At 44.5% G+C, this 72,089-nt stretch overlaps 1 protein-coding gene across 1 annotated transcript; it reads left to right on the top strand.

Moving 5' to 3' along the window:
* Window positions 1–55,851: 55,851 nt before the first annotated feature.
* LOC141173165 (galanin peptides-like) lies at window positions 55,852–71,684 on the top strand. The gene is made up of 6 exons (XM_073657798.1): window positions 55,852–56,041; window positions 64,418–64,498; window positions 66,167–66,221; window positions 68,986–69,075; window positions 71,287–71,361; window positions 71,488–71,684. Exons 2-6 carry the CDS (start codon window positions 64,418–64,420, stop codon window positions 71,544–71,546), a joined length of 360 nt encoding a protein of 119 aa, XP_073513899.1. The 5' UTR covers window positions 55,852–56,041; the 3' UTR covers window positions 71,547–71,684.
* The last annotated feature ends 405 nt before the right edge of the window (window positions 71,685–72,089 follow it).

Raw genomic sequence — 72,089 nt, 5'->3', positions numbered from 1 at the left:
CTATATAAGGACGATAGGGTAGTCAGGGTGATATTAGATCTGCCTAGGGGTCTTCCCCCTTTGTTGAGCTCCCTTCAACCTCTTCCCGTCGTTGTGCAGTTGTTTCTTCCCTCACCTTGCGTGACACCTAGTCTCTTCACTCACATCTGACAGGGGATGAGTTAGAGTCTGCTATTAGCATTTCACCAGAACTCTAAAGCCCCTATGCACTTTAGATAGTTGTCGATCAAAAAAAAAAATGTTTTGGCCACTCACTTGGCCCAATAACTATCTGCACTTGATCTGCCAAGTGCTCCTGTGCTCTCTATGAGAGAGCTGCTGACAGACATCTTTGGTGGTGACCTATCTCTAGAGAACAAAAGGATCGGCAGTCCAAAATCAGACGTGCCCGATCCTGATCTTCCCCAACAATCATCTGTAGAGGGCCCCCATACTCCTTAGACTGTCGGCCAAAGCTGTCAATATTGGTAGGTTTGGCCGGCGCTAGTCTAATGTGTATTATGTCTTTAGTATGCTACTCTAAGGTGCACTACATTCCAGGCCTTTAGAATTTATCCATGTCTCAGATCTACTCTTCTCTTTTCAGTAACTGGGGAATCCAACTACAACCCCTGGCAAAAATTATGGAATCACCGGGCTCGGAGGATGTTCATTCAGTTGTTTAATGTTGTTAAAAGAAAGCAGATCACAGACATGGCACAAAACTAAAGTCATTTCAAATGGCAACTTTAGGGCTTTAAGAAATAATAAAAGAAATCAAGATAAAAAATGTGGTACTCAGTAAGGGTAATTTTTTTCAGACCAAGCAGAGGGAAAAAGTTATGGAATCACTCAATTCTGAGGAAAAAATTATGGAATCATGAAAAACAAACACACAAAAGAACACTCCAATACATCACTAGTATTTTGTTGCACCACCTCTGGCTTTAATAACAGCTTGCAGTCTCTGAGGCATGGACTTAATGAGTGACAAACAGTACTCTTCATCAATCTGGCTCCAACTTTCTCTGATTGCTGTTGCCAGATCAGCTTTGCAGGTTGGAGCCTTGTCATGGACCATTTTCTTCAACTTCCACCAAAGATTTTCAATTGGATTGAGATCCGGACTATTTGCAGGCCATGACATTGACTTTATGTGTCTTTCAAGGAATGTTTTCACAGTTTTTGCTCTATGGCAGGATGCATTATCATCTTGAAAAATGATGTCATCATCCCCAAACATCCTTTCATTTGATAGTATAAGAAAACTGTCCAAAATATCAATGTAAACTTGGGCATTTATTGAAGATGTAATGACAGCCATCTCCCCAGTGCCTTTACCTGACATGCAGCCCCATATCATCAATGACTGTGGAAATTTGCATGTTCTCTTCATGCAGTCATCTTTATAAATCCCATTGTAACGGCACCAAACAAAAGTTCTAGCATCATCACCTTGCCCAATGCAGATTCGCGATTCATCACTGAATATGACTTTCAGCCAGTCATCCACAGTCCACGATTGCTTTTCCTTAGCCCATTGTAACCTTGTTTTTTTCTGTTTAGGTGTTAAGCTATGTGCCCACGATGCAGAAATGCTGCATATTTTTTACGCTTCTCCCTGGCAGGAAAAACGCATGCGGATTTTACATGCGTTTTTCCCGCCAGGTAGAAGCGTTTGTCAAGCGTCTTTGCATGCATTTCTGCATGCGGGTTATCAAGCGCTTTTCCAAGCGATTTTAGCATCACTTGGAAAAGTGCTTGACAACTTGTTCACACTATATAAATCCATGCAACTGGCATGGATTTATAGTAGTGTGACCAAGTTAGTTAAAAAAAAGAATAAGAATGGTAAAAAATAAAAAAATAAAGTTAATACTTACCTTCCGATGTCCTCCTGGTGTTATCTCTGCCGCGTCCGTTCTCTTGGGCGGCTCGCGCTGTTTGAAGGACCTGCGGTGACGTCATTGAGTCATGTGATAGGTCACATGACTCAAAGACGTCATGGCAGGTCCTTCACAACAGCGCGAGCATTGCAAGAGACCGGACGAAGGGGAGAAAACACCGGGAGGACATCGGAAGGTAAGTATAAACTTTATTTTTTATTTTAAATTCTTTTTTTTTACAGTTTCTATGGTACCCAGGTCTAGATGAGAGTCTTCTCTCCTCCAGACTTGGGTACCATCCGCACATTGAAACGCATATAATCCGTGTGTACAAATGTACTGACACGGATTATATGCGTCTCAATGCAAGTCAATGGCGGCGATTACGCTGCGTGTCCGCAAAATTAATGGACATGCTGCGGATTTTTGAGCGCAGCATAAACGCTGCGGAAAAATCCGCAGCATGGGCATTGACAGTGCGGCTTGTCATTGAGGACCATGGGGGGCGGATTACCAAGCGTTTTTGAGGTGTTTATGCTGCGGAAATTCCGCAGCATAAACGCTTGAAAACGCATAGTGGGCACACAGCCTTAATGATGGCTTATGTTTAGCTTTTCTGTATGTAAATCCAATTTCCTTTAGGCGGTTTCTTACAGTTCGGTCACAGACATTGACTCCAGTTTCCTCCCATTCGTTCCTCATTTGTTTTGTTGTGCATTTCCTGTTTTGGAGACTTATTGCTTAAGTTTCCGGTCTTGACGCTTTGATGTCTTCCTTGGTCTACCAGTATGTTTGCCTTTAACAACCTTCCCATGTTGTTTGTATTTGGTCCAGATTTTAGACACAGCTGACTGTGAACAACCAACATCTTTTGCAATATTGCATGATGATTTACCTTCTTTTAAGAGTTTGATAATCCTCTCCTTTGTTTCAATTGACATCTCTCATGTTGGAGCCATGATTCATGTCAGTCCACTTGGTGCAACAGCTCTCCAAGGTGTGATCACTCCTTTTTAGATGCAGACTAACGAGCAGATCTAATTTGATGCAGGTGTTAGTTTTGGAAATGAAAATTTACAGGGTGATTCCATAATTTTTTCCCTCTGCTTGGTCTGAAAAAAAATACCCTTACTGAGTACCACATTTTTAATTTTAATTTATTTTAGTGTTTCTTAAAGCCCTAAAGTTGCCATTTGAAATGACTTTAATTTTGTGCCATGTCTGTGATCAGCTTTTTTTTAACAACATTAAACAACTGAATGAACATCCTCCGAGCCCGGTGATTCCATAATTTTTGCCAGGGGTTGTATCATGTAGCTTCAGCCACACTTTCTGCTAATAATTTCCCCTTATTTCCTTCTCCAGGACCTTACTACTACTGAGCCGACCAGTGCTAACAAATGATATTGCAAAATTAGCTTTTTATTTATTAGTTTATGTGAAGACACGGGGATCTCCCATGGGCATAATACTACTCAGACAACACAGGGTACAGGTAAAACAGTGTGGCAATAATTTATTTAACCACCAACAGACAATAACATATAGAACAGTCCCAGCAAATACATAAGATGGTGCAAAATTACAGAGTCTCACACTTCCGCTGGCTTGCCGGGATTTGAGCAGCTGCAATTTCGAGGCTTCCAGGGCCAACTACCACAACCAGTGGCACCCCGCTTTGGGCGGGCACCCATAGAGATGAGGTAGCGGCAAGCTTAGGAAGCTGACAGTCCATTGAGGTACGTGGCCAGGAGACCCGAAGATTCCAACCTGGCTTCTCCAAACATATCCATGGTGGGTCCCAATCTGGTTTTCGCAGAGCGTATCCATGGGTTCCAGGTGACCGGTGGGCCCAACCTGGCTACCCCAAACATCTCCATGGGACCAGGTGACTTGATTGTCCCAACCTGGTTTCCCCAAATGTATTCATGGGTTCTGTGATAATCAATGGAGCAGATCTGTATTCCTGTATTCCTGTATCTGTATAAAGGACCACGGACCTGTATTCCTCCAGCCAGGTCTGTGGTCCTTTAAGCTGGCATCCTGTAGAATCCAAATCTATCCCTGTATGGAGCCATGTGTCCTAGATGCTGTTCTGAAGAGTTACTCTCAATCTTGACTGTGATTTTGTAAAGGTCTTTCTCATCATTCACAGGGCAGGGGGAAGATGGCAGGGGCTCATGTCTCATTGAGCATTTAATCAGTTTGCATAGTTTGTCTTCCATTGCTCTGTAGATCAACAAACTAATTGGCTTGGTTCAATATGTAATTAGCATATTAGCACACATCATTGTTCCATGATCCTGAGTCCCTGTCCTCCACAGAGATAACAGACAATAAGTTGCAGTAAATATAAACATATAAAGGCCCCGTCACACTAAGCGATGCAGCAGCGATCCCGACAACGATATGACCTGTCAGGGATCGTTGCTGCATCGCTAATACATCGCTGGTGAGCTGTCAAACAGGCAGGCTCACCAGCGATGAGGGGAGCAGCGATATCGTGGAAAGAATCGTTCCACGATGTCCTGCTCCCGTTACCAGCCTGCTGCAAGCAGGAGCAGGCTGGTAACTATGGTAAACATCGGGTTACTAAGTGCGCGTGTGCCCCTAGTAACCCGCTGTTTACCATGGATACGACTCTGCTACGGTGTGCTGGAGCCTCCGCTCACCGTAGCAGAGTGGTATCTATGGTAAACAGCGGGTTACTAAGTGCGCGCGTGCCCCTAGTAACCCGATATTTACCATGGTTACCAGCCAGATCGTTGGTCCCGCTGGTCACACACAGCGATGTGTGCTGGCCAGCGGGAGGCCAACGACCAAAAAATGGTCCAGGACACTTTGCAACGATCAGCGACCTCACAGCAGGGGCCTGATCGTTGCAAAGTGTCACACATAGCGACATCGCTGGTGAGGTCGCTGGTGAGTCACCAAAACCGTGACACAGCAGCGATCTCGCTAGCGATATCGCTTAGTGTGACGGGGCCTTAAGTGTCCACATCCAGGCTTATGCAAATAACAGTCTGTCCTTGACCAACCAAAGAAAACACATACATTCAAAAGTCAACATAAAGATAATAGTGTATTACTCCTGGCCTACTAAATTTAGACTTCTGGATAATTAAGATTAAATACTGTGTAGTCACAGTTTACAAGGAAAAGGAGAAGACTATTTCAGGGGAGCTTTAGCCTGTATATTAAAGGGGTTAGTCAACAAATTAAAAGAAAAAAATCACACAATTATTCTTAGCTTATCAATGCTAGAATGTAATTTACAATGCATTGATTTACTGAAGAATGTAAATTCTTCAGTACAGATTTCACAACTTTAAGCCATTTCACTTACTCCTCTGCCGTTACATCTAACTCTCTCTCATACCCACGTTACATCTGTACATATTGTAGTCCTCCTGTCATTACCATATAGTGTTGGCCTCTTCCCTTTCAGATCACAATGCAGCTTGAGCAGGAACAGAGTATGGAACTTAAGGAATGTAGCCAAGGTTCCACTGACGGATCTTAGATCTGGACTATGCTAAAGTTCCATCCCCTCTTCTGCTTCCAGTTGTGACTGTTTTGGAAAGCATAACCTAGGCATTCGACCCAAACAGTTTTCATCTCATTATGGGAATTAAGGCTGAGAGGAGAAAGAGAGAGAAAACTGCACTCACTTTAAGAGCTTACACTTTACAGGTAAGAGAGAGAGGATCCCGCTGATCATAAGAGCTTACAGTCTACAGGAGAGAGAAGACCCTGCTGATCAAAAGAGCTTACATTCTGCGAGAGAGAGAAGACTCTTCTGATCATAAGAGCTTACACTCTACAAGAGGAAGAGGACCCTGCTGACCATAAGAGCTTACACTCTACAGGAGAGAGAGAGAGGACCCCACTGACCATAAGAGCTTACACTCTACAAGAGAAAGAGACTTACTCACTGACTATGGAGATAAAAAATGACTCTGCAGTCCAAACTGTGCTCCGCTAGGAAAAGATGATCTGTGATGGCCCAGGTACTAACCACCACTGTTCAAGGTGCGATCTTCCTCTAGAAGTCATAGCTGCAGGGTATTAGGGGGAGACACGCACGGCAAGTTTCGGAACTCTATTCTCCACGGATCTATCCACTCATCTCTAGTGTTGAGCCACCCCCGTAGTGTTCGAGTTCGGTTCGGTTCGTCGAACACCCGTGTGTTCGCCGAACTGTTCGTCGAACTGTTCGTCGAACACCTTCGAACACCGTTAAAACCAATGGCAGGCAAACAAAAACACATAGAAACACATAGAAAACACCTTCAAAGGTGTCCAAAAGCTGACAAACTGCTCAGAAGACATAACTAACACATGGAAAAGTGACAAGTACATATAGTCATGCGAAAATAAAAGAGGTGGAGGAGTAAAAGTAGGGGGAGACACAGATATAGGCATGTCATGCCCTTCTAAAATCCAAAAAGTGAGAAGCCGACACGGCCAGTCCGCTCCTGCCCGTGCCACCTCCGTGTCGCCGGGTTTGTGCCAGAGCCGCGGTGAACCCTGACGGCTAGCCCCCCTCTCCCAATACTGGTGCCTGTCCGCTGGTGGGTCGAGCGAGCCCCCCTGTGGTGGAGGCAGCTCTAAGCTTTTTAATTTAAATTGTCTCTCTAATTTGAATGAATACACTTTAAATCCATTTACAAGGATCTATTGGAGGGCAAGTCTCATGCCAGCAGCCGCGGTAATTCCAGCTCCAGTAGCGTCCACTAAAGCTGCTGCAGTTAAAAAGCTTTTATAAGGATCGAGCTCGGCTGTCCACCGCAAGGCATCCTACTGCCAGTCCCAGCCCCTATGCCTTGGGGTGCCTCCTGATGCTCTTCACTAAGTATCCCATGGTCCCGAAGCATTTCCTTTGAAAAAATTAAGTGTCTAAACTACAGGTGGTGCAGCTTGCTTAACAGCCGGGATAATCCGCTCACTAGCAGACACTGCTACTAGGCACAAAGTATTTCCTGGGCTAGATGCAGTTAAAAATTTGTAATTAGATACTCTCGTTGGATGCTGAGAAAGCATTCCATAGAGTCTCCTGGCACGCCATATATGATTCTCTTAAAAAGCTTGGGGTAGGGGTCTAGGGGACCCTTTTATAGCCAAAATCACGGCCCTGTATCGCAATACGTCACCTAGGCTGAAGATAAATGGAACTGTAGCACCCTGAGGGCTCGGTTGCTACAGACGTATTGCACCTCACCCAGAGGTGTGATATCTCACTCTCAGGTAAGGATGGAGTGTGGATCAGGACCCGACACCTGCATGCATTACACCACATTGCCGTGGGGCAGGGCGACCAATATGCCCCTGAGATGGGCACGACAGTCCCTGTCCCTGGCTGGAGTGGGGGGAGGGAACACTGAGGAAGGGGAACCCTGTAGTGCAGGAGCAGGGAGGAAGCAGTTCCTGGGTGCATTGAGAAGGGAGTATAAAAGGTGGGCACCATCTTAGTTCAGTGCAGAGAAGTCTGAGCAGAAGTGGCAGGGAGCAGGGGCTCTGCATGAGCTCTGCTCCGGAGGCGGGCCTAGTAACAGAGGCCCAGGCCTGGAAGAAGGAGAAGGAAGGAAGAGGAGCGGAGAAGGCTCCAGGAATGAGGAATGAAGGGATCCCAGGGGTGCGGACGGGCGAGTCGCCACCGCACGCCCGAATCCACCTGCGTGGAGGGGTCAGGCCAAAGGGGGAGACCGGTCCCCGAACTAGTGGAGGCAGGAAACGACCCTCAGCTAGAAACCGGAGGCTCTGACATTTTATGTGGCGCAGCCCCTCGCTACACCCGCTAGGAAGGCACCACATAGGGTCAGGGAAACTGGCGCCAAGTTTACCAAGAGGAGGCCCGAGGCAGCCGGACAGAAGTGTTGGTAAGAAAGGCCAGACAAAGGACACACAAAGGGGGTCCTGTGAAGTGCTCCAAAGTTATCTGGGAGTTGTCTGAGCCCCTCACCTGGTGAGCACAGTACGACGTGGGCAGCCGTTACCTGCAGACGTGGTCTGGATAATAAGAACTGTGAGTAAAGGCCCTGAACTGCATCATTGACTCCGTGTCGTTACTGCTGCTGCCCTGCACCATCACCCCCATCCTCCGCATACACTGCCCTGAGGCTATACTCCTCCCGTGGGGAGTTATGCTATGCTCTGCTGCACCCACAACACCAGCCTCAGTGGTCTGCCCTGTAGCGGCGGTTCACTCTGACCGCAATCCACGGGTGGCGTAGTCGGACATTTAAACATGAAAACCACATAAATAGTTCCGCCACTGGTTTGACCGCCCTGAGCCACGGAACTGGGTCGCCGCCACGAAGACTACAACCACCAGCATCCACCAAAAAGGGTCCGGCTCCGGGTGTCCCAAGGCCCAGGGGGTGCGTCAGAACATTTTCATCACCTTTCACAATCACCAATGGGACAAGGCAGTGATGTCCTCTGTCCCCTCTCTTATACATCCTAGTGACGGAGCACCTGCTCTCATCAATTCGCCATAACCCCAATATTAGGTGGATTGAGGTGGGAGGCACCGAATACAAGTGCTCTCTATTTGCTGATGATGTCCTAGTATATATCACTCAATCACATATATCCATCCATGCTGTTATGGCTGAAATAGATCACTTTGTTACATGGTAAAATTTTAAAATCAATGCAGCGAAGTCTGAGGCCCTCGATGTCTCCCTCCCAAAATCCATACAGGATTCCATCAAGTCCAACTTTCCCTTTGCCTGGCCCTCACAGAGTATCAAATACTTAGGAATTCCTATTCATAGAGACCTCTCCCATCTATGTTATCTTAATTTTGGGCCCTTTATTGAACAACTCCATACAGACCACGGTTGGCAAGTTAGAACTGTAAGATTCACTACGTGAACCACTGGTGTTTTGTGGAAAAGCACATGTACACTGCGTTCCAAATTATTATACAAAAAGTGTTTAGGAGTGATAAGGGAAGAATTTGTTTGTTTGTCAGTTAAACTCATTGATGGTGATGTGTGTCAGGGCTCTTTATATCACTGTAAGCAATTGCAGACACCTGTGCTAATTAGTTTGGCAGGTGTGTCCAATGAAAGGCAAGACTACTTAAGAAGGCTCTCTCACATTATTAAGCAGCCTACATTTTCTGCCAAAATGGGAAAGAAAAAGGATGTGTCGGCTGCTGAGAAGCAACAAATTGTGGAGTGTTTAGGTCAAGGCATGACTACAATCAACATTGTGCGATGATCAGGATGAAGTGTCTTGGCAATCAAGAAGTATGTAGCTGATTCACAGTACACACGTGTGCGTGCTGATAAGGGCAAATTGAGGACTCTTTCCTACAGGCAATTACGTCAGGTTGAAAGAGCAGCGGCAAAAAAGGCTTGTCATAGCAGCAGACAAGTTTTTGAAGCTGCTTGTGCCTCCAACGTCCCCCGAACAACAAGATGCAGGGTCCTTCAGAGGTTTGCAGCTGTGCATACGCCATCCTGTCGACCTCCTCTATCCACTTCACACAAGCAGAAACGGCTCCAGTGGGCCAAACATTACATGAAGACTGATTTCAAAACTGTTTTGTTCACGGATGAGTGCCGTGCAGCGCTCGATGGTCCAGATGGATGGAGTGGAGGATGGCTGGTTGATGGACACCCCACGCAAACACGGCTACAGCGCCAACAAGGAGGAGGTGGAGTAATGTTTTGGGCTGGAATCATGGGGAGAGAGATTGTCGGCCCCTTTAGGATCCCTGAAGGCGCTAAAGATGAACTCCATAATGTATGTGGATTTTCTCAAACAGCACTTCCTGCCATGGTTCAAGAAGAAGAACCGTGTATTTCACAGCAAGATCATTTTTCTGCATGATAATGCACCATCTCATGCTGCACATAAAACATCTGCATCTCTGGCTGATATGGGCATAAAAGGGGACAAACTTATGGTGTGACCCCCATGCTCCCCTGACCTCTACCCCATTCAGAACCTTTGGAGCATCATTAAAAGGAGTGTCTATGATGGCGGGAGGCAGTTCACATCTAAGCAACAGCTCTGGGAGGGTATTCTGTCCTCATGCAAAACAATTGAAGCAGAAACCATCCAAAACCTGACAAATTCAATGGACGAGAGAGTTCAGAAGCTCCTTTCGAACAAGGGGTCCTATGTGAAAATGTAACATCACCTAGAATAAAGTTTTGAGTTGAAAACTGTTTGATTTCAGTTTCTAACAACCTGCTAATGCTTATAATTTCAAAAATGACCATTTTTTTGGTCTTTATTAAAATGAAAAGGTTGATCGAAAAGTTTGGGGGATCTAAGAGTGTGGCAACCCAGTAGTCATGATTACTTCGAATTCTGACAATATGAGGGTCATGCTGCAGGTAGTGCAGCAAGAAGGCACTTATGTGCCTTGCGCATCTCGGAGCCCCAAAATTATTTTCTGGGCTAGATGCAGCTAAAAATTATTTTTAATTTTAAATCTGGTGAAGCTTTAGTATAGATGGCCTAATAGGATCAGTGCTGCACACTGCTACAAAGCCCAAATTATTTTCCAGTCAAGATACAGATAAACATGATTAGTAATTTGAAAGCTTAAAACGGTTGGTAGGGTGATTTTAACCAATCATCAAGCTTTTACTCTCCCCAGGATGACACAGGGGTAGAAAAGTCGTTTCGGATCCATGATTTGTTCATCTTTATGAACGTGAGTCTGTCTACATTATCAGTGGAGAGCCGTGTGCGCTTATCTGTCAGCACACCACCAGCAGCGCTGAACACACGTTGAGACAGAACGCTGGCTGCGGGGCATGACAAGATCTCCAAGGCGTAAGTGGCTAGCTCCGGCCATTTATCCAGATTGGAAGCCCAAAAAGAGCAAGGGTCCAGTGACACAGTCGTGGCTTCAATGTTTACTTGGAGATACTCCTGTACCATCGTCTCTAGGCGTTGACTATGTGTCAGACTTCTTGTCTCCTGTGGCCTTGCAAAGGATGGGCTAAAAAAGTGGTGAAATGATTCCGCAAAATTGATGTTACCAGCAGATACTGTGGTTCTGTTACAGTTTGAGTGCTGAACACTTTACGGTCCCACGGTTGGCAAGTTGGAACTGTGAGATTCACTACGTGCACCACTGGTATTTTGTGGAAAAGCACATGTAAGATTCTGCAACAGTCTCTGCTGATACTCCTGCATGCGTGCATCCCTTTCTATGGCAGGAATAATTTCTGCAAATTTACTTTTGTACCGGGGATCTAACAGTGTGGCAACCCAGTAGTCAGGATTATTTCTAATTCTCACAATTCGAGGGTCATGTTGCAGGTGTTATGCACACGCCCGGGCTAAGCGGCGTGTGCGTGTGATTGTAGTGATTCCACTGGACTGTGCCGGAGAGTGAATGCCTGGAGGGGCGTGACTAAGTATTCACCCGATCCGACCAGGGTCGCACGACGGCATACGACGCCAGTGCACCAAGGAGGAACCGAGCAGAGGGACCAGGTGCTACTCCAGGACAGACCCCGGACACGGCTGTTGACCCACACAGGGGAATACAGGAACAGGCTGGTAGGCTGGCACACAGACTGGTGGGTATAGGCAGGCACGACTGGTATGCAGGCAGGCGGGTATGCAGGCAGGGGGGTAAAGGCAAGCACAGCTAGAGTGCAGACAGGGAGGCACTAGCAGGTAGGAACACAGGCGGGATAGCACCCAGTACACACCGGGACTCAGGAACAATACAGGCAGAGGGTTACAGGCAAGCACAGCTAGAGTGCAGACAAGGCTGAGCAGGGAGGACAGGGCTCTGTTCACACGGAACAGACAGGAAGGGAAAGACAGAGCCAGATACTCACACAGTACTTGCAGAGACAACAAGCAGGAGTTAGGTACGAGTTCAGACTCTGCAGAAAAAGGAAGGGAACGGACATAGAGGCAAAACAGGTAAAGGACAGGAGAGAGTTCAGACTGGAACTGAGTGTACGGAGGAGACCGACACTGCAGAGGGATACAGGAGCGGGTCTGGGAATACGGCCCCCAGAGAGGCGGAACGAACAGGCAAGGAGCGTGTTCAGACAGGACAGACCAGACGCAGGAGCGGGTCTAGGAAATCGGCCACTAGAAGGCGGAACGAACAGGCAAGGAGCGTGTTCAGACAGGACAGACCAGAGAACACAAAAAGGACACAGTTCAGACACGGGAGCTGATACCGCAAAGCAGGAGACATACAGGACTCAGTTCAGACACGGGAGCTGAAACCGCAAAGCAGGAGACATACAGGACACAGTTCAGACACGGGAGCTGATACCGCAAAGCAGGAGACATACAGGACACAGTTCAGACACGGGAGCTGATACCGCAAAGCAGGAGACATACAGGACTCAGTTCAGACACGGGAACTGATACAAAAAGCAGGAGACAAGAGACGGGACCTGGCACCTTCAGAGTGCAAGCACACACTGAAGGAAACACTATGCTCAGGCCGGGATAGAAGGGAGCTGCTGAGCTATATACCAAGTGACAGACAGCAATAGGCTGAGGACGCACAAGGGGTGTGACCCACAGCAGGTACAAAAGGCAGGAAGTGATCGGGCGCCGCCCTTAAGCAGCAGAAACAGACACAAACAGACAGCATGGAGGGAAGCCAGAGAGACATTCTGGACAGGAGATCAAGTGCGCCCTCTTGCACAGTGGGAGATGGACCACCATGCAAGGACGCCGCCAGGTATGTTACAGTACCTCCCCCCTTACGCCCCCTCTTCTTCAGGCCTGCCAGAATCTTCCGCAGGGAATTCGAGGGCCAGTCGTTCACTGGGTTGGAGGGGGACAGAGACTTAAGGGTAATCTCTGCTTCGAGGTACATCTTGTCAAGCTCACAGGAAGAAATAGACGGGTTATCACGTACATAATGAGGAAAAGTCACTGTCTCTTTGTTATCTGGTGGTATCCCGGAGGATTCAGGAAACAACTGGAGGTCCTCCGCCGGGTCAGAAGAGTGCAGAGGCTCAGAGAAAACAACTGCTTCAGAGTACACTAGGTCGGACTCACTGGAGGAAGCAGGCGAGGTATCGGGTACCGAGTGTAGGAAAGTCTCTGTCCATTCACCACCAGGTGGCACCCCGAAGGGTTCTGGAGACAGCTGGCGGTCCTCCGCCTGGTCAGAGGGGTGTAGAGACTCACGGGTAACCTCTGCTTCAGAGTACACTAGGTCGGACTCACTGGAGGAAGCAGGCGAGGTATCGGGTACCGAGTATAGGAAAGTCTCTGTCCATTCACCACCAGGTGGCACCCCGAAGGGTTCTGGAGACAGCTGGCGGTCCTCCGCCTGGTCAGAGGGGTGTAGAGACTCACGGGTAACCTCTGCTTCAGAGTACACTAGGTCGGACTCACTGGACGAAGCAAGCGAGGTATCAGATCCAGGATATAGGAAAGTCTCTGTCCATTCACCACCAGGTGGCACCCCGAAGGATTCTGAACACAACTGGAGGTCCTCCGCCTGGTCGGAGGGGTGTAGAGACTCAGGAGTAACCTCTGCTTCGGAGTACACTAAGTTGGACTCACTGGACGAAGCGAGCGAGGTATCAGGTACAGAGTATAGGAGAGTCTCTGTCCTTTCGCTACCAGGTAGCACCCCGAAGGGTTCAGGAGACAACTGGAGATCCTCCGCCTGGTCGGAGGGGTGTAGAGACTCGGAGGTAACTACCACTTTGGGGTACCCATTGTCAGGCTCACAGGACGAAGCGGACAAAGTATTGAGTACCGGGTGTAGAGAAGTCTCTCTCCATTTGTCATCGAGTGGTATCCCGGAGGGTTCAGGAGGCAACAGGGGATCCTCCGCCAGGTAGTAGAGGTGCACAGACTCTGAGGTAACCACAGCTTTGGAGCATCCTTGGACATGCACACCGGTTAAAGAGAAAGAAGCATCTGATGCCGGGTGCAGGAAGTTCTCCTGTGTGGAGTCTGGATGGGCAGAAGTCTCTTCGGCCAGGAGAACTGGTGCACTACCCACGCACATTACCCATTGGGGTTTCTCCGGGATACAGGGAGATGAAGCTTCAGTAGGGACTTCAAGGTTGGGGTCAGGAGGTCTCAGGGAGGACAGACCCTGGCGTGACGGCTTGCCTCTAAGTCTAGCACGTCTGGACTGCCTCTTGAGGTTGAGAGAAGTATTCCGGAAAGCGTAGTCACCCTGTGAGGATTCTGGGTGGGCAGTAGTCTCATTGGGCTGGAGGACTATTGCGCTACCCACACACATTACCCGTCGGGGCTGCTCCGGGATATTGGGAAGTGAAGCTTCAGCAGGGGCTTCAGAGTTAGGGTCCTCGAAGACCATACGAAAGGCCACCAGGAAGGCCTGCAGGTCAAGGATGACAGGATCCCATGCTTCCCATAGGGGGGTGACCCATTTCAAGGCATCACCCGCTAGGTAGTCAATCATAAAGGCCACTTTAGCCCAATCGGAAGGAAAATAGAGAGGGTAGGCCTTAAAGTGTAGCATGCATTGCTCCACAAATGCACGACACTGTCTTGGATCCCCATAGTAACGTGGCGGATCCGCAGGAACGAGGGCTGATAGATCCATTGGACGGGTGCGTAACTCGCCTGGAACTCAGCTAAAGGGGGAAAAAAATTTATTTATTTTATTTTAATGCATGTATTCGCTGGAAAAACTTCTCAAAGAGCGAAGGCCGTGGGGCTCAACGGGAACCATGGCCTGAGCATGCTGTTATGCACACGCCCGGGCTAAGCGGCGTGTGCGTGTGATTGTAGTGATTCCACTGGACCGTGCCGGAGAGTGAATGCCTGGAGGGGCGTGACTAAGTATTCACCCGATCCGACCAGGGTCGCACGACGGCATACGACGCCAGTGCACCAAGGAGGAACCGAGCAGAGGGACCAGGTGCTACTCCAGGACAGACCCCGGACACGGCTGTTGACCCACACAGGGGAATACAGGAACAGGCTGGTAGGCTGGCACACAGACTGGTGGGTATAGGCAGGCACGACTGGTATGCAGGCAGGCGGGTATGCAGGCAGGGGGGTAAAGGCAAGCACAGCTAGAGTGCAGACAGGGAGGCACTAGCAGGTAGGAACACAGGCGGGATAGGACCCAGTACACACCGGGACTCAGGAACAATACAGGCAGAGGGTTACAGGCAAGCACAGCTAGAGTGCAGACAAGGCTGAGCAGGGAGGACAGGGCTCTGTTCACACGGAACAGACAGGAAGGGAAAGACAGAGCCAGATACTCACACAGTACTTGCAGAGACAACAAGCAGGAGTTAGGTACGAGTTCAGACTCTGCAGAAAAAGGAAGGGAACGGACATAGAGGCAAAACAGGTAAAGGACAGGAGAGAGTTCAGACTGGAACTGAGTGTACGGAGGAGACCGACACTGCAGAGGGATACAGGAGCGGGTCTGGGAATACGGCCCCCAGAGAGGCGGAACGAACAGGCAAGGAGCGTGTTCAGACAGGACAGACCAGACGCAGGAGCGGGTCTAGGAAATCGGCCACTAGAAGGCGGAACGAACAGGCAAGGAGCGTGTTCAGACAGGACAGACCAGAGAACACAAAAAGGACACAGTTCAGACACGGGAGCTGATACCGCAAAGCAGGAGACATACAGGACTCAGTTCAGACACGGGAGCTGAAACCGCAAAGCAGGAGACATACAGGACACAGTTCAGACACGGGAGCTGATACCGCAAAGCAGGAGACATACAGGACACAGTTCAGACACGGGAGCTGATACCGCAAAGCAGGAGACATACAGGACTCAGTTCAGACACGGGAACTGATACAAAAAGCAGGAGACAAGAGACGGGACCTGGCACCTTCAGAGTGCAAGCACACACTGAAGGAAACACTATGCTCAGGCCGGGATAGAAGGGAGCTGCTGAGCTATATACCAAGTGACAGACAGCAATAGGCTGAGGACGCACAAGGGGTGTGACCCACAGCAGGTACAAAAGGCAGGAAGTGATCGGGCGCCGCCCTTAAGCAGCAGAAACAGACACAAACAGACAGCATGGAGGGAAGCCAGAGAGACATTCTGGACAGGAGATCAAGTGCGCCCTCTTGCACAGTGGGAGATGGACCACCATGCAAGGACGCCGCCAGGTATGTTACAGCAGGTAGTGCAGCAAGAAGGCACTCATGTGTGTTGCGCATCCAGGAGCACCAAGTCCCTGTTGTGTTGGTGGCGAGGTAACAATCATGCTTCCTTCCTCTGTCCTCTCCCCCCAACCTCGCACAACAGAAATGTGATCAAGGTCTCCCTCATCTGATGAGTCTTCCATCAGTTCGTCCTCCACTTCTTCCTGGGCTCCTGCACCTTCCTCACTAGTTTGGCTGCTACCATGCGCCCTGGTAAAACCATCTCCCCCACCCTCACATGCCTGCCGCCTTGGTGCTGCCGACCGTCTGGACCTTGCAGATGTTAGCCCTTCCGCATACAACTCCTCCTCCTCTACTTCCTCCACCTCCTCTTGTGCCACCACCTGACTCCGAATTCTGTTTAACATGTGCTCCAGCATGTAAATCACTGGAATAGTCATGCTGATAATGGCATCGTCAGCACTAAACATCTTCGTCGCCATTTCAAAACAGTGCAGAAGGGTGCATAGGTCCCTGATCTGAGACCACTCCTCCAGCGTGATTTGCCCCACCTCTGGATCTCGTTGGCCCAGGCTATACGTCAGAACGTATTGCACCAGGGCTTGTCGTTGCTGCCACAGTCGCTGCAACATGTGCAGAGTTGAATTCCACCGGATAGGCACATCGCATTTTAGCCGGTGAAGTGGCAGGCCCAACGACTTCTGTAGAGATGTAAGTCACTGAGCTGCGGGATGCGAACGGCGGAAGTGAGCACACAGCGACCGTGCCCTCTGCAGAAGGCCATCTAGTCTGGGATAGTGGGCTAAAAATTGCTGGACAACCAGGTTCAACACGTGAGCCATACAAGGCACGTGTGTGACATTGCCCCGGCGAAGGGCCGCACCCAGGTTTGCAGCATTGTCGCACACGGCCTTCCCTGGTTTCAGGTCCAGTGGAGACAACCATTCATGAAATTGGTTCTCCAGAGCTGACCACAACTCCTCAGCTGTGTGACTCACATTTCCCAGACATTTCAAAGTAAAAACTGCCTGATGACGTTGAGCCCTACTGCCAGCATAGTAAGGAGGTGTGCAGGATCCCTTCTGCGCAGTTAGAAAGCTTGTGGCATGACCAGACAGGCTTTGGGTGCAGGTGGAAGACCGAGAGGAGGTTGAGGAGGCAGAAGCAGTGGAGGAACTTTGACATAAAGAGGATTGACGCACAACTCGTGGGGACGGCAAGACTTGGACAGCAGCCCCTTGTCCTGCTGTCACCATAGTTACCCCGTGCCCAGTCAGCGACATGTAACGCCCCTGTCCATGCCTACTCGTCCAAGTGTCTGTGGTGAAATGCACCCTGTCACACACAGAGTTTCTCAAAGAAGCGGTGATGTTGTGTGCGACATGCTGGTGGAGCGCAGGCACACCTTTCTTTGAGAAGTAGTGCCGACTGGGCATCTGGTACTGGGGCACTGCGACGGACATAAGGTCTCGAAAATCCTCTGTGTCCACCAGGCGGAAAGGCAGCATTTCTGTAGCCAAGAGCTTGCAGATGGTGAAATTCAACCTCTTAGCTTTCTCATGGCTAGGAGGAAATGGTCTTTTACTTGTCCACATCTGAGGGACCGAGGGCTGGCTATTGTGCTTAGACGGGGTTGATAAGGGTGTCCCCGGCAAACTGCCGGTCTGTGAGCAAGATGCAGGCGGACATGTTAGGTTGCCTTCATCCAAAGGTGGTGCTATCGATGTCGGACAGCGCTCAACACCAGCTGGTGTTACCACCTCCAAAGAAAATGATGACCTGCCAATCACGCTGGCTGTTGCGGGTAAAGAGGTGGCAGGTCTGCGCCCCAAAACAGGTGTGACTGCTGTCCCCCCAGTCACAGAGGATGAAGAGGCCGCGGATGCACAAGATATGACAGACGGTGGTTGGCCCGGCCGGCTAGGCCGCATTGTAGCACACTGAGCTTCCCACTGCAACTTATGCTTGATGTCCATGTGCCGGTTCATGCATGAAGTACTCAAACTATGTATTTTTTGGCCTCTACTTAGCTTTTGCTGACAAATGTTACAGATAACACGAGTTGGGTCATCTTTATCGATCTGAAAAAATGCCCAGGCTATGCAAGGCTTAGCACCCATGCGACCTGAAGAGCCACCACGACTTGTGGTGAGAGGCAGAGTTGTGTTTGAGGATGCAGTTGTTGACGTGCTTCCAGTACTACGTCTCTGTCCAGGAAGGCGCAACCTGACCTCGTCGTCACTAGCATCTTCCTCCACCTCCTCTGCTGACCTCATCTCTTGGCTGACTGTGGGTTGACAGTAAGTGGGATCTCCAACCTCATCATCATCACCCTGTGCGTTATCACACCCGTCGTCCTCAGAGCCAACCTGTTCCTGCCCTGACAAAAAACTAAAGTTGTCGCTCCAATCAGGTATTTGAGTCTCATCATCGTCTTCCTCATTGTCTCCACCAACAGGAGTTACAGTTTGGGAATGAGGGTCTACATTATGGTAAGAACCTTCTGCGTCTGGTCCTGGATCCGACTCATAAAGATTCTGGGCATCAGTGCAGATCATTTCCTCGTCTGGATTCACAGAAGCGCTGGAGTCGACCTCTGATTCCCAGACTATAGTATGAGTAAACAGCTCTGCAGACTCAACCATCTGTTCTACCTCATACTCAGACGGGCAGCTGGAGATTTGGGAGCTGTGAGGAAGCAAGTGCGATTGGGGTGACACCTTTGAGGACTGGAGTATTTGTGATGTTGAAGTTGATGTGGAGGAGAGCCCACTTAAAGGAGCACTTGATATCCGTTGAAGCACCTGCTGTTTTTGTGCCTCATCTGGAATTTGTAGCGATTGGCGTGGCCGTAAGAAAGGGATCTTATCACATTGTCCGCTAAAAGAAGTAGACATTTTAGTTTGGCTGGAAGATGGTCTTTCTTCTGCAGATGTTACTGTTGCTTTAACACCTACCCCACGGACACAACCTTTTTTCCCCTTCCCAACACGCCTATTCCCCTTTCCACCAGCAGCAGGCCTTTTTCCACTCATTTTGGTGGTTAACTAATTCACAACTCTGGAGTTGTTTGCACAAAAAAACAATGGATGGTAACCGAGCAGAGCTGAGTGGCCAAACTGTGGTATTAGGCCAAAACTATTGGCTGGGTTAGATGCAGAAAAAAATTATTTTGAATTTGCAACCTGATGGAGGTCAGTATAGATGGACTAATACAAATAGTCCCACACACTGCTAGAAGCCCAAATATTTTTTCAGAGGTACTGTAGATGCAGATAAAAATTATTTTTAATTTGCAACCTGATGGAGGTCAGTATAGATGGACTAATACAACAAGTCCCACACACTGCTAGAAGCCCAAATATTTTTTCAGAGGTAGATGCAGAAAAAAATTATTTTTAATTTGCAACCTGATGGAGGTCAGTATAGATGGACTAATAGACCAAGTCCCACACACCGCTAGAAGCCCAACTATTTTTTCAGAGCTAGATGCAGAAAAAAATTATATTCAATTTGCAACCTGCTGGAGGTCAGTATAGAAGGACTAATAGAACAAGTCCCACACACTGCTAGAAGCCCAAATATTTTTTCAGAGCTAGATGCAGAAAAAAAATATTTTTAATTTGCAACCTGATGGAGGTCAGTATAGATGGACTAATTGACCAAGTCCCACACACCGCTAGAAGCCCAAATATTTTTTCAGAGCTAGATGCAGAAAAAAATTATATTCAGTTTGCAACCTGATGGAGGTCTGTATAGATGGACTAATAGAATGATGCTATGCCCAAAAGATTTTACTTCACTAGGTGCAGTAAAAAAATTGGTATTCTATACACAGGTGTTATATCTTGCAACACAGATAGGCTACTCCACTGACTAACACACTCTGCAATAGGCCAAAAAGGATTAGCTTTGCTAGATTCAGCCAAATGCTGTGAAAAAAACTTGCACAGCACTGGCACAGACCTGCCTGGCAAAAACTGATAGGAACTCATGTAACCTAGTCCTGAAAAGGACTCCAATTACAATTAGTCTTTACTCCCACAACCTATCTATTTAAGAGCACAGACCTCCCTGATAAAAGTCGTAGGAAATGCTGTAACCTAGTCCTTAAAAGGACTGCAATCACAACTATTCCCTACTCCCAAGCTATCTGTATATTTGTGCGAAAATTGGCTTGAAATTAACAAGGTATAGCGCACACAGCAACAGCGGTGCCGTCTAACACGCAGCTGCAGCAGTGAGAAAATGGTGGCGACGGGGAAAATGGCTTGGTCTTATAGGGCAAGGACATGTGACATACACTGCCAATGACACATGCCCTTGCTTGTGTGAAAAAAAGCACTTCGCTCCGTGTGTGCGCTGCTGATAGGCTGACAGATTGCACCTCCCCACTGCAAATGCGGGAAAGAGAAAAAAAAATGGAGATCTTCATTGGTCCTGCAGAGATCCATCCCCTGCCCCTCCCCCCACCCCGCTGTACACTCAAACTGCGTATTAACATTAATTTTCATCATTACTGAGAAAAAATCCAGTTATGATTTTGGTGCACGAACAGTTATCGAACATAACCTCGAACAGCCGAATTTTTCTCAAATTGTTCGTGTTCGCCGAACGGCTCGAACACCGCCCAAAACAGCTCGAATTTGAGATTGGCGAACAGTTCGAGTAGAACAACGCTCATCTCTACTCATCTCTATCAATTTACCAGAGCAGTATAATTAATATTTGGGCGCTTACACATTCAGTATCCTCTTAGTACATCACATTTCTGAATTCATAGACATTTCATATTATCTTTTTAGCTACAAGAAAAGTCAACGTTCTTGACCTCTGAACGTGGGTGATGTATGGAAGATGCACTTTGGAATGCATTCAGACCAACCAGCCATTCATGAGTCTTAAAACCCTCCATTGTATTTTATAGTTTATTTTCATCTCAGCTCAAGATCTTTTCTTTGGGTAATAACTGTGGAGGAAGGTTATTTAGCCAAGGAACAAATGAGTCCGTGAGCAGATTTGTCCCCGACATAATTGAAAGTCGTAACCACACAGATTCCAATGATATTTTGTCATGTTGCGGCTAATTATTATTTTTATTTATTATTATAGCGCCATTTATTTCATGGCACTTTACATGTGAAAAAGGGGGTATACATAGCAAAGAATTACAGAAATCTTGAACAAAAACGCAACGGCAAACTGGTACAGAAGGAGAGAGGACCCTGCCCGCGAGGGCTCACAGTCTACAAGGGGTGGGTGAGGACACAGTAGGTGGGGGTAGAGCTGGTCGTGCAACGATGTGGTGGAGCGGTGCTTACTGCAGGTTGTAGGCTTGTCGGAAGAAGTGGGTCTTCAGGTTCCTTTTGAAGGTTTCCACGGTAGGCGAGAGTCTGATATGTTGGGGTAGAGAGTTCCAGAGTAGGGGGGAAGCATGGAAGAAATCTTGTATGTGATTGTGGGAAGAGGAGATAAGAAGGGAGTAGAGAAGGAGATCTTGTGAGGATCGGAGGTTGCGTGTAGGTATGTACCGGGAGACTATGTCACAAATGTATGGAGGAGACAGGTTGTGGATGGCTTTGTATGCCATGGTTAGGGTTTTGAACTGGAGTCTCTGGGCAATGGGGAGCCAGTGAAGGGATTGACAAGGAGGAGAGGCCGGGAAATAGTGGGGGGACAGGTGGATTAGTCGGGAAGCAGAGTTTAGGATAGATTGGAGGGATGCGAGAGTGTTAGAGGGGAAGCCACAGAGCAGGAGGTTGCAGTAGTCGAGGCTAGAGATGATGAGGGCATGCATTAGTGTTTTTGCAGATTCATGGTTGAGGAATGTGCGGATCGGGGATATGTTTTTGAGTTGGAGTCGGCAGGAAGTGGAAAGGGCTTGGATAAGTGGTTTGAAGGAGAGGTCAGAGTCCAGGGTTAACGCGAGGCAGCGAGCTTGTGGACCTGGGGAAAGGGGACAGCCATTGATTTTGATGGATAGGTCAGATGAGGGGGCTAAGTGAGATGGGGGAAAGATGATGAATTCAGTTTTATCCATGTTAAGTTTTAGAAAAATAGCAGAGAAGAAGGATGAGATAGCAGACAGACATTGTGGGATTCTAGTTAGTAAGGAGGTGATATCATAATTGATGAAGATCCAGACCAAAAGCCCCCTTTTTCCTAAGGGAATGTTTGCAAATAGTTCTTTTTGATGTGTATTTTGGAGCTCATTCTTCCCATGCAGATAACTGCTTCAAGTCACACCAAATAATGATCTAAAAATACCTTTTTTTTATGTTGATTTTTCAACCAGAAATATTCATGGAAAAATCTCTGTGTGTCCATATCCTAAGTATATTTCAAAATTGCTAAAAAAAAGATAATCCCTTTAAAGACTAAGAATTATTCTGTTCATCACATATGGCTTATAGGAAACACAACACTGTGTCCTGTTTTTTTGTGATCCTGGATCCATGTTACATCCCGCCAATAATGGTTAGGACTATTAGGATTCAAGCTGTTCTTTTAGGAGGAGGGGAAGAAAAGTGACAACTATTGTGTCTACACCATATTGTCACCCAGAAAAATCAAATGTATATATTTAAATTGGGTATTTCTGGACCTACAGAAGAAAAATCTATTTTACGTTCTGCAAAAATGCAATCCTTTCTAATGAACTTTTGACAGGTAAGTAGAACGATAATTTATATACACGTACATTCAGATCTTAAATAAATGTTTATAAGAATGTTATATTGTGGTGGTGTAAGGTTCTATCTATGGAAAATTGGATCCTCGTCCATGGTTATTTTTACCTGGATCCAGCAATATACAGTACTGTGCATAAGTTTTAGGCAGGTGTGAAAAAAATGCTGCAAACTAAGAATGGTTTCAATAATAGCAGTGGTAATATTTTAACAAAATGCAAAGTGAATGAACAAAAGGGATATCTTAATCACATCAATATTTGGTGTGACCTTTCTTTGCCTTTAAAACATCATCAATTAATCTTAGGACTGTTGTAAGATTATAGTCAGTTGTATGAGTAACCAATTATACCAATCAGATGATAATAATCATTATATTCATATATAGGGTGAGAGACAGTTATTAACAGAAACTGCTGTGTAGGAGGCTTAAAACCGGGCAAGGAACAGCCAAACTTTGCTGCAAGGTGAGGTTGTGGAGGAAAGTTGCATGTCACTGGTAATACAGCATGGCAAGACACAAGGTAGTTATACTGCATCAGCAAGGTCTCTCCCAGGAAAAGATTTCAAAGCAGACTGGGGTATCAAGATGTGCTGTTCAAGCTCATTTGATGAAACACCAAGAAAATTACAACATTGAGGACCATAGTGGTCGGCCATGGAAACATAGTGCAGCAGATAAAATACATCCTGCTTACTTGCCTCCAAAATCAGTACATGTCTAGCAGTGCCATTGACTCAGAACTGGCAGACACCAGTGGGACTCAGCTACACCCATCTACTGTTCAGAGAAGTGTGACCAGAAGTCGTCTTTATGGAGGGTAGGTGGCCAAAAGCCATTTATTCAACATGGAAACAATGCCACATGATACAACTATGCACAAAGACATAGGAATTGCAGTGCACAAAAATGGCAGCAGGTGCTTTGGACTGATGAGTCAAAATGTGAAATATTTGGTTGTACCAGTAAGCAGCTTGTTCTCCAAATGGCTGGAGAGCGGCACAATAATGAATGTCTGAAGGAGCAATGAAACATGGTGGAAGGTCTTGCACGTTTAGGGCTGCATTTCAGCAAATTAAATTAGGGATTTGCTTAGGATTAATTGTGTCCTCAAGGCTGAGAAATATGGACAGATACTTATCCATCCTTCATGCAATATCATCAGGAAGGCGTCTGATTGGCTATAAATCTATTCTACAGCGGGACATTGATTCCAAACATACAGCCAATGTCACTGTGAACTATCTTCAGCGTAAAGAAGAACAATAAGTCCTGGAAGTGATGATATGGCCAGACAGAGCCCTAATCTCAACTTCATCTAGTTTGTGTGGGATTACATGAAGAGACAGGAGATGCTTTGTCTCCTGTTTGTGTCTATGATGGAAGATTTTATCAACCAGAAAAAGTATAACAGGGGAACAGGTGCGTCACTTCCGGTTCGCGTTACACATCCTTCACCTATGGGCGGCACCTTCACAGTGTATAGCCGTTCCCATGGTATCAACTACATAATTTCCGGTCGGCGCGGTGCATTTCTGGGAGTTTACATACACTCTGGTTTATCCCCTACACCGCATATATACTAGCGACGGACGGGAGGCGCGGCACGTGGTATCTCTCTCTCATTGGCTGACTTTACCTTTTTATACAGCACCTGTGCACTTTCTCACATACCCCTTGACAAAGGCGCATTGCCGAAACGCGCGTCGGGGTTGGCACGCACGTGGGCAGTCATCTCAGGTAATTACTATGGAGGCAACAGCTTCCTCTTGGGAATGATTACAGTCTTTTTACACTCTCTATGTGGTCTCTACAAGTAATATATTTATATTAGATACTTGCCACATCAATGAGACCCCATGGTGACATATATACCATGTTTATTATATCTTATATGGAGCTTTCCCTCCTACTGTGTATGCCATTTTAATTCATTGTGAGTCTCTCACGTATGTATTTTCACCCCCATTTTTTGTGTCTATTTGCAAAAATTGTCTCAATAAAATTTGTGATTTACTACAACAATAGCAATGGTATCATCAATTCCGAGCTTCGCTCCTCTCCCCCTTGTATATCTTATATGATGATCCTATCATCTAATAGTCCCTATGGGCAGCCTCTCTATGATGTCATTTAATATGCATAACAAGGTCACCATGTCTATATTGCCCATATGTGTCAGGTTTTCCTTTCTATTAATTGCTGTGTTTTGTACAGGTATTGCCGTGGACTTAATGGACTATAGGGCCAAGGAGAAAACTTGGCTCACACAAATTGAACAGACATTTGGGGGTGATCGTGTGGATGTGTCACCAGGTGGCGATCACAGATGGGACGAACAATTCTCAGACATCCAATACATGGTGGTTAAAAGAACCAAATTGTGGTGGAACAGGGTGTTCCTAGAGAAATATGTCAATCGCAAATTAATCCCTAGAGGCCTTAGAATTAAAGTTGTTCCTACTTTCCTTATAGAGGATGACACATTCATCTCAAAATGGGAAGAAGCATGTAATGTCTGCTCTAACAGTTTTATGACATTACTAATGGATTCTAACAGTGCATCAATCATGAATCTTGATAAATTGATCAATGCAGCACAAACTAATTTGAAACTAAATTGTCCTGCTGAGAAGTTAGCACACTTTGAGATACAAATGGACAGTACTATTGACAGTTTGGTCAAAAAGATTCATGAGACACAAAGTAATAAATTTAATCGTGACATGTGCGACTATCAAACGAAAAATGTCTACCGCTGGCGCCAAGCCAGAAATAATCAATCCCTATCGTCACGCACTCCATCTGTCACTTCAGTGTCGTCTCTTAGCGAAGTTTCAGACACTGCCTCAACATCCATGATGACTAGATCAGGAGCTGGAAAACAGCGTGATTATAATTTTCATCCATATAGAAGACATGAATCCATCTCAATAGCCAAGAAGAAAAAAGATAATAAGGTAATCAACCTTAGTAACCATGTCCTCTCTATGGATGATTTATCTTTACTCACTAAAGGCCTTACTTTCTCTCCCTCCTCTGGTTTTGACCAGTTCACTGCAATCAAAGATCTACATATATTTGCTAGATCATTGATGTTTAAACGACACTTCCATGATACTAATCTTGATAAATTGTTTCCAACAGAGGAGGAACAACTGGCCCTGAGAACGCTGGAAGAACTAGCCACTGAACATGTTACATCTGAGCATGGTAAGATTCCTCCATCTATTATGCCCCAATCCAAGAAGTTCCCTCCCTTTTCCAATTGTACCAACATTGATTTGTTTGTGCAAATTGTTACTAACGAACTTCGTAATATACCTAGTCAAATTTGTAAGGACAATCTCACCAGGGAGGAACGCCTTAGATTAAAACAATTAAGTAACCTGTCTGATGTCGTTCTGAAACCGGCGGACAAGGGGGGCAATATTGTGATCTGGCCTAAGAAAATGTATGAGCGTGAGGCATTCCGCCAATTGCATAACATCACGTGTTATAGAAATCTCACGTATAACCCCTTGTCCGCCTTCAGTCGACAACTTCAGAGTATTCTCAACAAAGCATTGAGTAATAAGGTGATTACTCGTGATCTCTTTATGGCATTAATTGTCAGCGAACCCACCATACCCACTCTTTATCTGTTACCCAAATTACACAAAAATGCTTCCATCCCCCCTGGACGTCCTATAATATCAGGGTGAGGGAACTACTTGGAGTCGGTAAATAGATGGATTGACTCTATACTCCAGCCTCTTGTGGAAACTTTGCCCTCCTTTTTAAAAGACACTATGGATTTATTATGCAAAGTTGATGGGTTATATTTGGATTCTGATACTATTCTGGTTACAGCTGACATTGAATCCTTATATACGAATATCAGACACAAAGATGGTTTATGGGCAACCAGGTATTTTTTGGATGGTTCGGACATCTCTGGACCAATTAAGGAATTGGTGCTAGAGTTGTTAGAGTTCACCCTCACCCATAACTTTTTCACTTTTAAGGGGTCTTTTTTTCTGCAGCTCCAGGGAACAGCAATGGGGGCAGCCTTCGCTCCCTCTAATGCCAACCTGTTCCTGGGGCTGTGGGAAAGAGACCTCTTCCTGTCGGATCGTCTGCCGTCGATGTGCCGCGTCCTTTCCTGGACTCGGTACATCGATGACATTTTGATTCTCTGGCAGTCTGCAGATTCAGAATTGATTCTATTTATGGAGCAGTTAAACATCAATGACCTGAATATACATATCACATATCAACACAGTGCGGAAAAAGCAGAATTTTTGGATGTTTTATTAAAGAAAAACGTGGATGGTAAAATACAGACGGACATTTATAGGAAGCCTACTTCCACCAACATGCTTTTACACGCTTCCTCCTCTCATCCCCAACACATGGTGCAGTCCGTCCCCGTCGGACAGTTCCTGCGCCTACGTAGGATCTGCTCGACGGATCACGATTTTGAAATACAAGCTAAAGATCTGACATCCAGATTCCAGGAATGTGGTTACAGTAGGAGACCCATAAAAAGAGCGTATCATAGGGCCAAGTTTTCCTTACGTCATGATTTATTACATAGGGTTCGCCGCACCACGCATAATGATGTAGTCAGGTTTGTAACTAAATTCCATACGCAGATTCCTGCAGTGAAAAAAGCATTAACAAAGGCATGGCCTGTGTTGAAATGTGACCCCATATTGTCTAAATACATTCCATCGGCACCATCAATCATTTTTTGGAGGTCCAGGAACCTACGTGATCACCTTACTAGGAGCCATTATGTGGGTGAACCAAATTCTACTTTTCTGGATGCCAGAAAAGTGAAATATGGTTGTACACCATGTGGTCACTGCAGGGCCTGCATAAATGTGGAAAAAGCTGATGATTTCTGCGATTCTAGCGGTCAAAAAACTTATAAAATCAATAAACGCATTAACTGTCTGACTAAGAACGTAATATACCATGCTACATGCCCTTGTGGTCTTATATATGTCGGTTTGACCACACGGCCATTCAAAATAAGGATTAGGGAACACGTACTTGGCATTTTCTCAGCACTTGAGCAAACAGACCTGTCGAATTTAAAAACTATCCCACGCCATTTTAAGCAACATCACCAATGTAATGGTAATCTATTGAGAATAAAAGGGATTGACTGCATTGACATGGGGATCCGTGGTGGACCAATCTCTAGACGCCTGGCCCAATTGGAGGCCAGGTGGATTTGGACCCTCAATACTATCCATCCAAATGGACTTAATGAGAACCTGAGTTTTGTACCATTTCTGTGATAGTCACCCCCTTCCCTCCCTCCCCTCCCCTCCTTCTATCCCCCCCTCTCCTTTCCCTCTCCCCCCCCCCTTTTTCCTTCATCCACATGCATACTGTTGACCCACTTTGTTTTTATCTTGATTTTAATTGCATGCTTTTATATACTAGGTACTTCTTCTACTGTTCCTTTGGCCTCCTACGCATTTATATGACGCCTTTGACCTTCTATGATGAATTTATTAGTCTGTCTCCATGATGTATGCAAGCAATACTCCCTATACCTAAAATGGATAATACCATGCATTGCATATATGTAATTGAATTGTTTACAAATATTGTCATTATACATTTAGCATTATGTTGTGCTTGGCATTATTTCTGAGCCATGTATATTGGTGTCTACATTTGAGTTGGATTATACAGCAACATATTCATGAATCAATATAACAATTTTGAATGTATTTCTACTATACTTTTCTAATAATTTCTGGTCTTTCGTTTGTTGTTACCACCCCTTATGAGTCACAATATACTATTGTTCCTATTCATGGACTCACATACATGTATTGATATTTATATACAGGTTTGTCACTATGCAATATACATTACAAAGGCCGAAAGTGCCTCCCCTGTTGTGCCATCTCAGTGGTGATGTTTCACTTACCTGTACGCTTGTGTCCCGTGGTCCCTGTGCGCCCTCCAGCTTGCGACATCCTTGTGATGCCGCTGCTGTTGTGCGTCCTGGTTACCGGGGGAACAGGTGCGTCACTTCCGGTTCGCATTACACATCCTTCACCTATGGGCGGCACCTTCACAGTGTATAGCCATTCCCATGGTATCAACTACATCATTTCCGGTCGGCGCGGTGCATTTCTGGGAGTTTACATACACTCCCGTTTATCCCCTACACTGCATATATACTAGCGACGGACGGGAGGCGCGGCATGTGGTATCTCACTCCCATTGGCTGACGTTACCTTTTTATACAGCACCTTTGCACTTTCTCACATACCCCTTGACAAAGGCGCATTGCCGAAACGCGCGTCGGGGTTGGCACACACGTGGGCAGTCATCTCAGGTAATTACTATGGAGGCAACAGCTTCCTCTTGGGAATGATTCCAGTGTTTTTACACTCTCTATGTGGTCTCTACAAGTAATATATTTATATTAGATACTTGCCACATCAATGAGACCCCAAGGTGACATATATACCATGTTTATTATATCTTATATGGAGCTTTCCCTCCTACTGTGTATGCCATTTTAATTCATTGTGAGTCTCTCACGTATGTATTTTCACCCCCATTTTTTGTGTCTATTCGCAATAATTGTCTCAATAAAATTTATGTGATTTACTACGACAATTGCAATGGTATCATCAATTCCGAGCTTCACTCCTCTCCCCCTTGTACAACCAGAAAAAGTGTAAAACCTGTCCATTTATAATGAGCACGGAAAAGATAAAGATCCCCAACCCACATCAAGACTACAAGGTCCCAGTTATTTTCAGCTGCATCACATCTAATGTGGTGTACTTAACTATATGTACCAAATGTCCAGCTGGGAGTCTGTATGTAGGGAAGACAGGGCAAAAACTTAGAACAAGGATGAATTATCATCGCCACACAATAAAAAAAAAAGAATAGATCTACCTGTGGCAAAACATTTCTGTATCCCTGATCACAGTGTCATGGACATGAAATTACTGGTACTAAAATGTAACTTCAAATTTCAGAGAGACAGAAAATTCTGGGAATACAAACTAATGACAACCTTTGACACACTCAGTGCAGGAATGAATGTGTCACATGGATTTATGTCATTCTACATAAACTAAGGAATGTGCTTCTCAGACATGTGGGGTCATCACAACCATGGACCAGACTTCAATCACAGGACAATAAAACTTTCACACTCCTTATCTATGAACCTATGATTCCAATATTTACGGCCACAACTGTTTATCCCTCTCCCATACTAATAGTTCTGCTTTACGTTACTTGTCTCATCTATTGCATTATTTCTTTGTCTTGTGTATAAATATGTGACTCTTCTGATTTTGTGTTTTTCCATACCTAATGAAGAGACCTGAGTAGTCTCGAAAGCTTGTAATTTGTTACCATCTTTTCAGTTAGCCATTAAACCACTAAGGACTTCCAAATATAAATATTTTTCTATCTACTGGCTAACACAGTACACGATATATATTTTTCATGTATCAAAATGAAGAGACAGAAGGATTTGCACAAGCGACATCCACAAAAGATCTGCGGTTAGTTCTCCAAGATGTTAGGAACTACCTCCCTGTTGAATTCCTTCAAAAACTGTGTGCGTACAAATTTTCATGGCAAAGGGTGGTCACATGAAATATTAATGTAATTTAGATTTCTTTTTGTTCATTCACATTGCATTTTGTTAATTCATAAGAATAAGCTATTTACACTTCTTATTTTTAAAGCATTCTTACTTTGCAGCTTTTTTCCCACCTGCCTAAAACTTTTGCACAGTACCGTACATCTCTTTGGGGTTACATGGAATCTGCCTGATTCTATTCTGTACTTTGTACCTTGTGCACTTATGGATTGTACCTTGCAACCTCTTTCGTAACAGTGATGTATGATTTGCTGTCCTTACATGTTTTTAAACAGATTTATCTACTTTGTTAATCATAATTACTAGCCATTGGGGAAATTACCTGGATAATTATGTCCTTAATCTGTGTTTGTTCCTTTTTCTAGGTTTACAAGATGCCTTTAATTGAACAGAGTGGCCACTTATTGAAAGAGCACCATTAAGATAAAAGATCTTAGTGAAGAATGGACCCATTTCATTTATTCTATGGTTCTCCTTCTTACTCTATTCAGTAGCCTCTAAAAAAAGGCCAGTGATGGATTAAGGAACCATTGACCATTTGCTCAAAGAACATGGATTAAACTTCTACTACCCTTGCTCTTAAATTTCCAGATGTGAAAGCAAAAAACCTACATACATGACAACATTTTTCTTAAACTGTTTGGCCATTGGTACATCATTTCCATAATTGTCTAATGGTCTATCATTTATTTCTTCATCTTCTAATGACTTTAAGGAATTGTATTCTTCTTCTTCACTGAATATTCCAAGTTCTCCATTTTGACAACTCCAATTACCGCTTTACTGTATAATGTCCTCACTTTATTGCAAACATTTGTAGACCAATCCCCCGTTCCCAACATTGGTTATCGGATTCTGGAATAGAAAATTGTCCAAACTCAACGTTTTAGACAACCAAAGTGTCTAGGGGCATCTATCTGAATTGGACCAGACTAATTTTAGTCAATTTCACCCTTTTCTTATGGGATTAATGGTGTTTTTTTTTTACTGAAATTATACAGCTTGGCTCACTTTCAGGCCGGAAGCCTCCGCTGCATCCACGTCCTTTTTTCCAGGATCAGGCGCACACACATCAGGGGACACCCGCTTCGTTATAACAAGTTAAACTTTACTGGACAGTTTAGGTACAACAGTCTTTAACATGCAACTTCGAACACAGAATGCTCCAGGTCCAGTTTCATCAACACAGTACATTTCAAGCCTCTGCTTGTGTTCAGCTTGGACAATCCCTATGCTTGATCCTCTTGTCAGCCCCAGGGATTTGTCGCCTGGCCCCATAGCAGTTCCGAGATGTGCTACATTTCTCTCATGCGTTTCCCCCTCTGGGTTCTTCTGTATGGAAAGGAATAAGGCACACTTCCCAGTGCCTAGTTCGAGCCGTAGGGCTTGGATGTTGCAGGAATGTTCGCAGCAAATTTTGTATGACCTCATGCTGCCAGAAGAATATGTACTCCTCATGCTTCCAGCCCATTGCAGCTCGAACCTGAACTTCACATGAACCTCACACTAACTCAGACTCTCTCGACTAGTTAAATCAGGAAGTGATTTCCCTCTTTACGTGACCTTTACCATCCCATTCTGGGTTGGTCCCAAGCATTTAACTGTCTCTTTTCTCTGTCTGCCCCAGCAATCTGTCTCTGGAGAAACATAACCTCTCACCTACTTAACTACAGTATGCACTGAATTTCCTATCACTGTCTCATCTACTCTACTCTGGGTCCTAAACCCTAACCTATATTTTAATCTGTGCTTACCCTTATACCTGAGCTGCGTGTACCCGGTTACCTTAGGCATTACCAATACAGTTCCCACACAGCAGCATCAGTACCTGTAATACTCTATGCCTTTTACATTATACCATAAAAACACAATACAACCACATATTAGTATTCACACTACAATGGTTGTCTTCAGGGGAAGGTATATGACAGTCCCTGTCACACCCTTACACGAATAGTGAATGAGGCCGGATACAGTCTAATTGGAATGTGTCCGAAAGTATGCAAATTGCGTATTTACAGTCACATGACAACCCGCACTCGGCACTAGCATCAGAGAATCCTTAGTGCGCTGTGTGCACAATATGGGTATTCACAAGTGTGCAATCACATAAAGTGACTGCAGACTTGTAGCTTAAAATCTGACGACCCCTTTAACATCTGGGCTTTCAATGTAACAGCTAGAATGAGAGAAACCTCTGATTCTGGCCTTTTAACTGCTTAAGTGTTGCAGGCAATAACGACCATGGCATATAGTTGTTAAAGCACCACTTCACTGTGTGATTTTTTTTTAGCGCTGGAGTGGCGCTTTAAATGTAAGCACCCTGCCCCCAGTCACATATTCACCGTCTGGCGTCTTCACTGTTTTTGGGACCACTCCGGTCCTGCAACGCCATCTTGTGAGCGTAGCTTCTGACTGGCCGGAAGTCAGAAGCTACGTCACAAGGTCTCAATACAAGTCTATGAGAGCCAGAACGAGGCCAGAATGAGGCTCCCATAGACTTGTATTGAAAAGTGACCTCCGCACAGCTCCATGAAACACTGGAGCTGCCCGGCAGGTCACTTTTTGCCAGAGACTGACGGGAGCGGTGCTGGAAACGATGAGGCGGCTGAAGGTGAGTATGAGACAGGGGGGAGGGGAATTACAATTAAAGCACTACTTCAGCGGTGCAATAAAATAAAATGCTGGAGTGGTGCTTTAAGACAGAGGGAGAGAGTTCCCTAAGTCACCACATTAGCTTCCTGGAATGCAAACTCGAGGTGCCGATTCCTTGCTATTGTGTCACGGACGGACAAGGGGATGTCTGGCGGATGGCACAACACAAGGATACAACGGGATGATATAGGGGGAGGAAGGCCCTAATGGTAGGGAATGTGGCAAAGGACACCTCCTGACACCAACCTGTGTCTGTCCCTAAGCTCCCCTATCATTTCTAGATGGGTCCTTCTCCCCTGTGCGTGAACATGTGCCTGTTGGCCCTGGATTTACCCTGGCTAATGCACAGGCCAGCGAGACACTAGTCTTAACAGTACAATAAGACAACATGAGGGAGGTATGACAAACAATGGGAAGACAAAAACATAAAATACACTTAACTCTCCAACAGGAAACTTCACCGTTGCAATAGCAATGAACACCACAGCTTCTCCAGAGACTGGCTCCTACAAAGAGGCCAGAAAGCATAAAATGAACTATAACCGGTGGTCAGCTGATGGATCATGTGGCTATTTAAAGGGATGTGGGAGTGGCACCAGCCAACCTCAGCTGACCATTATCAAAAGGTTGCCAGCAAGAGACTGGCATTAACCCTTGCTGGACCAAAGGGAAAAAGCTACATTTAAATTACAGCATACCCAGAGCTGCCACGAATCCCCAAATGATTTGTGACATCTTGTGACTGGAGGATTAACAATGGTCTTAAGTTCTGCCAGCTACAGAAGCCTGTTAGACTCCATGTTTCCATCCTCCACAGGCCACAATGGCATCCGTTTAGCAGACAACTCATAAAAAGATGCCTACAATGGGAGCCTTATCAGGAGAATGTTCAGTCACTTGTGAGTCAGATCTGTATTGTTTTCCCATATTGAATTTCCAAGGTTTGAGGGGACATGCAATTTTTCTGCAGAATTAGGTGTCATTCAGATCTCTTTTTTTCTCATGCGTGGAATAAAACAGGCAGATTTTCATCAGTGTGCTGGAACAGATTTTCATTCATTTTCGGTCAATGTGTCTGTCTTTACCATCAGTGATTTTCTCATATGCCAAAAAAAAATCAGAGCTTCCTCTAGCCATTACAGTATTGTACACTGACCATGTCTTTGAGCTATCAGTGATTCTCATGGACCCATGAAAACAAAAAAAAACTGACCGTCACCTCCAAACAGAATAAAGCAAGTGTGAACAGGTGCAAGCTTCCATGACTCCATAATATAACTAAATAAATAATCATAATAAATAAAATATATAAATACAAACAAAAGAATATTTGACATGCAGAATTAGTGCTGCTGCTTTAAAAGCATTCAGCAACTATTAGAAGTAACACAAGCACAGGAGACAGGAAGTGTTATGCTCCAGAAGCATCCAGCAACTAGAGGGGTTAACACAGTCACAGGAGAAGGGGAGTGTTTTAGCAGAGCCCCAGGGGGATTGTGGGGAAGTTGTTTGGTTGGAGCCATAGAGAAAGGTGATGTGTGTGAGCTGTATCTCACAGAAGTGCCCCTGCAAGTGAAAAGGATTCAAGTCAGGAGTGAAGCTAAGCAGAGGTCAGGTAGAGTTCCTGAACTAGCAGTGGAGAGTATTCTCAGGCAGAAAGATAAGGACTGTAAGAAATGGTGCCACAGGGATCATATCCCTCAGAACCCCCTCCTCCTCCATCTCGCTGTGCTGTAAAGAATGCTGTGTTCATTATTGTGCCTTTGCATTAGAACTGTGCTGTCCTGTACTACTGGGAAGACTGTGAACTGCCGTGCTGCTAAGAAAACTGTACTGTTTGTCACTGGAGCCTATTGCTCATAGGACTTAACTTGACTGACTGTGCAGCTTCTTATTAAATGCTACTGTTCTACTGTTTATGAGGACTCTTGTCAAGTGTGTCTGGTCAGCAAGTGAAACAACCTACGTGTCTGTGCCTGAGGGTCAATACCCCTGTGTGCCTGAGAGAAGCTGCAGCACATGGTCTATGGCAGGGGTCTCAAACTCGGCTGGGTATATGGGCCGCACACAGAAAAAAAATTAATTTTGGGGGCCGCATTCTTTTCAGGACAAAGTGACATTTTTAGTGATACCATTTTTTTTTCTACACTCCTTTTGAACATTTTTGCTGTTTTATTTTATTTTTTATAGCTTGAGTCGTTACAGATGTGGCGATAACAAATCTGCACTTTTTTTGTTTACTTTAGTTTATATATAAAGCAGCATTTTTAGTGGCAAAATATTTTTTCATGCTTTATTTTGAAGTTTTTCTGGCAAACATCTTGTAGTAATGTGCCCCATCCTGGTATGCATCTTGTAATGTCCCTCATCTTTGTCCCCATCTTGTAATATTCCATACTGGTCCCCATCTTGTTGTAATGTCTCCCATCCTGGACCCCATATTGTCGTAATGTCCCATACTGGTCCCCATATTGTAGATATGTTCTCATCTTGTAGTAATGCCCCATCCCAGTCTCCATCCTGGTCCCCATCTTGTTGTAATGTCCCCATCTTGTAGGAATGTCCCCATCACGGTCCCCCTCTTGTAGTAATGTGCCCATCCTGGTCCCCATCTTGTAGTAATGTTCTCCATCCTGGTCCCCATATTGGAGGAAGGTCCCCATGCTGGTCCCCATATTGGAGGAAGGTCCCCATCCTGGTCCCCATATTGGAGGAATGTCACCATCCTGGTCCCCATGTTGGAGGAATGTCCCCATCCTGGTCCCCATGTTGGAGGAAGGTCCCCATCCTGGTCTCCATGTTGGAGGAAGGTCCCCATCTTGTAGGAAGGTCCCCATCCTGGTCCCCATCTTGTAGGAAGGTCCCCATCCTGGTCCCCATCTTGCAGGAAGGTCCCCATTCTGGTCCCCATGTTGAAGGAATGTCCTCATCCTGGTCCCCATATTGGAGGAATGTCCCTTGTGCCGTTCTTCACATACACATATAAGAGAAAAAAAAAAGATTCTTCTCACCTGTCCTCCGTTCCCTCGGTGTCCTTTCTGCACCTGTGGCCCGCAGGCACCATAGACCCCTTGACGATCGCGGTCCAGGAGCCACTGACATCAGCGCTGTAATGCAGTGTATTGCCGCGCAGAGACCAGCTCTCTGCACAGCAATACCAGTGTCAGCCACCGGCCTATCAGAGGCTTGCAGCTGAAATCTGCGCATGTCAGTGACGTCATACACTGCTGCGCTGGGACGCAGATGTCAGTTGCTGGCCTCTGATAGGCCGGTGGCTGGCACTGGTATTGCTGTGCAGAGAGCCGGTCTCTGCGCGGCAATACACTGCATTACAGCGCTGATGTCGGCGGCTCCTGTACCGGGCCGTGATTGGGGTCTATGGTGCCTTCAGGCCGCATGAAGGAGCCTGAAAGGCCGCATGTGGCACGCGGGCCGCGTGTTTGAGACCCCTGGTCTATGGTCACCCTGAGTAATGGTTCCCCCAGGATTCTAAAGAATTCATGTAACCTGTCTCGCGTGCGTGTAAAAAATACAGCAGCACTCTTTAAGCGCTAAGATGCATGCAAACATTGAATATATGAAATTTGAAGTGCATTACTGCTATATAGAATAACTTATAAAATGAAGGTGCTTAGTGCATAAATTAGCCAATTCATGAGAGCCCATCCACCATGACAAGGCAATCTATGACCTTGTCATAGCTAATGTCATAGCTAATGTGCTAAGTACTTTTATTTTTATAAGTATATTCTATATATAGCAGTAATGCAATTCAAATTTTATATATTCAATGTTTGCATACATCTTATCTCTTACAGAGTGCTGCTATATGCTTTTATTTGAATTTTATGGACCCATAGTCCTGTGTGGGTGATTTTGATCTATAGCTCGGATCAAAAACAGATGTGTCTCTATGATTTTTTTAAAAGCACATGGTCCTAAAACAAAAAAAATCCAAGCTATGATTCTATCCTGTATCTTAGTAATAAATTTCATTTTTTAAAAACTAAAATTTCCTGTTATTAGAGTTGCACTGGCCTGTTAGGGTACGAAAAGATCCAGTAGGCTCATGTCACCAAATTTTCTTTGAAACAATTGTACCTGCTGATTCCAGGTCTTTCTATAGCTCTCCACAGGTGGTCCTTGCCTCTTGGACAACTCTTCAGATAATTATTTTCACTCCTCTGTCTGAAATCTTGCGTTGATCACCTAGTCGTGGCCAGTTTATGGTGAAATAATGTTCTTTCAACTTCTGGATTATGGCCCCAACAGTGCTCACTGGAGCCTTCAGTAGTTTATAAATTCTTTTGTAACCAATGCCATCAGTATGTTTTGCTACAATAAAGTTGTGAAGGTCTTGCGACAGCTCACTGGTTTTACCCATCATGAGATGTTTCGGTAATGAGACACCTTTTTATAGGCCATCAGTTGAACCAGCTGATACTATTTTTCATTAAGTGTCAGGATTGCTTTCTAATTACTGATAGATTTCAGCTGGTGTCATGACTTTCCATGGCTTTTTGCACCTCTCTTTCTTCATGTGTTCAATACTATTTCCCTGTGTCATTTCTCATTATTACAAATAACTTAATTTATGGACAACTATGGTTTGATTTCTTTGACTGTGTGGATTGGATGGGTTGTTACCGACATCTGGTGAGGATTTCATATTAATAGCACCTTTAGAAATACCGTATATTTACTTAGAAAATTGCTGACGTGTTCAATGCTCATCTCACCTGCTGTATATATAATATTTATGTATATACTGTATATATAGAGAGAGTGTGTGTATATATATATATATATATATATATATATATATATATATATATATATATATTGAGAGTGTCCTCTACCAATTATATCCTCTGGTCTACCCTATTACCATTGTACAATAGCCCTCAATTACAACACTCAGTTGGATTTCCAGAGCGGTAGCACATTAATTATAGATCTCATACAATGCATGTCTTATAATTAAGTTCTTGACTAATGATAACAATCCTATTGAACTGTAGTAAAATTATAGTAATTTAGTAGTTTGACTAATCAGGATGTAATCTATATAATCAATTAGGGGTATCCTCCCCCAAAATGATTCATAGTGTGAATAGGATAGCGGAAGTATTCTTGAGCTATAGCCATTTGCTTTGATAAGTTGTACACGTGGAGCTCATGGTTGCTGTTACCAAAAATACAAAAAGTTGACTTGAATGTCACCAGATGGATCTAAGGTTAGCATGACCTGCAATGCCACATCTTCATAACTTGTCATGGAAGGTTATCTCTCTTAAGAGGAATAAGACAACTTAACCATTGCCTGATGTCAAGTTAGGTGTCAAATTAAGTTTATGTCTGTGTGCTTTTTTATCCCAATACTGTTTTCTCTGAGTCAGGTCAACTTGTGCCCGATCTGTCTAATCTGTAGTTTAATTAATGTAAATCCCGCAATGTACGGTAGTTCCTTTATCATCTCATTCATTAAAGGAGTATTCTGAACTTTGGAAGTTATCTGCTAGCTATTGGATAGCTTCTCGATTGCTGGGGGTTCGACTACTGGGACCCCCACTGATCTTGAGAACTGGAATATGAAGCGTAGTGTTGAGCCACCCCCGTAGTGTTCGAGTTCGGTTCGGTTCGTCGAACACCCGTGTGTTCGCCGAACTGTTCGTCGAACTGTTCGTCGAACACCTTCGAACACCGTTAAAACCAATGGCAGGCAAACAAAAACACATAGAAACACATAGAAAACACCTTCAAAGGTGTCCAAAAGCTGACAAACTGCTCAGAAGACACAACTAACACATGGAAAAGTGACAAGTACATATAGTCATGAGAAAAGAAAAGAGGTGGAGGAGTAAAAGGAGGGGGAGACACAGATATAGGCATGTCATGCCCTTCTAAAATCCAAAAAGTGAGAAGCCGACACGTTCAGTCCGCTCCTGCCCGTGCCACCTCCGTGTCGCCGGGTTTGTGCCAGAGCCGCGGTGAACCCTGACGGCCAGCCCCCCTCTCCCAATACTGGTGCCTGTCCGCTGGTGGGTCGAGCGAGCCCCCTTGTGGTGGAGGCAGCTCTAAGCTTTTTAATTTAAATTGTCTCTCTAATTTGAATGAATACACTTTAAATCCATTTACAAGGATCTATTGGAGGGCAAGTCTCATGCCAGCAGCCGCGTAATTCCAGCTCCAGTAGCGTCTACTAAAGCTGCTGCAGTTAAAAAGCTTTTATAAGGATCGAGCTTGGCTGTCCACCGCAAGGCATCCTACTGCCAGTCCCAGCCCCTATGCCTTGGGGGGCCTCCTGATGCTCTTCACTGAGTATCCCGTGGTCCCGAAGCATTTCCTTTGAAAAAATTAAGTGTCCAAACTACAGGTGGTGTAGCTTGCTTAACAGCCGGGATAATCCGCTGACTAGCAGACACTGCTACTAGGCACAAAGTATTTCCTGGGCTAGATGCAGTTAAAAATTTGTAATTAGATACTCTCGTTGGATGCTGAGAAAGCATTCCATAGAGTCTCCTGGCACGCCATATATGATTCTCTTAAAAAGCTTGGTAGACATGCAAGAAATAGGAGCATGTTCACACTAGCAAAAAAGAAACAAAACCTACAAAAGACAAAAGACAAAAATATATCTCATACCCTACCATCATTATATATAAATGTAAAGCAAAGTTGCATAATAAATATAGGGTACTTAGTGAACTATTTTTGATCAAAAAAAGTATACAAGCCGTCCCACCAGCGGCAAGGTGACCCTAAATTGGGACGGTACCTATACTGCCTATATTAAAAACCTTACTGTATATCAAAGTTGAAGCAATGCATATAAAAGGGTAGACAAATAGGACCGGGTCCCAACTCCAGACCACCCAGGCCCGTGGTAAGCTACATATATACCAGTCAGCTCAACAAAGGGGATGCCACACCCTTAAATTGCACAGAATGCAAACAAGACAAAAAACCAGGCAATGTGAACTGAGGTCTAAGATGGTAGACATGCAAGAAATAGGAGCATGTTCACACTAGCAAAAAAGAAACAAAACCTACAAAAGACAAAAGACAAAAATATATCTCATACCCTACCATCATTATATATAAATGTAAAGCAAAGTTGCATAATAAATATAGGGTACTTAGTGAACTATTTTTGATCAAAAAAAGTATACAAGCCGTCCCACCAGCGGCAAGGTGACCCTAAATTGGGACGGTACCTATACTGCCTATATTAAAAACCTTACTGTATATCAAAGTTGAAGCAATGCATATAAAAGGGTAGACAAATAGGACCGGGTCCCAACTCCAGACCACCCAGGCCCGTGGTAAGCTACATATATACCAGTCAGCTCAACAAAGGGGATGCCACACCCTTAAATTGCACAGAATGCAAACAAGACAAAAAACCAGGCAATGTGAACTGAGGTCTAAGATGGTAGACATGCAAGAAATAGGAGCATGTTCACACTAGCAAAAAAGAAACAAAACCTACAAAAGACAAAAGACAAAAATATATATTTAAGGGTGTGGCATCCCCTTTGTTGAGCTGACTGGTATATATGTAGCTTACCACGGGCCTGGGTGGTCTGGAGTTGGGACCCGGTCCTATTTGTCTACCCTTTTATATGCATTGCTTCAACTTTGATATACAGTAAGGTTTTTAATATAGGCAGTATAGGTACCGTCCCAATTTAGGGTCACCTTGCCGCTGGTGGGACGGCTTGTATACTTTTTTTGATCAAAAATAGTTCACTAAGTACCCTATATTTATTATGCAACTTTGCTTTACATTTATATATAATGATGGTAGGGTATGAGATATATTTTTGTCTTTTGTCTTTTGTAGGTTTTGTTTCTTTTTTGCTAGTGTGAACAGGCTCCTATTTCTTGCATGTCTACCATCTTAGACCTCAGTTCACATTGCCTGGTTTTTTGTCTTGTTTGCATTCCGTGCAATTTAAGGGTGTGGCATCCCCTTTGTTGAGCTGACTGGTATATATGTAGCTTACCACGGGCCTGGGTGGTCTGGAGTTGGGACCCGGTCCTATTTGTTTACCCTTTTATATGCATTGCTTCAACTTTGATATACAGTAAGGTTTTTAATATAGGCAGTATAGGTACCGTCCCAATTTAGGGTCACCTTGCCGCTGGTGGGACGGCTTGTATACTTTTTTTGATCAAAAATAGTTCACTAAGTACCCTATATTTATTATGCAACTTTGCTTTACATTTATATATAATGATGGTAGGGTATGAGATATATTTTTGTCTTTTGTAGGTTTTGTTTCTTTTTTGCTAGTGTGAACAGGCTCCTATTTCTTGCATGTCTACCATCTTAGACCTCAGTTCACATTGCCTGGTTTTTTGTCTTGTTTGCATTCTGTGCAATTTAAGGGTGTGGCATCCCCTTTGTTGAGCTGACTGGTATATATGTAGCTTACCACGGGCCTGGGTGGTCTGGAGTTGGGACCCGGTCCTATTTGTCTACCCTTTTATATGCATTGCTTCAACTTTGATATACAGTAAGGTTTTTAATATAGGCAGTATAGGTACCGTCCCAATTTAGGGTCACCTTGCCGCTGGTGGGACGGCTTGTATACTTTTTTTGATCAAAAATAGTTCACTAAGTACCCTATATTTATTATGCAACTTTGCTTTACATTTATATATAATGATGGTAGGGTATGAGATATATTTTTGTCTTTTGTCTTTTGTAGGTTTTGTTTCTTTTTTGCTAGTGTGAACATGCTCCTATTTCTTGCATGTCTACCATCTTAGACCTCAGTTCACATTGCCTGTTTTTTTGTCTTGTTTGCATTCTGTGCAATTTAAGGGTGTGGCATCCCCTTTGTTGAGCTGACTGGTATATATGTAGCTTACCACGGGCCTGGGTGGTCTGGAGTTGGGACCCGGTCCTATTTGTCTACCCTTTTATATGCATTGCTTCAACTTTGATATACAGTAAGGTTTTTAATATAGGCAGTATAGGTACCGTCCCAATTTAGGGTCACCTTGCCGCTGGTGGGACGGCTTGTATACTTTTTTTGATCAAAAATAGTTCACTAAGTACCCTATATTTATTATGCAACTTTGCTTTACATTTATATATAATGATGGTAGGGTATGAGATATATTTTTGTCTTTTGTCTTTTGTAGGTTTTGTTTCTTTTTTGCTAGTGTGAACATGCTCCTATTTCTTGCATGTCTACCATCTTAGACCTCAGTTCACATTGCCTGGTTTTTTGTCTTGTTTGCATTCTGTGCATTTTAAGGGTGTGGCATCCCCTTTGTTGAGCTGACTGGTATATATGTAGCTTACCACGGGCCTGGGTGGTCTGGAGTTGGGACCCGGTCCTATTTGTCTACCCTTTTATATGCATTGCTTCAACTTTGATATACAGTAAGGTTTTTAATATAGGCAGTATAGGTACCGTCCCAATTTAGGGTCACCTTGCCGCTGGTGGGACGGCTTGTATACTTTTTTTGATCAAAAATAGTTCACTAAGTACCCTATATTTATTATGCAACTTTGCTTTACATTTATATATAATGATGGTAGGGTATGAGATATATTTTTGTCTTTTGTCTTTTGTAGGATTTGTTTCTTAAAAAGCTTGGGGTAGGGGTCTAGGGGACCCTTTTATAGCCAAAATCACGGCCCTGTATCGCAATACGTCACATAGGCTGAAGATAAATGGAACTGTAGCACCCTGAGGGCTCGGTTGCTACAGAGGTATTGCACCTCACCCAGAGGTGTGATATCTCACTCTCAGGTAAGGATGGAGTGTGGATCAGGAACCGACACCTGCATGCATTACACCACATTGCCGTGGGGCAGGGCGACCAATATGCCCCTGAGATGGGCACGACAGTCCCTGTCCCTGGCTGGAGTGGGGGGAGGGAACACTGAGGAAGGGGAACCCTGTAGTGCAGGAGCAGGGAGGAAGCAGTTCCTGGGTGCATTGAGAAGGGAGTATAAAAGGTGGGCACCATCTTAGCTCAGTGCAGAGAAGTCTGAGCAGAAGTGGCAGGGAGCAGGGGCTCTGCATGAGCTCTGCTCCGGAGGCGGGCCTAGTAACAGAGGCCCAGGCCTGGAAGAGGGAGAAGGAAGGAAGAGGAGCGGATAAGGCTCCAGGAACGAGGAACGAAGGGATCCCAGGGGTGCGGACGGGTGAGTCGCCACCGCACGCCCGAATCCACCTGCATGGAGGGGTCAGGTCAAAGGGGAAGACCGGTCCCCGAAACTAGTGGAGGCAGGAAACGACCCTCAGCTAGAAACCGGAGGCTGTGACATTTTATGTGGCGCAGCCCCTCGCTAAACCCGCTAGGAGGGCAGCACATAGGGTCAGGGAAACTGGCGCCAAGTTTACCAAGAGGAGGCCCGAGGCAGCCGGACAGAAGGGTTGGTAAGAAAGGCCAGACAAAGGACACACAAAGGGGGTCCTGTGAAGCGCTCCAAAGTTATCTGGGAGTTGTCTGAGCCCCTCACCTGGTGAGCACAGTACGACGTGGGCAGCCGTTACCTGCAGACGTGGTCTGGATAATAAGAACTGTGAGTAAAGGCCCTGGACTGCATCACTGACTCCGTGTCGTTACTGCTGCTGCCCTGCACCATCACTCCCATCCTCCGCGTACACTGCCCTGAGGCTATACTCCTCCCGTGGGGAGTTATGCTACGCTCTGCTGCACCCACAACACCAGCCTCAGCGGTCTGCCCTGCAGCGGCGGTTCACTCTGACCGCAATCCACGGGTGGCGTAGTCGGACATTTAAACATCAAAACCACATAAATAGTTCCGCCACTGGTTTGACCACCCTGAGCCACGGAACCGGGTCGCCGCCACGAAGACTACAACCACCAGCATCCACCAAAAAGGGTCCGGCTCCGGGTGTCCCAAGGCCCAGGGGGTGCATCAGAACATTTTCATCACCTTTCACAATCACCAATGGGACAAGGCAGGGATGTCCTCTGTCCCCTCTCTTATACATCCTAGTGACGGAGCACCTGCTCTCATCAATTCGCCATAACCCCAATATTAGGTGGATTGAGGTGGGAGGCACCGAGTACAAGTGCTCTCTATTTGCTGATGATGTACTAGTATATATCACTCAATCACATATATCCATCCATGCTGTTATGGCTGAAATAGATCACTTTGTTACATGGTCAAATTTTAAAATCAATGCAGCGAAGTCTGAGGCCCTCGATGTCTCCCTCCCCAAATCCATATAGGATTCCATCCAGTCCAACTTTCCCTTTGCCTGGCCCTCACAGGGTATCAAATACTTAGGAATTCCTATTCATAGAGACCTCTCCCATCTATGTTATCTTAATTTTGGGCCCTTTATTGAACAACTCCATACAGACCACGGTTGGCAAGTTAGAACTGTAAGATTCACTACGTGAACCACTGGTGTTTTGTGGAAAAGCACATGTACACTGTGTTCCAAATTATTATGCAAAAAGTGTTTAGGAGTGATAAGGGAAGAATTTGTTTGTTTGTCAGTTAAACTCATTGATGGTGATGTGTGTCAGGGCTCTTTATATCACTGTAAGCAATTGCAGACACCTGTGCTAATTAGTTTGGCAGGTGTGTCCAATGAACGGCAAGACTACTTAAGAAGGCTGTCTCACATTATTAAGCAGCCTACATTTTCTGCCAAAATGGGAAAGAAAAAGGATGTGTCGGCTGCTGAGAAGCAACAAATTGTGGAGTGTTTAGGTCAAGGCATGACTACAATCAACATTGTGCGATGATCAGGATGAAGTGTCTTGGCAATCAAGAAGTATGTAGCTGATTCACAGTACACACGTGTGCGTGCTGATAAGGGCAAATTGAGGACTCTTTCCTACAGGCAATTACGTCAGGTTAAAAGAGCAGCGGCAAAAAAGCCTTGTCATAGCAGCAGACAAGTTTTTGAAGCTGCTGGTGCCTCCAACGTCCCCCGAACAACAAGATGCAGGGTCCTTCAGAAGTTTGCAGCTGTGCATATGCCATCCTGTCGACCTCCTCTATCCACTTCACACAAGCAGAAACGGCTCCAGTGGGCCAAACATTACATGAAGACTGATTTCAAAACTGTTTTGTTCACGGATGAGTGCCGTGCAGCGCTCGATGGTCCAGATGGATGGAGTGGAGGATGGCTGGTTGATGGACACCCCACGCAAACACGGCTACAGCGCCAACAAGGAGGAGGTGGAGTAATGTTTTGGGCTGGAATCATGGGGAGAGAGATTGTCGGCCCCTTTAGGATCCCTGAAGGCGCTAAAGATGAACTCCATAATGTATGTGGATTTTCTCAAACAGCACTTCCTGCCATGGTTCAAGAAGAAGAACCATGTATTTCACAGCAAGATCATTTTTTTGCATGATAATGCACCATCTCATGCTGCACATAAAACATCTGCATCTCTGGCTGATATGGGCATGAAAGGGGACAAACTTATGGTGTGACCCCCATGCTCCCCTGACCTCTACCCCATTCAGAACCTCTGGAGCATCATCAAAAGGAGTGTCTATGATGGCGGGAGGCAGTTCACATCTAAGCAACAGCTCTGGGAGGGTATTCTGTCCTCATGCAAAACAATTGAAGCAGAAACCATCCAAAACCTGACAAATTCAATGGATGAGAGAGTTCAGAAGCTCCTTTCGAACAAGGGGTCCTATGTGAAAATGTAACATCACCTAGAATAAAGTTTTGAGTTGAAAACTGTTTGATTTCGGTTTCTAATAACCTGCTAATGCTTATAATTTCAAAAATGACCATTTTTTTGGTCTTTATTAAAATGAAAAGGTTGATCGAAAAGTTTGGGGGATCTAAGAGTGTGGCAACCCAGTAGTCATGATTACTTCGAATTCTGACAATATGAGGGTCATGTTGCAGGTAGTGCAGCAAGAAGGCACTTATGTGTCTTGCGCATCTCGGAGCCCCAAAATAATTTTCCGGGCTAGATGCAGCTACAAATTATTATTAATTTTAAATCTGGTGGAGCTTAGTATAGATGGGCTAATAGGATCAGTGCTGCACACTGCTACAAAGCCCAAATTATTTTACAGTCAAGATACAGATAAACATGATTAGTAATTTGAAAGCTTAAAACGGTTGGTAGGGTGATTTTAACCAATCATCAAGCTTTTACTCTCCCCAGGATGACACAGGGGTAGAAAAGTCGTTTCGGATCCATGATTTGTTCATCTTTATGAACGTGAGTCTGTCTACATTATCAGTGGAGAGCCGCGTGCGCTTATCTGTCAGCACACCACCAGCAGCGCTGAACACACGTTCAGACAGAACGCTGGCTGCGGGGCATGACAAGATCTCCAAGGAGTAAGTGGCTAGCTCCGGCCATTTATCCAGATTGGAAGCCCAAAAAGAGCAAGGGTCCAGTGACACAGTCATGGCTTCAATGTTTACTTGGAGATACTCCTGTACCATCGTCTCTAGGCGTTGACTATGTGTCAGACTTCTTGTCTCCTGTGGCCTTGCAAAGGATGGGCTAAAAAAGTGGTGAAATGATTCCGCAAAATTGATGTTACCAGCAGATACTGTGGTTCTGTTACGGTTTGAGTGCTGAACATTTGACGGTCCCACGGTTGGCAAGTTGGAACTGTGAGATTCACTACGTGCACCACTGGTGTTTTGTGGAAAAGCACATGTAAGATTCTGCAACAGTCTCTGCTGATACTCCTGCATGCGTGCATCCCTTTCTATGGCAGGAATAATTTCTGCAAATTTACTTTTGTACCGGGGATCTAACAGTGTGGCAACCCAGTAGTCAGGATTATTTCTAATTCTCACAATTCGAGGGTCATGTTGCAGGTAGTGCAGCAAGAAGGCACTCATGTGTGTTGCGCATCCAGGAGCACCAAGTCCCTGTTGTGTTGGTGCCGAGGTAACAATCATGCTTCCTTCCTCTGTCCTCTCCCCCCAACCTCGCACAACAGAAATGTGATCAAGGTCTCCCTCATCTGATGAGTCTTCCATCAGTTCGTCCTCCACTTCTTCCTGGGCTTCTGCACCTTCCTCACTAGTTTGGCTGCTACCATGCGCCCTGGTAAAACCATCTCCCCCATCCTCACATGCCTGCCGCCTTGGTGCTGCCGACCGTCTGGACCTTGCAGATGTTAGCCCTTCCGCATACAACTCCTCCTCCTCTACTTCCTCCACCTCCTCTTGTGCCACCACCTGACTCCGAATTCTGTTTAACATGTGCTCCAGCATGTAAATCACCGGAATAGTCATGCTGATAATGGCATCGTCAGCACTAAACATCTTCGTCGCCATTTCAAAACTGTGCAGAAGGGTGCATAGGTCCCTGATCTGAGACCACTCCTCCAGCGTGATTTGCCCCACCTCCGGATCTCGTTGGCCCAGGCTATACGTCAGAACGTATTGCACCAGGGCTTGTTGGTGCTGCCACAGTCGCTGCAACATGTGCAGAGTTGAATTCCACCGGGTAGGCACATCGCATTTTAGCCGGTGAAGTGGCAGGCCCAACGACTTCTGTAGAGATGTAAGTCGCTGAGCTGCGGGATGCGAACGGCGGAAGTGAGCACACAGCGACCGTGCCCTCTGCAGAAGGCCATCTAGTCTGGGATAGTGGGCTAAAAATTGCTGGACAACCAGGTTCAACACGTGAGCCATACAAGGCACTTGTGTGACATTGCCCCGGCGAAGGGCCGCACCCAGGTTTGCAGCATTGTCGCACACGGCCTTCCCTGGTTTCAGGTCCAGTGGAGACAACCATTCATGAAATTGGTTCTCCAGAGCTGACCACAACTCCTCAGCTGTGTGACTCACATTTCCCAGACATTTCAAAGTAAAAACCGCCTGATGACGTTGAGCCCTACTGCCAGCATAGTAAGGAGGTGTGCAGGATCCCTTCTGCGCAGTTAGAAAGCTTGTGGCATGACCAGACAGGCTTTGGGTGCAGGTGGAAGACCGAGAGGAGGTTGAGGAGGCAGAAGCAGTGGAGGAACTTTGACATAAAGAGGATTGACGCACAACTCGTGGGGACGGCAAGACTTGGACAGCAGCCCCTTGTCCTGCTGTCACCATAGTTACCCAGTGCCCAGTCAGCAACATGTAACTCCCCTGTCCATGCCTACTCGTCCAAGTGTCTGTGGTGAAATGCACCCTGTCACACACAGAGTTTCTCAAAGAAGCGGTGATGTTGTGTGCGACATGCTGGTGGAGCGCAGGCACACCTTTCTTTGAGAAGTAGTGCCGACTGGGCATCTGGTACTGGGGCACTGCGACGGACATAAGGTCTCGAAAATCCTCTGTGTCCACCAGGCGGAAAGGCAGCATTTCTGTAGCCAAGAGCTTGCAGATGGTGAAATTCAACCTCTTAGCTTTCTCATGGCTAGGAGGAAATGGTCTTTTACTTGTCCACATCTGAGGGACCGAGGGCTGGCTATTGTGCTTAGACGGGGTTGATAAGGGTGTCCCCGGCAAACTGCCGGTCTGTGAGGAAGATGCAGGCGGACATGTTAGGTTGCCTTGATCCAAAGGTGGTGCTATCGATGTCGGACAGCGCTCAACACCAGCTGGTGTTACCACCTCCAAAGAAAATGATGACCTGCCAATCACGCTGGCTGTTGCGGGTAAAGAGGTGGCAGGTCTGCGCCCCAAAACAGGTGTGACTGCTGTCCCCCCAGTCACAGAGGATGAAGAGGCCGCGGATGCACAAGATATGGCAGACGGTGGTTGGCCCGGCCGGCTAGGCCGCATTGTAGCACACTGAGCTTCCCACTGCAACTTATGCTTCATGTCCATGTGCCGGTTCATGCATGAAGTACTCAAACTATGTATTTTTTGGCCTCTACTTAGCTTTTGCTGACAAATGTTACAGATAACACGAGTTGGGTCATCTTTATCGATCTGAAAAAATGCCCAGGCTATGCAAGGCTTAGCACCCATGCGACCTGAAGAGCCACCACGACTTGTGGTGAGAGGCAGAGTTGTGTTTGAGGATGCAGTTGTTGACGTGCTTCCAGTACTACGTCTCTGTCCAGGAAGGCGCAACCTGACCTCATCGTCACTAGCATCTTCCTCCACCTCCTCTGCTGACCTCATCTCTTGGCTGACTGTGGGTTGACAGTAAGTGGGATCTCCAACCTCATCATCATCACCCTGTGCGTTATCACACCCGTCATCCTCAGAGCCAACCTGTTCCTGCCCTGACAAAAAACTAAAGTTGTCGCTCCAATCAGGTATTTGAGTCTCATCATCGTCTTCCTCATTGTCTCCACCAACAGGAGTTACAGTTTGGGAATGAGGGTCTACATTATGGTCAGAACTTTCTGCGTCTGGTCCTGGATCCGATTCATAAAGATTCTGGGCATCAGTGCAGATCATTTCCTCGTCTGGATTCACAGAAGCACTGGAGTCGACCTCTGATTCCCAGGCTATAGTATGAGTAAACAGCTCTGCAGACTCAACCATCTGTTCTACCTCATACTCAGACGGGCAGCTGGAGATTTGGGAGCTGTGAGGAAGCAAGTGCGATTGGGGTGACACCTTTGAGGACTGGAGTATTTGTGATGTTGAAGTTGATGTGGAGGAGAGCCCACTTAAAGGAGCACTTGATATCCGTTGAAGCACCTGCTGTTTTTGTGCCTCATCTGGAATTTGTAGCGATTGGCGTGGCCGTAAGAAAGGGATCTTATCACATTGTCCGCTAAAAGAAGTAGACATTTTAGTTTGGCTGGAAGATGGTCTTTCTTCTGCAGATGTTAATGTTGCTTTAACACCTACCCCACGGACACAACCTTTTTTCCCCTTCCCAACACGCCTATTCCCCTTTCCACCAGCAGCAGGCCTTTTTCCACTCATTTTGGTGGTTAACTAATTCACAACTCTCGAGTTGTTTGCACAAAAAAACAATGGATGGGAACCGAGCAGAGCTGAGTGGCCAAACTGTGGTATTAGGCCAAAACTATTGGCTGGGTTAGATGCAGAAAAAAATTATATTCAATTTGCAACCTGATGGAGGTCAGTATAGATGGACTAATAGAGAAAGTCCCACACACAGCTAGAAGCCCAAATATTTCTTCAGAGGTAGATGCAGAAAAAAAATATATTCAGTTTGCAACCTGATGGCGGTCAGTATAGATGGACTAATAGAGAAAGTCCCACACACTGCTAGAAGGCCAAATATTTTTTCAGAGGTAGATGCAGAAAAAAATTATATTCAGTTTGCAACCTGATGGAGGTCAGTATAGATGGACTAATAGAACAAGTCCCACACACAGCTAGAAGCCCAAATATTTTTTCAGAGGTAGATGCAGATAAAAAATATTTTTAATTTGCAACCTGATGGAGGTCAGTATAGATGGACTAATAGAGAAAGTCCCACACACTGCTAGAAGGCCAAATATTTTTTCAGAGCTAGATGCAGACAAAAAATTATTTTCAGTTTGCAACCTGATGGAGGTCAGTATAGATGGACTAATAGAACAAGTCCCACACACAGCTAGAAGCCCAAATATTTTTTCAGAGGTAGATGCAGAAAAAAATTATATTCAGTTTGCAACCTGATGGAGGTCTGTATAGATGGATTAATAGAACAAGTCCCACACACAGCTAGAAGCCCAATATTTTTTCAGAGGTAGATGCAGAAAAAAATATATTCAGTTTGCAACCTGATGGAGGTCAATATAGATGGACTAATAGAGAAAGTCCCACACACTGCTAGAAGGCCAAATATTTTTTCAGAGCTAGATGCAGACAAAAAATTATTTTTAATTTGCAACCTGATGGAGGTCAGTATAGATGGACTAATAGAGAAAGTCCCACACACTGCTAGAAGGCCAAATATTTTTTCAGAGCTGGATGCAGATAAAAATTATTTTTAATTTGCAACCTGATGGAGGTCAGTATAGATGGACTAATAGAGAAAGTCCCACACACTGCTAGAAGGCCAAATATTTTTTCAGAGCTAGATGCAGAAAAAAATTATATTCAGTTTGCAACCTGATGGAGGTCAGTATAGATGGACTAATAGAACAAGTCCCACACACAGCTAGAAGCCCAAATATTTTTTCAGAGGTAGATGCAGATAAAAATTATTTTTAATTTGCAACCTGATGGAGGTCAGTATAGATGGACTAATAGAGAAAGTCCCACACACTGCTAGAAGGCCAAATATTTTTTCAGAGCTAGATGCAGACAAAAAATTATTTTCAGTTTGCAACCTGATGGAGGTCAGTATAGATGGACTAATAGAACAAGTCCCACACACAGCTAGAAGCCCAAATATTTTTTCAGAGGTAGATGCAGAAAAAAATTATATTTAGTTTGCAACCTGATGGAGGTCAGTATAGATGGACTAATAGAGAAAGTCCCACACACTGCTAGAAGGCCAAATATTTTTTCAGAGCTAGATGCAGACAAAAAATTATTTTTAATTTGCAACCTGATGGAGGTCAGTATAGATGGACTAATAGAGAAAGTCCCACACACTGCTAGAAGGCCAAATATTTTTTCAGAGCTGGATGCAGATAAAAATTATTTTTAATTTGCAACCTGATGGAGGTCAGTATAGATGGACTAATAGAGAAAGTCCCACACACTGATAGAAGGCCAAATATTTTTTCAGAGCTAGATGCAGAAAAAAATTATATTCAGTTTGCAACCTGATGGAGGTCAGTATAGATGGACTAATAGAACAAGTCCCACACACAGCTAGAAGCCCAAATATTTTTTCAGAGGTAGATGCAGAAAAAAATTATATTCAGTTTGCAACCTGATGGAGGTCAGTATAGATGGACTAATAGAGAAAGTCCCACACACTGCTAGAAGGCCAAATATTTTTTCAGAGGTAGATGCAGAAAAAAATTATATTCAGTTTGCAACCTGATGGAGGTCAGTATAGATGGACTAATAGAGAAAGTCCCACACACAGCTAGAAGCCCAAATATTTTTTCAGAGGTAGATGCAGAAAAAAATTATATTCAGTTTGCAACCTGATGGAGGTCAGTGTAGATGGATTAATAGAACAAGTCCCACACACAGCTATAAGCCCAATATTTTTTCAGAGGTAGATGCAGAAAAAAAATATATTCAGTTTGCAACCTGATGGAGGTCAGTATAGATGGACTAATAGAGAAAGTCCCACACACTGCTAGAAGGCCAAATATTTTTTCAGAGCTAGATGCAGACAAAAAATTATTTTTAATTTGCAACCTGATGGAGGTCAGTATAGATGGACTAATAGAGAAAGTCCCGCACACAGCTAGAAGCCCAAATATTTTTTCAGAGCTAGATGCAGAAAAAAATTATATTCAGTTTGCAACCTGATGGAGGTCAGTATAGATGGACTAATAGAACAAGTCCCACACACAGCTAGAAGCCCAAATATTTTTTCAGAGGTAGATGCAGAAAAAAAATATATTCAGTTTGCAACCTGATGGAGGTCAGTATAGATGGACTAATAGAGAAAGTCCCACACACTGCTAGAAGGCCAAATATTTTTTCAGAGCTAGATGCAGACAAAAAATTATTTTTAATTTGCAACCTGATGGAGGTCAGTATAGATGGACTAATAGAGAAAGTCCCACACACTGCTAGAAGGCCAAATATTTTTTCAGAGCTGGATGCAGATAAAAATAATTTTTAATTTGCAACCTGATAAAGGTCAGTATAGATGGACTAATAGAGAAAGTCCCACACACTGCTAGAAGGCCAAATATTTTTTCAGAGCTAGATGCAGAAAAAAATTATATTCAGTTTGCAACCTGATGGAGGTCAGTATAGATGGACTAATAGAACAAGTCCCACACACTGCTAGAAGGCCAAATATTTTTTCAGAGGTAGATGCAGATAAAAATTATTTTTAATTTGCACCCTGATGGAGGTCTGTATAGATGGACTAATAGAACAAGTCCCACACACAGCTAGAAGCTCAAATATTTTTTCAGAGGTAGATGCAGATAAAAATTATTTTTAATTTGCAACCTGATGGAGGTCAGTATAGATGGACTAATAGAGAAAGTCCCACACACAGCTAGAAGCCCAAATATTTTTTCAGAGGTAGATGCAGAAAAAAATTATATTCAGTTTGCAACCTGATGGAGGTCTGTATAGATGGATTAATAGAACAAGTCCCACACACAGCTAGAAGCCCAATATTTTTTTCAGAGGTAGATGCAGAAAAAAAATATATTCAGTTTGCAACCTGATGGAGGTCAGTATAGATGGACTAATAGAGAAAGTCCCACACACTGCTAGAAGGCCAAATATTTTTTCAGAGCTAGATGCAGAAAAAAATTATATTCAGTTTGCAACCTGATGGAGGTCAGTATAGATGGACTAATAGAACAAGTCCCACACACTGCTAGAAGCCCAAATATTTTTTCAGAGCTAGATGCAGAAAAAAATTATATTCAATTTGCAACCTGATGGAGGTCAGTATAGATGTACTAATAGAATGATGCTATGCCCAAAAGATTTTACTTCACTAGGTGCAGTAAAAAAATTGGTATTCTATACACAGGTGGTATATCTTGCAACACAGATAGGCTACTCCACTGACTAACACACTCTGCAATAGGCCAAAAAGGATTAGCTTTGCTAGATTCAGCCAAATGCTGTGAAAAAAACTTGCACAGCACTGGCACAGACCTGCCTGGCAAAAACTGATGGGAACCGATGTAACCTAGTCCTGAAAAGGACTGCAATTACAATTAGTCTTTACTCCCACAATCTATCTATTTAAGAGCACAGACCTGCCTGATAAAAGTCGTAGGAAATGCTGTAACCTAGTCCTTAAAAGGACTGCAATCACAACTATTCCCTACTCCCAAGCTATCTGTAGATTTGTGCGAAAATTGGCTTGAAATTAACAAGGTATAGCGCACACAGCAACAGCGGTGCCGTCTAACACGCATCTGCAGCAGTGAGAAAATGGTGGCGACGGGGAAAATGGCTTGGTCTTATAGGGCAAGGACATGCGACATACACTGCCAATGACACATGCCCTTGCTTGTGTGAAAAAAGCACTTCGCTCCGTGTGTGCGCTGCTGATAGGCTGACAGACTGCACCTCCCCACTGTAAATGCGGGAAAGAGAAAAAAAAATGGAGATCTTCATTATTCCTGCAGAGATCCATCCCCTGCCCCTCCCCCCACCTCGCTGTACACTCAAACTGCGTATTAACATTAATTTTCATCATTACTGAGAAAAAATCCAGTTATGATTTTGGTGCACGAACAGTTATCGAACATAACCTCGAACAGCCGAATTTTTTTCAAATCGTTCGTGTTCGCCGAACGGCTCGAACACCGCCCAAAACAGCTCGAATTTGAGATTGGCGAACAACGCTCATCTCTAATGAAGCGCCTCTTGTGAATTGGGCAGTGGTCGGTCATTCTCACTGCTAGTATATTAAAGAGGTTGTTTGGGACTTTAATATTGATGGTCTATCCTTTGGATAGATCATCAATGTCTGATCAGTGGCGGTGCGACACCTGGTGCCCCCACCGATCAGCTGCTCCCATGTCGGCAGTGACCGGAACTGCTCAGTTGTAGAGCTGCACAGCACAGCTCTGTTGACTGTATAGTGTTCACCACTGGGTACTGCACATCCACCCCCTATTCAAATGAATAAGGGGTGGATGTGCAGTACCCAGCCACGGCCACTATTCCATCAATGGAGCTGTGCTCTGCAGCTCTACAACTGAGCAGTGCCTGTCGACATTGGAAACAACTGATCGGTGTGGGTGCCGGGAGTCGCACCCCCACTGATCAGATATTAATGACCTATCCTAAGGATAGGCCATTAATTTTAAAGCTATGGACAAACCCTTTAATTCTTTAGGGATTGCCAAAGGCCAGCCTAGCACAGAGCTCAGCTATTTCCGACGCTCCCATTAAGAATGAAAGGAGTGGCAGATAGTATCACCGACCACCACTCCATTCACATGGGGCTCTTCAAAGTCCTGGCTCTTTGGATCGGTGGCGGTTCTAGTGGTCCGAACCCCTGTTATAGAGAAGTTATCCCTTTTCTCATGAATAAATGAAAACTTCCAAACTTGAGAATACCGCTTTAAGTAACATACAATAGTATCTGCTCTTAAGAGGAAGCATTCAGGTCAACCCCTTATATCTACAAAAGTCATCTACAATATTAGCTAAATGTACTCCATTAGCCATAAGGGCTAGAATTTCTCAGGAACGTGGCCAGCAGCTGCTGTCTGACTATGCGTCATGTTTGCAGCAGGTTACAACAGCCAGAGTAGCTCTACTAAGTACTAAAGCCACTTGTAATGAAAGGGGTGAATTCCGTAATTCTGAGACTGCAGTAGTCAGTAAAAGTAGGATTTTGTGCTGAATTTGGTGAAGACTCTTGTTATATTAATTGTGTTATTTGATTATACTATTGCAAACAGCAAAAAGTGTGTAAATGTTGCAAATTAATCTGTTTTGCAATGGGGATTAAATAATTTTGATTGCAGCTTTATCTATCCTTGCTGGTGGCAGGTCATTGGGGAAAAGTAAATGATAGCATTTCAATAGTATAATTCTTTGGGAAAAAGTAGAAAACAGAATCAGAATATTCTTTTTTCTTCCTCGGTGGCTTTTATAAAAAAATGACAAGTATTCTGTCTAATATATTAACTCGTAAAAAAAAAATTCTTGTGAATTATAAGAGTAAACTCATGAAAAAAAAGGGTCCTTGGTGCAGGCGGGAGAAAAAGACAAACTACGGAGAATGAACCCTTGACAGCAATGTATCCACATAAGACGGAAGTCAATTATAGGCAATTATGGCTATCTGACTAATTTTCCTGTTGAAAAGGCAAATAATAGCATTCACCTAATCAGAAACCTTTTTGCGTCTTTGCTTTTTTTTTTTTTTATCCCCTCTTTTTCTCTCTCCTCGATAATGATCAAAAATTATCCTCCCTGTATAAATACCCACAAAGTAGCTCGGATTTTACTACAGTCAGCGGGTGGCTGAGTAACATCGGGCTCGTAAGATTTCAGCCACCGCCTCTGCCAATAAGATAAAAAAAAAACTCCCCCAATCCCCCCCAAAAAAGAAAATCTCATTTTCTATCTGCTAAGAAAACGGCAACAATTTTACGGGAAAAGGTAAGAACTGCGGAATTTCATGTCATATCTTTGCCGACGTGATTGTCAGATTTACATATCATCTATTCTTTTATTATGTCTGTCTGCAATGAATGTGGAATAGAGTGGTCTCCAACCTATGGCTCTCCAGCTGTTGGGGAACTACAACTCCCAGCATGCTCCAAAACCTAGGGGTATATTATTCATTATAATAAATACATCAGTTGCTGGAGAACATTAGGGAGGAGATACTTATCCATTTACAAAGCATCCTAATACTTCTAGGTATACACAGATCTGTACAATACACTGCAGCTGCTGCAGAACCTCATTTTGAAGTGCACCGTTGATTGTTATAAAACTTCCTCTATGAGTAATGTGATCAACAGCGATGAAATGGTGCATTGTGATGTCCTGGAGTTATGTATTAGAACTGTATAATGCATGCTACAGCTGCTGCAGAACCTCTATTCAACCGTTTCATCAATTGAAGAAATTTGTAACTAAGGCTACATTCACACATCTGTGGGAAATGTCTGATTTATTTCACTGGACGGCACACAGACCCATTGAGCATGTCCTATTCTGATCCTCAAAATCGGGACAAAATAGGACACGCTCTCACGGACCTGTTTTTAAAAGTAATGGGAGCATAAAGTTAAACATTTGTTTAAGGACCCCTGTTGTGGGAACAGACTATGAGCTCTTGATTTCGAATTGCCAAAGGGGTCGTCCATCTTTGAGAACAATTTTTTTACTTAAGTGCTTAAGATTGGGGTTAAAAAAAAAAATTGGTATTGGGTTTAATGTAAAATTTTGCACCGTTTGCCCTCTATAGCATTTGTGTTGTACTGGCTATTACTGGCTGCAGAATGTCTCACTTATCTTTTAAAAAATAAGCCAGTTGATCTCTTTATAACCCCAAAGCATTGTTCCAGCAGCCAGAAATTGTTTTTTGAAGTTAGGTTTTGAAGTGCATTGGAGAGGGACGATGCACTAACAGCTTCTCAGCCTCACGCTGTTTTTCCTATCTAGTAGCACTCTGCTCTGCCCTGGATGCCTGACTGATAGGTCAGTGGCCATGTAACAGAGCAAATAACCTGTTAATCAACCAGGGCAAAGCAAAGTGCTAGTAGGTAGAAAATACCGAAAAGACTGAGAAGCTGCAAGTGCATCGCTCCAATGCACTTACAGACACAACTTCAAAACATGATTTCTCACGGCTGCAGCAGTGCTTTGGGGTCATACAGGGATTACCTAGCTTATCTTTTAAAGGACTTCACAATCATAGTATGCTTTGGGAGGAGGTAAAAGTTTCTGACCGTATTCCTTCATTGACCCATGATAGTCTGGGGTCCCATTAGATATTCTGCATGGAGGTTCATATCACGATTTTTCTAACCATCATCCTGACTTATTACACACCTAAGACCCATTTTTTTTATCTACCACTTACAACTAGTAAACAAGTAAAGCAATGGCTTTTTTATTTTCTCACATACTGTCATGCCTCAATTTCGGGACTTAATCCAGTGATCTGTTGCTGCATGGTCGGTTTCCTTTCTGCTGAGCCACAGCCAATTTGGTCTCTTTCCAACTGTTGATGGTTCTTTTGTCTTTTCTTTCCTTTCTTTGGTTTCCTTCTGTTCAGATGTCTCTCACTTCCCTATGTAGTTCTGTCCTATCTAATCTTGGGAGGGGATATTTATACTCACCTTGCCCCTGCATCTTTGTTTGCTTTATTTCAAGACAGATGGTGTGCTTGGAGATACATCGCCTCAGCTAGGGATTATTTTATCTGGTTAATCTCTGTTTATTTTCCTATGGTTTGTTTATGTGTTTTCCTCCCCAGCACCCTTTCCTTTTTTTAGGTTTGGGGTCTGGAAGCTTTACCGTGTATTCTGTTTGTTGTGTCTTTCTTCTTATTTTATTCTATCTTTGATGTGTATCTGTGTGAACACGTTCATAGGTCTGTGCCTTTTCCTCAAATTTTTGTGTATTTCACTTTATAGTTGTTATTGTTTTAGTGTTGCACATTTCTTATAGAGAGGGTGCAGTTAAGGACATTCAAGGTAATTCGATGTTGAGTTGACCATTGTGTTGACTTAGGGTGCCAACCTCCGCGGTCAGGCCAGGACAAATCAGGGTCAGATTAGGGACTTTCCTAGTTTGAACAGGGACCTGTTTGGTTCAGATGTTTGTCTCTTCTGGTTTGCACTTAACTCATGAGGGGTGTGCTTATACAGTCATAACACACACATAGCTATAGTATTCAAGACACATACAGTATTTTTTCCAACTTTTTTGATTATTTGTACTAGACTTTTTTTTGTTACTCTGTTACGAGTTTTCAATAAAAGGGTACTTTTGCTAATGGAAGATGTTTTAACTGGAATATCCCCAAATTATTGTAAATACATGATAGTTTTGAGCTATTAAATTACACCTGATGATACATAATTTCAAGGGAAATCATCCTTTTCTTTCAACCTTGGTCTTAAGGTGACCATATACATTAGAGAGAAGTAGGTTGGAGGCTGAACAAGCATTGACTGACCGATCACCTTGTGAACCATGTTTTAGTCCATATTGGCCTTTACAGTGGTTCAAACTGGACATACGTGTTTTCGTACATCAAGCAAAGGACAAGCAATTATTATGGAAACATCCTCTTGGCAAGATCTTTCCGGGAACATTCAGAAAATGTTCTTTATGGAAAGATCTTTTGCGGACTAATGACTGTTGTTCGATATTTTTAATTACAGCCAACTTTTTTCCAGGCCATGAGGGGTTGTCACTAGCTAGATGTTGTTAAATATCATCCAATTAATGATTACTTACGCCAGGGGCGGACACAGACTGTAGTGGGCCCCTGTGCAAGAAATTTTTGGGGGCCCCCCCCCCCTGCGCTTCATAAGGCAACAAAGTTATGTAAACATAACCCCCCCATGTGCAGCTCTCATCCCCCCCATGTGCAGCTCACCCCCCCGATGCATCTCTCACCCCCCCCCGTGCATCTCTCACCCCCCCCGTGCATCTCTCACCCCCCATGTGCATCTCTCACCCCCCCATGTGCATCTCTCACCCCCCCATGTGCATCTCTCACCCCCCCATGTGCATCTCTCACCCCCCCCATGTGCATCTCTCATCCCCCCCATGTGCATCTCTCATCCCCCCCATGTGCATCTCTCATCCCCCCCATGTGCATCTCTCATCCCCCCCATGTGCATCTCTCATCCCCCCCATGTGCATCTCTCATCCCCCCATGTGCATCTCTCATCCCCCCCATGTGCATCTCTCATCCCCCCCCATGTGCATCTCTCACCCCCCCCATGTGCATCTCTCACCCCCCCTCATGTGCATCTCTCACCCCCCCCACTCCTAGTTAATTAATTGTATTTAAGAAAAATAAAACTTGTTATACTTACCCCCATGCGATCCCTGCAGAATCCTGGCGCTCGTCCACGTCGCTGCCACCAGGCTCTCCTGACGTTCGGCCATGTGACGGTGCCACATACATAGCCAACAGCTTTTGTTTTGGCCAAAAGATTTTTAAAGCTGCCACTACGATAAGGTAGACTCTTCTGGCCGGGTCCTACTCTAACCTATTAAAATTTTCTTAAAATATCCAATACTCTTTTTAGATATATTTTTATTTAGTTTTCTTTAAGGGAATGTGTCATATACATTTTTTTTTTAAATGACCAATAATACCACATACAGGGAATACCGCCACACCATCACCAGACCACATATTACCACAACATAGTGACCGAATAATACCACACAGAAGGGAGAAAAACTGCCACACCATGACCAGACCACATATTACCACCACATTACTAATATTACCACCACATTACTAATATTACCATAAGTGTCATTATACACAGGAGCTCTATACATGGTATGTATAATGTAAGTGTCCAGGTAATCTAGTGATCACCAGTGACATTATACACAGGAGCTCTGTATATAGTGTCAGTGTACAGGTAATACAGTGATCACCAGTGACATTATACACAGGAGCTCTGTATATAGTGTACAGGTAATACAGGGATCACCAGTGACATTATACACAGGAGCTCTGTATATAGTGTACAGGTAATACATGGATCACCAGTGACATTATACACAGGAGCTCTGTATATATTGTCAGTGTACAGGTAATACAGTGATCACCAGTGACATTATACACAGGAGCTCTGTATATAGTGTCAGTGTACAGGTAATACAGTTATCACCAGTGACATTATACACAGGAGCTCTGTATATAGTGTACAGGTAATACAGTGATCACCAGTGACATTATACACAGGAGCCCGGTACATAGTATATAGTGTAAGTGTACATGTAATGCACTGACTCACTGGTGACGTCTCTAGGTGAAGTCCTTCAGCTACGCTTTCCTCCTTCATCCAGCACAGACCGCCATCACGTCTTCCAGCCAGGACTCGTCTCTGCATAAAATAACACAGTTATCTAGAGCACATTCCCCAACTTCTACATTACGCAGCTGAATACAGACGTGCATCCACCATCAATATATGGTTAGTTATTATGCAACCTACCATTCCAAATATAAATTGTAATCCACCACGGTGCCCCCATTAACTGTAAATAGGCACTTAATATATAATTTAATTAGAACCTCTACTCTATACTTCCTGCTCCCCGCATTCATTATTTACATGCACCCCCTGCCCCAATTCATTATATCATGTCCGTGCTCTCCCCACCCCATCGTCATTTATCATTTACTCTCCCCCACCCCACATTCATTATGTGCAGCTCATTATCCCCCTACTCCTAATTCCCCCATGTGCAGCTCATTTTCTCCCAATTCCCCCATGTGCAGCTCTCACCCCCCCATGAGCAGCTCTCACCACCCCCCCATGTGCACATCTCTCATCCCCCTCCCCCACATGTGCCCCTCTCTCATCCCCCTCCCCCACATGTGCCCCTCTCTCATCCCCCTCCCCCACATGTGCCCCTCTCTCATCCCCCTCCCCCACATGTGCCCCTCTCTCATCCCCCCCATGTGCATCTCTCACCCCCCCCACATGTGCACATCTCTCATCCCCCTCCCCCACATGTGCACATCTCTCATCCCCCTCCCCCACATGTGCACCTCTCTCATCCCCGCCATGTGCATCTCTTATCTCCCCCCCATGTGCATCTCTTATCTCCCCCCCATGTGCATCTCTTATCTCCCCCCCATGTGCATCTCTTATCTCCCCCCCATGTGCATCTCTTATCCCCCCCCACATGTGCACCTCTCTCATCCCCCCACCCCATGTGCATCTTTTATCATCCCCCCCCCACGTGCACCTCTCTCATCCCCCTCCCCCCACGTGCACCTCTCTCATCCCCCTCCCCCCACATGTGCACCTCTCTCATCCCCCCCACCCCATGTGCATCTTTTATCATCTCCCCCCACCCCATGTGCATCTTTTATCATCCCCCCCCCCCATGTGCATCTCTTATCTCACACACACACACACACCTCCCATTCCCCCCACTCCTAGTAAATTGTATTTTGAAAAAAACAAAACTTGTTATACTTACCCCCATGCGATCCCTGCAGAATCCTGGCGCTCGGCCAAATCGCTGACACCAGGTTCTCCTGACTTCCGGCCATGTGACGGCGCCGTCACATGACCGGAAATCAGGGGAATCATGAAGGCGCTGCCGCAGGAGCGCAGCGCAGCGCTGAGATGTCCCGGACCCGGCGCTTAGCATGGGGCCGGGGGCCCCATGAGGAGAGAGACTCACAAGAGGGGGCCCCCAACGGGGCTCCAAGGGGGCCGCTACCGGCTGGGCCCCACACTGGAGTCAGGGCAGACATGCCCTGATGGCGGCCCTGCTGGAGGCTGGAGGGGCCCCCTCTCCCTCGGGGCCCCCGTTCAATGAACCGGCTGCACGGGCGGTAGTTCCGCCCCTGACTTACGCTGAAAGCATCCTTTTTGTTCAACTGACAATTTCAATCAAAACAATCATTCATTTGGTGAAATTTAACAAAGGTTGATTGTAACGGGTCTGGGAGGCGGAACCTCTGAGCTACTATACAAGGGGGCGGTCCTTGTAAGGGAGCGGGTGGCGACCAGGCAGGCAGTCACAGCAGGTGACCGGGACAGTCTCTAGAAGAACGGGCAGGAGGTCACGGCAAGTGACCGGGGCAGTCTCTGGGTGAACGGGCAGATGGTCACGGCAAGTGACCGGGGCAGTCTCTGGGTGAACGGGCAGATGGTCACGGCAAGTGACCGGGGCAGTCTCTGGGTGAACGGGCAGATGGTCACGGCAAGTGACCGGGGCAGTCTCTGGGTGAACGGGCAGATGGTCACGGCAAGTGACCGGGGCAGTCTCTGGGTGAACGGGCAGATGGTCACGGCAAGTGACTGGGGCAGTCTCTGGGTAAAGGGTTGGTACGACCTGTGGCGGCTGATGGTAGACGTGAGCTCCCAGGTGAGCAGGCGAGAGTCTCTGGATAAACGGGTGGTCACAGCATGTGACGGCGGAGCTCCCAGGAAGACCAACAGACAGGCGGCAGATGAGCGCTCCCAGGTGAGCGGGCAGAAGTCTCTGGACAGGCGGGTGGTCACAGCACGTGACGGCAGAGCCTCCAGGTAGGCTAGCAGACTGGCAACAGATGAGCGCTCCCAGGTGAGCGGGCAGGAGTCACTGGACAGGCAGGTGGTCACAGCACGTGACGGCAGAGCCTCCAGGTAGGCTAGCAGGCAGGTAGCAGATGTGCGCTCCCAGGTGAGCGGGCAAGCTGGTCCATAGACAGACTGACAAGAGTTGGAAGGCAGACCGTTGGACCTCAGGCAAGCAGGCAGGTAGTTGATGTGCGCTCCCAGGTGACCGGGCAAGCTGGTCCTTAGACAGACTGACAGGAGTAGTAAGGCAGACCGTCGGACCTCAGGCTAGCAGGCAGGTAGTTGAATATCAGGCTGGCAGGAATCTGGCAGGAATCTGGCAAGTATCTGGCAAGTATCTGGCAGGTAACTGGCAACGGGACCTGAGGGCTGAAGCAGAGTAGTGAACAGTGCAACAACATTGCTCGGGCACCTCCATTTTGGAGGAGGTGCCTTATATATGGTAAAGTCCTCCGGCCATTGGCCGGGGACTCCTTAGGACGGCGCGCGCGGCCCCTTTAAGAGGGAGGAAGCGCGCGCGCCCTAAGCACAGTGGCCGGGAAGGAGCGCGCGCTGCCAGCAGAGCGGGAGGAGGACGCCAGGCTCGGAGCAGAGAGGTGAGGGGAACAGCGTCCCTGCCTAGCAGAGGGCAGGGACGCCGACGCTACATTGATATTTTTAGCTGACTGGTGACAGACCGCCATTTCTGGAAAGAAGTTAGATGTTTTTTAAAATTTTAGACATTTAGTCACTATACAATCAAAGAATGTTTCCCAGAGTGATGGCTCAACCTTTGCTTCGAGTCATTGAGTATTTATGATGAGTTTGAACAACCGTCATGGCCAGTGTGGCCAAAAATGTATACAACTGCATGCATGAAGCCAACATTTTGCAGGCAATCGATAATTCATTCAACGGTTGTTCAACTATCAACCTACTTCATTTTGATTTGAATGGCCACCTTAAAGTTTTACTGGACGAACTCTAGTTTTTGGGTGATCACTCAACCTTTGCTCAGAGCCATTGAGCATTCATAACCAGTTTGAACAACTGTCATGGCCAATGTGCCCAAAAATATATATGACTGCATCGATGAAACCAACATTCAGCAGGTGATCATTCATTCATCGGTTGTTCATTGATCAACTTACTTCTTTTTAGCTTGAATGGCTACTTTAAGGTTCTACTGGACAATCTATTTTTTTTTTTGAGTGATCGCTCAACTTTTGCGGTGTCATTGAGCAATTTTTAACTGGTTTCAAAAACTGTGGACTAAAATTTATATGACTGCATCCACAAAACAAAAACGATTAATTGTTCATTCAATGGGTGTTCAATGAGCCACCTAACCTACTTCTATGTAGTACATGTGGTCACCCAAAGGTCCTACTGAATAGTCTCTAGTTTAGGGTTTTGTTCGCATCCATAATTATCTTTCTTGGGGCTGGCAATGCTCTCTGTTTAATCCATATTTTTTCCTACCTATCAAAAGGATTTACAATTTGAGCCTTGACTTACAGTCATGATATAATGTATTCACATGCTGCAAATTGGATGCCAAAATTTTGGCGACTCACAATTACTTCCACTCGTCTAAATGGCACTGTTTCTACATCACGTGCATGGATTTCGGCATTCATGCTTAGACATCAAATGTTGGTCATCATTATCAGAATATTTGGACATGGTCTCTTTATGTTCACTTATACTTGTGTTAGTAAATCAGATTTTCTATCTCTTGTAATTTTCTATTTTCTAGATGCGCACTTCTCAGGCTCTCCTGTGTGTTTCTTTCCTTCTCTGCGGCTTGGCAACTCAATGCTTCGGCTACAGTATAATGGTAAGAAAGCAGAAATCACCATTTCTATTAGACCCATATTAGACCCATCAAAGGCAAAGGGGACCCTATAAAGACTCATGCTGAGGTTCCCTCACTGATGCTGATTTATGTGCAAAAAATTCTACCCAGGAACTGGGGCCAAAAGTCCTATCCCAATGGTGGACTGAACTGTCTGCCTGGGCTGCTTCCTTGTGGTCCAATAAAAAGCACCATGGTCCATTTTTGCTAAGACTAATTCATCAATTATGACAAAAAAGCACAATTTTCTAGTTATCTACTTAATCTTTGGGACCATGCCAATTTTTCAACCTTTCTTTCAACTTTTAAACATTTTTTTTGCAAAATATTGGCCCACGCACTAATTTGCATCAGTTTTTGTTAATGCTAAAGACAGATGCAAATAAATCAATAAATGTGGGTTTATAACTCGAGAATGATCAAGAATAATTATTGGACTGGGTCTCACTGTTCACTAGAATGAGGGTCCCTATTCTCCATTCCACCCCCCACTGCAGTTGGAATCGAATACAGCAGCATGGTCGAGCATACGCATCTCAATCACTGACAGAGATAGCTAAGAAAAAAGCGGTCACATTTCATCCCCATGAGAAATCAGTGGTAGCGCACGTGTGTGACCACCTCTCCAATTCCTGATTATGTGAACGGTGGCCACAAATGCACAATAGTGCTTTCATAGACTCATGGAAGTGTGCACTGCCACTCCATTCATACAGAAGCTACAAAACCTCAATTTTCCTAAACCCCCACCAGTCTTACATTTATCACCCTTTCTGTTAGTAGCAATTTTTTATTTTTTCACCTCCTTGAGCCCACTTGTCTAGTTGTGGACAACTCCTTTAAGTATGTCAATTCATTTTTCCACTGGTGGTAAAATTAAGATACCACAGACCAGTGATTACTCGTATCGGTCAATCCTGTATGCTGCATTTTTTGGCAGAATTAGGACCACCTCTAGTGTTGGTACAAAGGTAGGATAGATAAGGTACCACAATACACCCTGGTAGTACTAATTTGGGGGTGAAATAGAGGGATTGGATGGAGTAAAATTTAATCTACTGAAACTTTGTATGACCGATTGTAGGTGAAGGTCCAATGGTCTCTTTAGACTTCAGATTGTTAGAGAATACCCTGAGAAATCTCTAGATAAAGTATCTTATGTCAATGGCCATTTCTCATAAGGTCAAGAAGACACTTCGTCTCTCTTGACAATTTTGGAGCTTCTTTTCCTACAAGTCTGCTTTGGTCAGCCTGGAAATGTATGGATAAGTTGAAAACTGGATTTTTACCATTCCACTTATCAGTGGAGCGGTTCTCTAAACAGTTTGACTCTGTCCAATCAGTGCTTCAATTTTTAGTCTGTAAAGAGACACACCCAATGAAAATGGTATAGCCCAGTTGTCAATTTCTTTAAACTTTTCCATGGAGAATAATAGAAATGTCACAATAAAGAGTTTTAAGAAAAGATGCTCCAAGATTATATCATGAGAATTTACTGAAACAGGCAAGTCAGAAAAGCTGAGAAGTTCCTTTAAATGTTTTAATTAATTTTTTAATTACCATATAACTTGTTTTTCCTATGTTTAATATATTTTTTTCTTCTTTTCCTTCTTTTGTCTTTTTATTTATTTTCTTAATGTGATTTACTAGCCAAAAGATAAGAGAGGATGGACTCTGAACAGTGCTGGTTATCTGCTTGGGCCCCGTAAGTATTATTCTGGCACATGTTATTATCTTTTTAGCTTTATGCTAAAATAATACAGAAGTTATGTTCTGAAAAAAAAGGAGCAAACTAAACACTCGAGATTCAGTAACTAAAAAAGCTGATAAATTAAAAGGGTTGTAAACTACTGGTCTTCCCTCCTTAATTTACTCAATGTTGTGAAGACCAAGGGTCTTCTGTGGGCGTAATACTACTCAGACAACACAGGGTGAGGGTAAAACAGTGTGGCAATACTTTATTGAACTACCAAATGGACAATAAACGCATAGAACAGTCCCAGCAAACACACAAGATAGTGCAAAATTACACAGTCTCACCCTTCCGCTGACCCACCTGGTCTAGAACAGCTGCAACTTTGGGACTTCCTGAGCCAACTACCTCAACCAGTGGCCCTCCACTTTTGGTGGGTCCCCACAGAGAGGAGGTAGCTTCAAGCTTAGGAAGCTGACAGTCCATCGAAGTACAGGGCCAGGTGACTTCATTGTCCCAACCTGGTCTACCCAAATGTATCCATGGGTTCTCTGATGGTCAATGGAGCAGATCTGTATTCTTCCAGTCAGGGCCATGTACCCTTAGGCCAGAATCATGTAGTATCCAAATCTGTGCCTCTTTGTATGGAGCCATGCTACCAGGCTGATGTCCTGAAGAGTCTGACTGATCTTTGATTTTCCTTGTAAAGTGTGCCTGCTACAGAGGCCTTGTTCCTTAACTAATTCACATTTGTCCTTTTAAGTACACATATACAGGGCTAAAATTAGAGATGATATTATTTGACAGGGCTCAGGTCTCATTGTTTGAGCATTTAATCAATTTACATAGTTGGTATAGCAGGGGGCTCTTTAAATCAACATCTAGCTGGCTTTAGTACAATATGCAATTAGCATAGTAACAAACATCATTGTTTCATGACCAAGAGAAGTCAACATTCAGGTTTATGCACATATTCATATGTCCCTCTTGACCAGCCACAGAAATACACATACATTCACAAATCAACACAAACACAATAGTGTATTTCTCTTGACTTAACAAATCAAAACGTCTGGCTGATTAAGATAAGAAGCTGTTTCGTCATAAAGGTTTACTCACCTTCCACAGCAGCGTCATTCTATCAATGTCAGCGCCGCATTTCCTGGCGGTTGACATAACGTTGTTGTGTCATATACCCTTGCAGCCAATCGGCTGCAGCAGTCATGTGACACAACATTGGTGACAACTCATAATTTGTTCAAGCAGTGGTTGTCAAGTAGTAGACAATTCCTTTTAAAGGGGATGAAGGATGTTATCAATATCATAGATGGCAAGAAGAACAAATAAATACATTTTGAAACAAATCAAGCAAGACATGTCACTCTAAGCGAGGATCACCAAGCTACGACTTGCCTACTTTGGACACATCATACGAAGAGAACAATCACTGGAGAAGGACATCATGGTCGGAAGAATAGAAGGAACAAGGTGAAGAGGAAGACCAGCAACTCGATGGCTTGATACTATCAAGATAACAGCGGAGAAGACCCTGGTGGACCTATCTAGGCTTGCACAAGATCGATCTTCCTACAGATCATTCATCCTTCAAGTTGCCATGGCTCAAGATCGAACCGAAGGCTCTGTTAAATAATAGTATTTCAATAAATAGCAGATTATCCTGGACACTCAGAATTAGTGAGGCCACCATTTCAAGCATGATGAAATCAGGTAAAGGGTTTTCTCCATCATTGGCGGAGACGGCGTAGAATCTCACTAGATTGTGCCATCACTAACTGACTGGTGCGAGTTTGATTACATCTTCACTACAGCTCCTCCTCTGTTGCTTCTTTGTGGTATTTCCCTGCACAGTAATACTCCCACCCAATGTGCAGGGTGCTTCAGCTCACCCCCAATCGAAAAGTGATGGTGATGGCAGACAGAATGGAGTTTATACTTTATAGAAAGTGTTATTCATTACATAAAAATGGGCTGGAGGATGATTGTTTATTGGTGGCACAGGGTACATCTCAGACTTCATTGGCCAATATTGTATTTTTTCAATGATGCAGCCAGTGGTTATCATAATCCGAAAAAAAAATCCAACATGCCTGATCGGTGTTCATAGTGATTCCACACATTCCTTGAACAGTCTTTGGTCAAAATGATTGTTATGATTGAAATCAAACATTTCACTGAACTTTTACTAATATGTATGGAGTCCTTTACAGCTCCATGCAGATTGGCTGCTGTGCAGGGAATCAGGTCTCCCTTGGTCTCACCATTGATCAGGATTGGGTGTCCCAGAAGTTGGAACCCACTGATCATATTGTTAGTGCATATTTTTACTTTCAGACACTCAGCCAGTCAGCCAACGACTTTGCTGTATCACAAAAACTTGAGAATAGTTTTAATAATATGGACATTATGGGCTATTTATATTTAAAAACATGACTATGCAAACTAGATATCTATCCAGAGTATCTAATTTAAGGGGACAGAATGACAGACCTCAGGGGATTCAAGTGGTAGATGGATTGACCTTTAGAGAGGACTTGTCACCGGGTCAATTGTGGCCAGTTCTTGCTTTTGTTTTATTCGCTGGGAGGAAGCAGAGTAATGGGTTTGCATCAACTCTTGATAATCAGATCACTTCTTTTTTTTATTATTTAAACAGCTATGAAGTAATAAATGCAGTCAGGTGACAAAGCAGAATATCATGTACCTATTATAATGTGAGCACTGAGCAGTAATTATTGATTGTCTTTTGCGTGGCCAGATGCCCATCGAACACTGAATGACAAAGGTGGAATGACCGGAAAAAGGGAAGTAGTTGATGATCTGTTCAAGTCGGGAAGAGATATATTCGGTAAGAGCCATGTGGAGTGGATAAGCAGTGATAGTGATATAAACAGGGTGTGTTATTGTTAGTAATGGAGGAGAAACCATCAGACCCTGAATTCATGGCCAGAAACACTGACTTTTTCGATATCGTTCTGTATTAGGGATTGGTCACATGTATGTCTAGTGAGGTGCCAATTGCAGCCAAAAACCGCAGTAACTCAACAGTAGGCTATTTAATCTATCTATTGATGGGTGAATTGATTCATGGGACTCCGGTCCATCGGTCTGGTCAGTATCTGGCCGCTGAATGAGAGTCTCACAAATCTCTGATCTTACCTTCCATCACGCCACAATGATGACATTGCATCAGCTTGGTTAATTGAAAGCCACACCAGGGATCCCAGAAGGTAAGAGATTTGTGAGTCTCCTGTCCAATGGCCAGAAACTACTGACCTGGCTGATGAACCGGAGCCACGTGAATCAATCTGAGCATCTCTTCTATTTATCTATTTCATACTTGTCGATTTGAAATCTATCATCTCATATCTTGAGAAAGGTTCACACTATGGACCCAAACGTCATCACATGGGCTAATAAAGTGCACTAATTTTTTCGCTGTATCTTACTGGTGTTTTAATTATTTGGCAGACCCCAAAAAATTGTTCCTAAGAACCAGCATAGGATATTGATTTTTTATTTACAAATTGCCATAAGGCAAATAAGCCCTAACTAAAGGTTCTGTTAATTATTTAGCAGGCTTGGCAATTGCTTGAGAAGCTTTGCAACAATTAATTTGTGTACATCGTACTTTCTTATCTTAAATCGATCATCTAAAATCTATCTATATGTCTGTCTTTCTTATTCATTCCTGGCTATCTATCTATTTAATTCAAAAACATCAGCACTGCTGGAAGATGAATCTACACCCCAGTCTAAAGTCTTTTGCAGCCTCTAACGAGTTTTGCTCCAGGATTACCCTGTATTAAGCTCCATCCATCTTCCCATCAATTCTTTCCAGCTTCTCTGTACCTGCTGAAGAAAAGCCTCCCCAAAGCATGATGCTGTCACCACCATGTTTAACGGTGGGAATGGTGTGTTCAGGGTGATATGCAGTGTTAGTTTTCTGCCATACATAGTGTTTTGCATTTTGTCTCAAATAATAATAATCTTTTTGTTTATATAGTGCCAAAATATTCCACAGCGCTTTATAATTCAGCCAATTTACAGACATTTATTGGCAATGTCCCCATTGGGGCTCACAATCTACATTCACTGTCTTTGGAGTGTGGGAGGAAACCGGATAACCTGGAGGAAACCCACACAAACACAGAGAGAACATACAAACTTCTTACAGATGTTTTCCTTGGTGGTATTTGAGCCCAGGTCCCCAGCGCTGGAAGGCTGTAGTGCTAACAACTGAGCCACCGTGCTGCCCGATGTTATACTTTGGTCTTATCTGACTGAAACACCTTCTTACACATGCTATGTAGGGGACACAAATAGTACGTGGAAGAAGATGCTCTGGTCAAATGAGACCAAAGTATAACTTTTGCAGTTAAATGCAAAATACTGTGTTTGGTGTAAAACTAACACTGCACATCACCCTGAAAACATCTTCCTCACTGTCAAACACGGTGGTGACAGCATCATGTTGTGGGGGTGCTTTTCTTCAGCAGGGATAGGAATGCTGGTCAGAATTAATGGGAAGATGGATTGAGCTAAATGCAGGCCAATACTGGAGGAAAACCTGTTAGAGGCTGCAAAAGACTTGAGACTGGGGTGTAGGTTTACCTTCCAGCAGGACGACCCTACACTTATTGCCAGAGCTGCAATGTGGCTGAATTACAACATCTTTTGCAAAGATGAGTGGCCAAAATTCTCTTTTTCTCTTAATAAAGACCTTCATTTAAAAACTGCATTGTGTTATCTCTTTGTCTTTTACATTTTTGTGATCTGAAACATTTAAGTGTGATAAACATGCAAAAGAATAAGAAATCAGGAAAGGGGGCAAACACTTTTTCACACCACTGTAAGTTTGTGGGTATAAAGTAAAAAAATGTGGAAAAGTTTACAGAGTATGAATACTTTTTAAAGGCACTATCTATATTTTTATGACTATACTATCTATATTTTTATGACTATGCATCTTCTAGTTACTTTATGTTGTGTATGTCACTATATATGGTATGTGCGCAGCCTTTGTGTGATATAGTGTACGTGGTATATTTTTATGCAGGGATACAGCAGCATCCACTGGATGATAGCACCATTCAGACTGTCCTTGAGTTTCTTGCATTTCTACGTCTCAAAGGTAATAAGAAAAATGTCAGCACAGAATTCCTGCGTGCATCAGGTTTATATATTGTGGTTGTTTTTCATCATTCCTGGTCTATTATTCAGTAATATGTTTTTTCTATATGTTTTCTTTTGTTTGCAGAAATCGGAGCCCTGGACCATTTGTCTTTGCTCGTCTCAGAAGAGTCTACACAGACCTAATGACAGACCACCTCCCCAGACTCGAAACCTTCTTACAGATATCATTGTTACAATATTTCGATTTTAGTCCAAATTTAAGATCAGAAAAAAATGAAAATAAAGAGAAATTTAAATTGATTTTAGATTTCGTAATTAGAACATTGACTCCAAAACTTGCATGTCTACAAGAGGTAAACGCCAGTCTAATAATGTGATTGTGGTAACACACAGAAAACATAGCAAATTGAAATAGTAAGACAAATATAAGGTTTTAACTAAAAATGACAGTTTTCACTAAGCAATGAAACATTTTCATATGTAATCAATGAGGATCTCCAGATCTTCCCTTGAGTAATGCTTGTAGGAAAAGAGACCCTGAATCCAATGATGTATCAATTAGTTTACTGGGTGCAGCAGCTGTGATACAATCAGAGTTCTTAGATGCAGGATGAAAAAGAGCTGAGAAAGCTAACCTCGCCCACACCATAGCTGAACCTGTCCACACCACAGCTGACCTCGCCCACACCAAGCTTTGTAAGTACATAGTCTATTGACAGTGAGTTG

Source organism: Phyllobates terribilis, unplaced genomic scaffold, assembly GCF_046119375.1.
Source record: "Phyllobates terribilis strain yellow unplaced genomic scaffold, ASM4611937v1 Scaffold_12__6_contigs__length_324123572, whole genome shotgun sequence".
Lineage (NCBI taxonomy): Eukaryota > Metazoa > Chordata > Amphibia > Anura > Dendrobatidae > Phyllobates > Phyllobates terribilis.
This window is presented reverse-complemented; position numbering and strand designations above follow the sequence as displayed.

Coding starts and splice junctions, on each gene's coding strand:
- LOC141173165 (XM_073657798.1), top strand. CDS start 64,418: ATGCGCACTTCTCAGGCTCTCCTGTGTGTTTCTTTCCTTCTCTGCGGC. Junction 66,222..68,985: donor TGGTTATCTGCTTGGGCCCC/GTAAGTATTATT, acceptor TTGCGTGGCCAG/ATGCCCATCGAACACTGAAT. Junction 71,362..71,487: donor TGCATTTCTACGTCTCAAAG/GTAATAAGAAAA, acceptor TTTTGTTTGCAG/AAATCGGAGCCCTGGACCAT.